The 68,516-nt window shown below is 39.3% G+C and overlaps 1 pseudogene across 1 annotated transcript; it reads right to left on the bottom strand.

Annotated features, from left to right (window-relative positions):
* Nucleotides 1–13,291: 13,291 nt before the first annotated feature.
* LOC309624318 (zinc finger protein 410 pseudogene) lies at nt 13,292–35,980 on the bottom strand (annotated as a pseudogene). The gene has a single exon. The product of its transcript is annotated as a zinc finger protein 410 pseudogene (transcript).
* Nucleotides 35,981–68,516: the final 32,536 nt, after the last annotated feature.

Genomic DNA, 68,516 nt, shown 5'->3' with positions numbered 1-68,516 from the left:
TACTCAGCACTAAAAACAAAGGAGCTCTCAAACCCTGAGAAGACATAGAGGAAACTTAAATACCTGTTGCTAAGTGAAAGAAGTCAGCCTGAAAAGGCTATACACTGTATGATTCCAACTATATGACATTCTGGGAAAGGTAAAACTATAAAGACAGTAAAAAGATCAGTGGCTGGCAAAGGTTGGTGGGGAAGGAAGGAATGAATAGGCAGAGCACAAAGGATTTGGGGGGCAATGAAACTACTCTCTATGATACTATAGTGGTGGATGCGTGCCATTATAAATTTGTCCAATCCACAGAATGTACAACATCAAGAGTGAACCCTAATATAAACTATGGAAGTGGAGGATTATGATGTGTCAATGTAGGCACATCATTTGTAACAAATGCACCCCTCTGGTGTGGGATGTTGATAATGAGGGAGGCTATGCATGTGTGCGGGCAGGGTGTATATGGGAAATTTCTGTACCTTCTGTTCCATATTGCTGTGAATCTAAAACTGCTCTAAAAAAATAAAGCCTATCAAATACCAATAAATATATCTTATTATACTTCAGTGTTTATATTTCTTTTAATTTTGCTTTAAATTTTCTTTTTTAAATTTTATAAACATTTCTTATTATCTCAGCTCTTCTATCATTCTAGTAACCATAATCAGGTATAGTTTTCACTAGCATTCTCTATTTCTCTAACTTCCCTTTCTGTGTGTGAAGACCTAAAGCGACCCTCCAGCTTTGCCACAGGGCAAAACCTCCTTCCTTAGTTCATCAGGAAGTGTAGAAGAGTGTGGACTGCATGCTTGCCAGCAGGGTGACTCTAGGGTTCTGACTTTTGGACTAACAGAAATACAATATGAGATACATATGTTACTTTAAATTTTTCTAGTAGTCACACTAAAAAAGTAAAAAAAACTAAAACAAAAACCAAAAAACCCAAAACAGGTGTAATGAGTTTTAACTATATTTTATCTAACCCAATATAACTAAAATATTCAATACTATCATTTCAACAAGTAATTAAAATAAAAAATTATTAATGAGACATTTTACATTCTTTTTCATAACACGTTCTAACTCCAGTGTATGTTTTAGGTTTATAGCCCATTTCAATTCAGACCAGACACATTTAAATGTGTCTAGAGGCTACCATGTTGGATAGGGCAGTTCTAGATCTTACTTCCATTGACTTTTGAGACTTGGTGATTCCAGTCTACTTTGTTCTGTGGTGACGGGGCCTCTTGTCTTGGCTCTGACGTGACTTCCTGTTTCTAGATTTCTGTTCACCTTGAACCTTAAACTCCTGAATTGCTGATACCAGAAATGGCTCCTTTGCCTGACTCTCTTACTACCTGCTTCCTGGGACTAACATTGCCCTGCTGCTACCTACTAGATGCGACATGAGTAATTACCTAGACTTTTCTGCATTAGAAGAGAGTTCTATTTTATAGAAGTATCATTGAATGGAAAAACATGCTGAATTCTCTGTGGCTCACTTAAATTAATCTGTGGGGAGATTAACTACTTAGAACATAAAACTATTATCTGGTTATCACATCCACCTGGGGCTGCTTACTGCTTGCTGGCATAGTAGACTGAGGAAAACCATTTTTTTAAAAAATTTATTTATTTTATTTATTTTATTTTTATTTTTTTTTGGCTGTGTTGGGTCTTCGTTTCTGCGCGAGGGCTTTCTCCAGTTGCGGCAAGCGGGGGCCACCCTTCATCGCGGTGCGCGGGCCCCTCACCGTTGCGGCCCCTCCCGCTGCGGAGCACAGGCTCCAGACCCGCAGGCTCAGTAGTTGCGGCTCACGGGCCCAGCTGCTCCGCGGCACGCGGGATCTTCCCAGACCAGGGCTCGAACCCGTGTCCCCCGCATTGGCAGGCAGACCCCCAACCACTGCGCCACCAGGGAAACCCCGGAAAACCATTTGTGAATATCAGAAGCTGACTATTACCTTGGTCTTTCTCTTTGAATTTTTTCTGTGAAAATTCCTAATCTTTACTCCAGGCCAATGGATGATTCAAACTTTCAGGTAAATTAGGGCCAATGTCATGTGCTCAGAAAGGCAGAAAAAACCAAAAACAAAAACAACACAATAATTTCCAAAATATACCTAACTCGACCCTTCCCGGTTAAGTTGGAAATCTCAATAGTCTTTTACTCTGCTATTTTACCTTTGAAGGAAAAACTCTGTGGTTGCAACTGTATGCTCATAGGTGAAATTCAACTCTGAAAATGTGTTTTGTTGGCTCACACAGTGTTTAAAATTCTTTTGAGCCACTGTTTAGAAATTAGGAGCTTTCACATAAACATTCAGTTTTCTAGCTTCTCTTAAAATTTTTGAAGACTCATCCACATTGAGCCATCTTCTCACATGGTACCTTTTGGCTGGGCTACATTTGAGAGGCTCTATGCTCTTTCTATGTTGATATGGTCAACTACCCCTGGCTCATTTCTTCTATATAGTAGGTAGATCTGTCCTCATCTGGGCTCTTGTGTTGGCAACCTCCATAACTCATCACACCTGTTTGCCCTTTATCTTCCACTATTCTCTAGGGTCCAGGCTGTCTTCTGTTTTTTTTTTTTAATTAATTAATTAATTTGTTTATTTATGGCTGCGTTGGGTCTTCGTTGCTGTGTGCGGGCTTTCTCTAGTTGCAGCAAGCGGGGGCTACTCTTCGTTGTTGTGCTCGGGCTTCTCATTATGGTGGCTTTTCTTGTTGTGGAGCTCAGACTCTAGGCGTGCGGGCTTCAGTAGTTGTGGCACACGGGCTCAGTAGTTGTGGCTCGCAGGCTCTAGAGCGCAGGCTCGGTAGTTGTGACACACGGGCTTAGTTGCTCCACAGCATGTGAGATCTTCCCAGACCAGGGATCGAACCCATGTCCCCTGCATTGGCAGGTGGATTCTCAACCACTACGCCACCAGGGAAGTCCCCGTCTTCTGTTTTTGAGAGGCCTTCTTTTTAGCTCCTGAGTCTTCTGAAGATCCAGGGGGTGCAGAACAATGGCGATAAACTGGTGAAGTCATTCGGGTATCTAAGTCTCAGGTGCAACTCAACCAAATTCCTTGATTGCCATGTGTTTTAGGGGACTTTTTGGCCAATGATCTGGGGAAATTCCTTTTCCTTGCTAGGTCCCTGGAAATAATTGGTCATTTTGTAAACTAGTGAGTGTAAGTTTTAGATGTCAGACATAATTATTTTTCAGCAAAATCTCTTTATTGTCTGCTCAATGTAATATTAATGAATAATGCAATATTACTCATACTAGTTACTCAACCCTCTGGTGGTGAAGTCTCTGTTCTTAAGCGTTGAACTATTTTAAAACGCCAGAAATTAGACATCCCCTGCTCTCTATCCCACCCCAACCACTTATCTTAGGGGAGGCAGAAAGAAAAGAGATTTGTCTAGGTAGAAAGCCATATCCACAAACTGGCTGTTGCCTCCTTCCTAACAATCTTTGTTTAATAGTTTTACTTTCTCATGTGGAGCACTGAAAGGCAGCTTCTATCAGAGATGACCCAATGTAAGTTAAAAAAAAAAATTAGTGTTCTATGTTATTTCCTTGTTATCGTTTATATAAATAACTTCATTAGAAGGGGGAAAACTTACTGTGCTGTACTTTCCTGATGAAAAGTTTAGAAGTTCATATGTTCACTGGCAAGGAACTTGGCAAATGGCCAAGAAAACCCCCAGCTGGCCCAATTCAGGATTATTTAAGGGTCTCAGGCATCCCATCTCAAAGTCTCCTTTACCTCTAACCTAACTCTATTCAAAATAAGTCACCTTAAAAACAAAAACAAAACAAAACAAAACAAAAATAAGTCACCTTAAGCCTGTGGTTCTCAATCTTTAATGGGATTTTTAAAATACATATTCCTGGGTCCCACCTTTAGAGACTTCAGTTTCACCAGTTCTAGGATGGGACTGAGTACTCTGTTTTAACGAGCCCTGCAGGTGATGCTGATGCAGATGATCTGTGTATACACATTGAAAAATCACTGCATAAGGGAATCCAGCATCTTGATTTTAAAAATCATACTAAGGTTATAACTATCAAATATTCCTTTCTGAAAACACATTCTAATGTTGGTGGTGGGGTTTGGGAGGAGACTGAATACTTTAAAACTTGGCATATAACAATGGTAGGGGAAGGGTACTTAAAATGGGGACTTTGCATGTACTTAATTCTTTATAATTTCATAAAGCTTCCTTTCTAGTAACAAGATCTTGTTAGAAAAGAGAATAGGTGCACAGCATAAGAGAGGAAAAAGAATGGGAGATGAAAACATTTCTCCTCAAAGGGGGTGTCATTAAAATGCTTTAGATAATGCTTGAAGTTAGGAGGAACAGGTAAGGTGTCATCTTTTAATTTTCAAAAAATCAGTTTAGAAGATTTCTGCTGCAAGTAACAGATTACCCAGCCATTAAATCTATAATCCATAATCCATAGACATTCAATTATCTCATAAAACAAGGAACCTGTCAGTAGGGGGTTCCAGATGTGAAGCTCAATGATCCAGGCTCACTCCTCTCTGTCATCCTCAGAATGCTGGCCTATTGTTCCAGACTTATCACCTCATGGTCGCAAGATGGCTGCATCTTCAAACTTTCAAGGAAGAAGAAAAGGATCATCTTTCTTTGAGCAAAATTCTTCCCCAAAGTGCACCCAACAGATTTCCCCTCATCTCATTGTTCAGAACTAGCCAGAACTGACTCATATAAAACATTAACAAAGGAGAATGTGTTTACACTCTTGGTTTATGCCGATTATGGTCTACGTCCTGGCCTGGAAGGAGAGTCCACCTTCTATGAAAATGCTGCTAGAAAAAACTCAAGGTCTCTTAAATTGATATATAAACTATAAAGAATTGGTGAAATAACAATAGATAGGCAACTAATCATATGTGCCTTGATTTTTAATTAGCCTTAGGGTTTTAGTGGTTGCAGAATCCTAGGAATGCATTGAGAATGGGGTAGTAGAGTGGGAGGGAGGGATTATGGTCAGAATTGCCTCTGAGGATGGTGGGAGGGTGGAGTGGGATGGGAGTGGGTACGTAGCAGATGACCTGGAGAAACAGTTGGCTTTCTTTTTTGATATTTTGATCAGTCATGCCTTGGTTGAGGATGCCTTGGTAAGAACTAGAAGTGTTTGTAAAGCTTGTATTGCCACAAAGAATAATAAAATAAAAGTGACAGCAAACTTGCAACTCTTCTGTAAGCTAATAATCTTTGGTTATGTTCAAACCCTATCTGTAAGATTGCTTATTGCAATAATTTAGTATCTTACCACCTTCTGCTTGAATATAAAACAAAGTATTGTTTCAGCTTCTTACAACTCCCATGAAAAACTATGGTAAATACAACTGTATAGTGTTTGCTTTTATCTTCAGCTCTGGAGATCACACGAGGCATTTAGACATGTTGGGGAAAAAATGTCAGCCATATATGTAATGCATTTGTTTATTTTATGCTTTGCCTTGTTCCAAAAATACTTGAAGTGACTTAAAAGAATGCACCTAATACAGATAATAATAAGTAGAAATGTCAGCCTATCACCAAAGTAGGAGAAGGTTACTATTTTTAAATTATATATAATGTAAAATGATAAAAAATGCATTTAATCTTTAAAAAATGAATTTAGTCTAACTAATGTTAGACTTTCAAGGATTACTATTTCAAAATTAAAATGTAAATTGTAGTTGGGAAGTCTTTGCTTTCAACTTTGTTCTCATTAGAGTTGTTTTAAACAAAGGAATTTATTTCTTTTGTAACAATTTCAGAATAATAAACGTGAACATTAATATTCATGTCAATATACTTAATGGTTATTGGAATTTTTACTTTATAAAAATTGAATTTCTATTTCAGAAATAGTATATTTAATAACTATTGACATTTTAAACACTTAAAGTCTCTATTGATATGAACAATATTGAAAAAATAGGCATTGGTTTATCTGACATTGTAATATCTTAAAAGATATATTTTAACATTTTATGAGGAAGTTAAACTTCACTTAAGTAAATTGGAAATTACTATTGCATCAAAATGGTGCAATGCAATACGCTTTAACTTTAATAACTGTTTTAACAATATCTTGAAATATATTGAAACAATATTTTTGAAATATGAAAGAAACAGACAACACTGTGTAATATAGTCATTTTAAACTAAAACCTTGCCTTTGGAAAATAAATCCAGGAAAATGGCCCAGTAATAGGGATTCTCTTGAAATTTTTTTCAATTAAACAGCAGTAAAGATTTTAATCTCCTTTCCCTCAGGAATGAAAAACATGCCATCTGTGTTAATGGTTTTAAAATTTTAAGGTTAAGCATTTTGAAATGGTTAGAATATCAAATTCTTAATACTGGACTTTAGAAAGAAAAACAAGCTAAATCTAAATTACAGTGTTTTAATGTGTATATGTATATGAGTCTGTGTGTGTGTGTGTGAGAGAGAGAGAGAGAGATCTGAGAAACTTTTCATAATCATTTGAAATATGACTTTGAAGAACTGAAAAGTGAATTAATTGAAATAACTATCTGATTAATTCTCATTTATTCAAGAGCTTTTAAAATTATTTAGGCTAATGACTGACAAAACCAAAGCACATAAATCAAATAGCATAAAAAGTTAACCTATGGAGGTTGAGTTAAAAAAAGAGCATTCTAATCAAGTCTGGGCAAATGGTTAGATTAAGCACTGACTCTTGAGAGTTAAATGTTAATGAGAAATGCACTAAAGTGTCTGTATACTTTTTTCTTCAAAATTTACTGTGCATCATATTTATCATTTTACTTAGTAATGCTATTGAAAAATAAGTATGTTATAAGAAGTTATATTTTGGAAAAGGAGAAAAAGGGATTGGAAAATTCACTATCTAACGTGGTTCTTGGGTAAATATACCTAGGGTAAAAATACCATGTGACTGATACATAGTAGGCGCTCAATAAATACTTATTGGAAATGAATGAATATGATGGGTTAATTTGGACAGCAGAGCTATGTGCAGATTCAGTTCTTCTTATTTATGAATAAACTCCTTGAACATTATTAATTATAGTAATATCACTATTACCGAAGGGCAACCACTTTATCACAGTTATTTGACAATGCCATACTTTAAGGAAATGAAGAGAAACACTTGGGAAACAGAAAGAGATATTATACAATTGTTGAAGAGGGATTTGCCCAGAATGTCAGAAGTGATAGTTATTATTCTTCTATCTAATAATGTTTGGCATGGTTGAATCATGTGTATTGCAAAGGCTAGTAATACAAAGAGTATTGTAATCATGTTAATCTTATTTCAAAGTTCATCTGATATATATGTGATAATAGTCATAATTGTACTATGCTACCTGATCTTTAGGCAACAATAGTGACATAGGGATCACAAAAATGGATATATGAATTATTATCCATCCTACAAGATTGGGCTAGGGTTAGCGGAGGTGGATCAAGGGAATGGGAGGTGGTGGAGAGGAAGGAGGGTGGGGCAGTGATGGGAGACTGAATGGTTCAGGAAGTTACTTAATATCTAACTTTCTCAAGAAAAGGAACTGGGAAGTCACAAAACTTCCCCTCCTCCACACCTAGGGTTGTGTTTACTTAAAGGAGAAATCTGTTTGATAAAATTAAGCGTTGTTCAGCTGCTCTCAAATTTCCAAATCCAAGAAGGAGAGAGAAAGAGATCCCATGGGTGTAAAGGACAGAAGAGTAGCTTTGGGAAATGCACTGAAATATCTGCAGGTGTAAACATGCTAACACCTCTGAGAGATCGAAAAGGAAGTTTTCATTCATTCACGTTTCATTCATTCCTTCAGTGAGCATTTATTGAGCACCTAGTATTTTCTCCAAGCCACTGTATAGATATAATGCAATTCCAAGGACACTGAATCTAATCTCTGTTGTCAGAGGCCAAGAGGGCACTCTGTGTTTGCCGTAAGACTATCCCTTCCTAAATGTCTTTGCTTTCATCTGTACGGAAAAGAGGAAGCCCTAAAAACATTACTCCCTAATCACAGCTTTACCACCAATATCTGCTGTGAACCCACAAAAATTAATTTCATATTAAAACTGCAAGTAGCCCCGGACTCCCCTTCCTAATCATTTCCCACTTGAATTCATACACTGCTCACACCCTCTATTTAATTCCTTTCTCCCACTTCTCCCTGACTTCTGAAACCTTTAACACTATGTCTTTTGGAACTTATGGATCCCTCATCAACAAATTGTTCTATATCCTCAACCTTCTCTGAAGGTTCCCCTCACTTCCTTGCTCTAATTGAAACCTGACTCTCTCCTGAGTCTACTTCTACACTATCAAGTGATAAGATGTTTTTTCTCCCATAGGATTGGGGTTAGGGTGGGGGGAGTATGTGGCCTATTTTTATCACCACTTTTAGAGCATTCTCACTCTCCCTCTTCCCTAAAAAATACTCAGATGTGAGTCTCATGTCATCAGACTATCCCCACTACCTCCCTTATTGCTTCCATCTTCTGGCCCCCTGGGTCACAGCTCATCATTTCTTAGTTTTATCTCCTGACCCGCTGTACACTATTCCTACCTTAATTCTTGGTAATGTCAATAAACACGTGGGTGATCCTTCCAACACTCTGGTCACTTAGTTCCTTCACATCTCTCTTCCAATAATCTTGACCCTACCTTAGCTCCTCATCCCATAATTATATCCTAGACTTTCTCATTACCAATAATTGCAATGGCTTCATAATCTCAATTTGCTGCATACTATTCTCTGACAACCACCTTTCTAACTCATGTCTCTGTACAGTAACTCTAACAAGCTTTGGATCTAACCAGAACCTCAGTCCATTGATCCTATATAATCACTATGTAAATCACTATATAGGCACTATAATCACTTACTTTCGTTCATCCTCAAATCCCTTGCCCTTCTCTCTTACCTCATCACACTGCCATAGCGAAACCACAACCCTGATTAATCTAGCCATTGCTGCTGTGTGCCTGCAACCCCACAACTGAACAGAGCTAGGAAACAACACACAACTGTGCTTTTGGTCTCAATTGAAATTCATGATCATTAACCTCATTGGGCCCTTAATGATTTTTGAGAATCGTCCTGTATTCTCCTAGTGCATTCACTTTACCACTCTCTTAGGTGAAAATTCATACCTTCTCTTTTCTCCTCAAACCTCCAACATCTCCTCTCATATCTTCATGCAAGTGAAGTGTAATTTTTCAATGAACAAAACAGCCTCTTTTTAAAGGCCAATCTCATCTTCTCTTGCCTATTAAAGTACATCTCCAGCAACTCTTCTCTCTCCTACATTATCATTTTTTCCCTCTTCATGGTCATTCCCATTAGCATGCAAACACTCTATTTGTTCTTGCATTTTTACTTTAATGGAAACATTTATTGAGCATCTACTTGTGCTGGAGGCATGAAAAAGAAGAAGAATCATTGCCTTTTACCTCTACAAGTCAGAGGTAGCGCTTACCCGAGAAAGATTTTAGGATTAAAGACTGTAGATGTAACGAGTTAGCGTACTTTAATATCACCTGTGAATTTCCATAATACCAGCTTCCTATTGACCAGGTAATATCTATAATAGAGGTCATTTTGCTCAGAGTAGAAGATTTTTGTGAGGCTTTGCACACTTTCTGTCACTAGAGATGATAATTGAACTTAATTGTGAATTCTCATGCATAGTACCTGGCTATTTTCCTTGCAAACAACAAAGATGACTCTGCTCCTTAAATTAAGGTTAGGGTAAGAATAATTGCCACAATTTATTAAATGTAAATAAATTTACTGAATGCCAGACTCTTGGCCCCAAGTTTTTGTACATCTGTTCATTTAATCCTCACTGCAATCTCGTGAGGCAAAGGGTGATCCCTTAACTCAAAGGTGGATAACTGAAAAACAAATAATTTTTTACATGTAATAAAGACCCTCCCCATGGGTTTTATAAAATTTTTATTTTAATTGGAATAACATACAAATTCTGGTTTGAATAGTCAAAGACAAAAAAAAGCATGCACGCAGATGGTCTGAACTAAATAAATCATGTGCACTTGAGAATGAATGCTGTCTTATGAAAGAGAACACGTCAGTAGCTACAGTGGACTTATTGTGTGAGTGGTTTCTGCATGACACCAGAAACCCTGGGCAATGACAGGACAATTTAGCCAACAGACAACTGGTACCATTAGGGGACATGCGGGCAGGAGGGCATGGGTGAGAAAGGAGGAGGGAACACCCAGTTATTGTTAGATAAGGTATACTTTTAAAATTAGATAGTTTAGCTTTTTTACTCTCAATTTTATACTTTGAAAAATTTTAAACCTATAGAAAAGTTGAACTAGTACAATGAACAACCATATATTACTTATATAGGTTCAAAAATCAACATTTTGCCATATTTGCTTCTCTATATATTTTTTCCTTTTCTTTTGGCCGCGCAGCTTGCAGGGATCTTAGTTCCCCGACCAGAGATTGAACCCACACCCTTGGCAGTGAAAACCAAGTCCTAACCACTGGACCACCAGGGAATTCCCTTACTTATTTTAAAAGTTAGTTGCAGATGTCCTGATGCTTCAGCATATATCTCTCAAGAACAAGGACACTCTACAAGCCTATTTATCACACTTAACCAAATTTGACATGAATCCATTATTATTCTCTAATATGCAGTCTATTTTCAAATCATTCCTACTGTCCCAATGTCCTAATAATATCCAATATAAATCAGGTTTAACTCTGCTTTAGAAACTGATCATAGATACTACATTGCATTTGGTTGTCAAGTCTCTTTAATGTCCCTTAGTCTAGAACACTCCCCCAATATTTTGGTCCTTCATGACATTGATCTCATAGAAGAGTCCAGGCCAATTGTTTGGTAGACTGTTCCTCAGTTTGGATTAATATGATTTTTTTCTCTTATGATAAGATTCACATAAAACGTTTTTGGTGGGAGTACCACAAAGATGATGTTAAGATTAATTTGAACACATTTTCTTAATAAATGTATTACCATAACTATGTTTCATTTCAGTAATTTACATGTACATTAAAATTTTTTTTTTGCTTATAATGCAATTTTACTCAAAGCTGTTAAACGTGAGATGAGGGGCTTCCCTGGTGGTCCAGTGGTTAAGACTTCGCCTTCCAATGCAGGGGGTGTGGGGTCGATCCCTGGTCAGGGAGCTAAGATCCCACATGCCTTGGGGCCAAAAAAACAAAACATAAAACAGAAGTAATACTGTAACAAATTCAATAGAGGCTTTAAAAAAAATGGTCCACATCAAAAAATCTTAAAAAAAAAAATGAGATGAAATGTGGTCTGTAATAGTTGTCATGAATAAGAAATCCTTTGCAGATTAGCAGATTATATATTTTCATAGAAAATTTTTAAAATTAAGAATGATGCAAGCTAAAATGTGTGGATGTAATTGGTTTAAAATATTTATGTATTTACCGTGTACAAGACTAACAAGTGCACTATATTATTTTTGTCTTGGTGATAATGAAGTAATGTGAACGCTTTTTAGCAAGTCTTAATGAGTCTTTGCTGCAATGTGGAGTAAAACTAACAAGGTGTTTGGTGAGAAATGCCAAAATTGTAAATTATAGAAACAGGAAATAGAGAAAATCTCCTGAAATAGCCTAATGCTTATTTACAGTATTTATTTACAAACTGTTAATGCATGGTTTACAATAACAATGGCTGCTGTTTACTGAGTATGTGCCAGATCTGTTACAAGTATCTCCTGTAATTAGCACAACAATCATAGGAGAAAGATATAAATATTAGCATTTTATAGGTTGGAAACAAAGTAGCTTTTAGCCATTATTCTAAATCCCTTTGGTTTTATCAGTCTACAAAGGTGCTATATTTTATTGCCATTATTGATGCCGTAGTGTATTCTAAACTTCAGGGTTTGTGTGTGTGTGTCTCTCTTTTCTTATAAAAAGAAGAGAAGAATAAGCTTAAACTTATATCTTTCTAAAATTCATTTTTACTGTTTTCCCCTGGCAGAGTCTTTTGTGTTCTGGATAGAACTCTGAGGATAGTATTATTTTTCTTGTTTATCACTTTATTTTTTCAATAAAAAATACTAATTTGGTATAATATAAACAGTTATATCAACAGCCAAGATGGCCAAGAAAGAAAGCTGCTGTTTACATTCTCTTTCTTAATAAGTGTTATGTTTGCTTTGGCTAAATTGTCATTTTTACAAATTATCAGTTTTTGTTATTTTTCCATGTAAAAAGTGACGTGAAGGCTTAATTTTAACTTCTAAATTTTGAATCAAATTCTTAAATGAACATTATAATGATTAACTACAATATTTCTTTATTTTATTATATAAATATCTTAAAAATAACTTACGGTAAATTCATAATATTAAAGTAAACATGGAAGGCAGGGACTCCATACAGTAAACTCTCTTATTTTTAGTGCTTAGTTGTCAAAATGCCTTTATAGTAGGAGTAATTTTTAGTTCAAACCTTCACCCAGCATCTGATTTTAATTTCTGCATGATCTTCTACACCTAACTGGATATATAGAATGAAAAAATGGAGTGTGTAAACAGATGTGCTCCAATATTACTCCTAAAAGAAGATTTCCCCAAAGGTCTGGCTAAGCAATCCGATGAAGGCAGGTCTGGGGAAAAAAAGACTTTTGGACACATGTACATGCCTGAGGGATCAAAGAAAACCAGGGTCTAACATGTAATGCAAGTGCTATGATTCGACACACTTATTTAATTTGATGATTTAAAACTGTGATAAGAGGCATGCGAAATGCGGTGTCAAATTCAAAACAAAGTGTGGTGATCTGCCTTGTTTTCAACTTGTTGCTATCTGATGAAAACACTTTTCCACAAGCAAGACTGATGAGCAGATGGTGCTAATAAGGCCAATTAAGTGCTAAGCTTCTGGAAATGTTTTTGTTGAGTGACATCTTCAGACTGGTTTCTGCTAACATGAATCTTAAGCCATGTGTTTCTAAGGTGCAATAGCATTAATGCTAACGGTCACTGGAATTTACATTTTCAAGAACATGCAGTCAGTCAAGACAAATACAAACCCTTTGCCCCAGTTCCAAAGACAGTATATGAAGTTGAATGATGAGATTCTAACCCTTTTGGGTTTCTGGGGGGCTCAGTCTAGGTCACTGGTTTCTAGTAATTGGGGCATGAAGAAATTTTCTCTAGTCTACAATGAAAAAAGGAGTATACAAAAAAAAAAAAAAAAACAAACCTAAAAATAAGTAATAGATATTTTGGGGTGCTTTTCCCTTTTCCCTCTTAACTTTTACTTTCTTTTTTTTTTTATTCTTGTAGTTTGGAAGTAATTGACCCTATTCTTTTATTGATTTCTATCTGCATTCTATGTTTTATTTGGATCACAGGTAAACAGAATTGAATTAACCATAATACATTGCCATCACTGATCCATGAACAATCCTTCTTTAACTTTTTATTTTATTTTTAAAAATTTTACTTCCCATCCCCCCAAAAGATATGACTAATACTCACCCAAGCCAATAACTACCAATAATTTACCTCCACCTATATATTCCTCTCTTATCTGCCTACCTACATATATCTCCCTGCCTGTCTCCCTCCCCCATGTATACATTGCCTTCTCCATGTATTGGGTTGGCCAAAAAGTTCGTTCAGGTTGTCCCGTAACATCTTATGGAAAAACCCGAATGAACTTTTTGGCCAACCCAATATGTGTGCATCTCCAAATTTCTCCTTTTTTATAAGGACACCGGTTAGAGTGGATTAGGGTCCACCATAATACCTCGTTTTAACTTGATTACCTCTGTAAAGACTCTGTCTCCAACTGTTACATTCTAAGGTACTGGAGGTTAGAATTTCAACATATAAATTTGGGGGGAATACAATTCAACCATAACAATAGAGAACTTGCTTTTTTGTTTATTGCTATCAAGTTAACAGTGAGTCTCTTGAAAAAGTTCAAAGAGGGTTCAAGTCCTTTCCCAGAAAGGAAAGTGAAGGAAGAGAAAAAATGGAGTAATGGGAAAAAAGAAATTTTTTTCTCCTTCCTTTGGTAGCATCACCCTGATTTTGTTCCATACAGGGTTCAACCAGGGGCTGAATCGGAGCGTACCATTCCATCTTCCTATGCTGAGTTGTTGGAGTAGGGATGGCTACTTGACCTAACATGGGCCAATCTTGACATCTGAGAGTGTTATTTGGGACTTCTGTTGGAGCCCTTGACCTGTGGTATGATCTGTCTCCTGGGGTTACCGGTGGCCAACTTTGACACTTCTTCGAGAGAACCTAAGTCAGCACAGGAGAAAGTATAACTGAATGACGAGGGAAAGCAGAATTATAATGACATCATCTCGAGTTCTTAGATTCAGCCATGCCTGAAGTTCACCCTTTAAACTTCCAAGTTACATGAGCTGGTAAATTTCCTATTTGGTTTAGGTTGGGCTCCTGTTATTCGTAACCAAGAGTCTTAACAGATGCTCAGTCAGTTTTTGAGGAAAGATAATAAGAAGTAGGCAATGACAGAAGTGGCATAATTTGTCACATGCTTCAAGTGAGTTCACAAATAACAGGACAGCTCTACATCTTTCTAAAATGAACTAATATATTGTCTCCTCCTTTTTCGCTTTCATTGATTGCTTCCTCTCTCAAAATAATCAAGTGAGAAGAAAAACACTCACATTGTATATAAGTGGCTGGATATGAGCATCACTGATGAGCTTAACTCATGTGTACTTATTAAATATTTTGTTATTAAAACATATTTCTAATAAAGTTGTCACTCTATTATTGGTAAGGCCTTGAGCATATATGCTCTGAAATTCCATAGTCCAGATGGAAGTGTATTAATCTGTGGGTAGTTACCAATTTATGAACAGGTTGTACTCTAATAGAAATTTGCAAAAAAGACTGGAGATCAGAATACATCTTCCCACAGAAATAATGTTATATAAAGTTGTTGCATACGCAAGCTAGCAACTATGGAGAGAGGCAGTATAATACGTACTAGATAAGAACTTGGCTCCCAGATCCAGGCTACCTGGGTTCAAATCCTAGCTCTGCCACTCACAAGTTTGTCCTTGTAAAAGTTATGCCCACTAGAATATCTAAAATTAAAAAGACTGAACATACTAACTCTCGGTGAGGAGGTGGAGGAATAGGAATCTTGATACACTGATGGTGGGGATGTAAAATGGTACAACCACTTTGGAAACTGCTGGTAGATTCTTAAAAAGTTAAATTTATACCTACCATATGATGCATCCATTCTACTCCCAAGAGAGATGAAAGCGTATTTCCATATAAATATTTATATGTATATATTCATGATAATTTTATTTGTAATAGCCCCAAACTGTAAACAATCCAGAATTCTATCAATAAACAAGTTGTTTTCTATCCATACAATGGAATCCTACTCAGCAATAGAAAGGAACAAACTACTGATACATGCGACAACATGGATGAGTCTCGAAGTAATTATACTGAGTGAAAGCAGCCAAATAAGAAGAGTACTTACTGTAGCATTTCATTTGTATAAAATTCTAGAAAATAAAAAACTAGTTTACAGTGATAAAAGCAGATCAGGGTTGCTTGGGGATAGGGATGAAGAATAGAGAGGATTAGATTACAAAGGGGGATGAGGACCTTTGGGGGTTGATTTCATGGGTGTAGTTATACGTCAAAATTCATCAATAAACAGAACTTTAAATATGTGCTGTTTATTATATGTTAATTATACCTCAATAAAGTTGTAAAATATATTTTTTAAAGATTCTCTTGTTGCTTCCTAATTCCTGGAAAGTCTGAAAAGCAAAGTGTTATATTTGTATTCCCTTCCCCCAACTTTTATTAAAACAATAATAACAAAAACCTCACATTTGAACAAGAAAACAATTCATTCTATTTTTTAAAAAAATTATTTATTTATTTATTTATATTTTTGGCTGTGTTGGGTCTTCGTTTCTGTGTGAGGGCTTCCTCTAGTTGCGGCAAGCGGGGGCCACTCTTCACCGCGGTGTGCGGGCTTCTCACTATCGCGGCCTTTCGTTGCGGAGCACAGGCTCCAGACGCGCAGGCTCAGTAGTTGTGGCTCACGGGCCTAGTTACTCCGAGGCATGTGGGATCCTCCCAGACCAGGGCTCGAACGCGTGTCCCCTGCATTGGCAGGCAGATTCTCAACCACTGTGCCACCAGGGAAGCCCCATTCTATTTTTAAAATAAAAAGTTAAAAAATACAAAGGCAAGAAATAGTCATTTATTTTATAAATCATATCAGCTTATGCCAACATTACTATAAGTGCAACACATTAAGATATTAGGCACTGCTATTCTGTACTTCACCACACTTTTATGTGTTTATATAGCAAATGATATATTTTGTACTATTAAAATTTTTCAGCTTTTCATGACACATTTTAGGAATACTAAGGTGTCATTAAGACAGAGCCCTTCTACACTGTAATCTAAGAGTGAACACTCTGCTGACACATTAGTTGCTGGTAGTTGGTTAATCAAAAAAATGGTTAATGCAATGAATAGTAAATAAGTAAAATCAAAAGAAAAGATAGAATTATCACAGAAAAAGAACAAAGGATGGCAGTAATTTTAAGATAAAATTGAGCAGAATAAGATGACAAAGCATGATGCTAAAAAGAGTGATTTATCTGAGTTATAATTGTGAAAGAAATAAGTATTATCTTTGTGAAATATTAACCACATTAACATATTAAAATGGTTTATATGATCTCAGGGGAAATAATAATCAATATTCCATACCCTAGATGGCTACTTCTAAATATAGAAGCAATTACCTTTATGTATTGCAAAAGCAATGTTTGTGCCACTGTGAATATTTCAGTTAAGTAATAAAAACAAAAACGTATGGTTGTTTTGTTATACTCTTTATCAGTTCTTCCACTTTATCTAGTTACACATCCTCTGCACCAGTTTATGAGTGCATTTGCATATTTTCTACTATTGCAGGTTATATGGCTGAGTTTTATCTTTGAAATTTCTTGTGAAATTACACAAAAGAAAAATAACAGATCTTGCATCAACAGCAAATTTATCATTTTTGTCAACCTCTGAGGGGATTCCCAAGGAATACGTTGATGCACTTAGACGAAGAACTTACTATACTCCATACGAATACAGAAGGGAACTAACTACTCATGGAAATTTTTTGAAAGACTGCCTATGCCCTAAAAGGTGCAAAACTGGTAAAATTCATATTTATCTGGCATGTATAATTTCCATAGCTGGATTAGTGAGTAATGAAATACATACTGGTTCAGTGAATAATTTTCCTATCACTTTCAACTTAATTGTACAATGACTTATTCTTATAGTATGTAGTGTGTTCACATGTAGAGATAAAGCAAAGTAAGTGGGAATCTTTTTATCCACATTCTAACTGGTATTCCAGAAGGCTATGCCATTCACAAATGGAACAAAAATGGAAAACTCCAGTAAATTGTCTTTGCTTTGTCTAATTTTCTATCTACTTGTATCCTTGCTAACAAGTAGGTAAAGCATCAGTATCATGGAATTTTTATCTAGATGTACTATTTTTAACCTTTTTTGAATTTTTTATTGTGGTAAAATATACATAACATAAAAGTCACTATTTTAACTGTTTTGAAGTGAACAATTCAGTGGCATTAAGTATATTCACAGTATTGCACAACCATCAATACTATCCATTTCCAGAACTATTTGTTTATTTATTTATTTATTTAATTTATTTTTGGCTGCGTTGGTTCTTCATTGCTGCGTGGGGGCTTTCTCTAGTTGCGGTGAGTGGGGGTTACTCTTCGTGTGTTGTGTGGGCTTCTCGTTGCGGTGGCTTCTCTTGTTGTGGAGCATGGGCTCTAGGTGTGGGGGCTTCAGTAGTTGTGGCACATGGGCTAAGTAGTTGTGGCACGTGGGCTCAGTAGTTGTGGCTCGTGGGCTTTATTGCTCCGCGGCATGTGAGATCTTCCCTGACCAGGGCTTGAACCCATGTCCACTGCATTGGCAGGCGGATTCTTAACCACTGCACCACCAGGGAAGCCCTCCAGAACTATTTTATCATCCCAAACAGAAACTTTATATCCACTAAAATAACTTTCCATGTCCCTCTTCCCTTAGCCCCTGGTAACCTCTATTATACTTCTGGTCTCTATGACCTTGCCTGTTCTAAGTACCTCATGTAAGTGGAATCATACAATATTTGCCCTTTTGTGTGTGGCTTATTTCACTTAGCATAACGCTTTCTATATTAAAACAGGTATCAGAACTTCATTCCTTATTAAGGCTGACTAATATTCCATTATATATACACAGATACACACACACCCACAATTTTGTTTATCCATTCATATGTTGATGAACACTTGGGTTGTTTCCACCTTCTAGCTATTAAGAATAATGCTATGAACATTGATGCACAAGTATCTGAGTCCTTGCTTTCAATTTTCTTGTTTATATACATGGGAATGGAATTGCTGGATCATATGGTAGTTCTATGTTTAATTTTTTGAGGAACCACCATACTATTTTACACAGTGGCTGCACCATTGTGCATTCCCACCAGCAATGCACAGGGTTCAATTTCTCTACATCCTCCCCAACACTTGTTATTTTCCATTTTTAAATAATAGCCATCCTAATGGAAGTGAGTGGTATTTCGTCGTAGCTTTGATTTGAATCTCCCTAATGATTAATGCTGTTTAATGCATTTGCTTGCCATTTGTATATCTTCAGCTAGTCCAGGTTCCTTGACTGTGTTGGGGGATGAAGGTGACTCTGAGGGGTCTGAGCAGCGATCAGGCCATGGTGGACTACGGCTGCTGCAATTACCTATTCACAACTTAAGTAGGCATGGAAGCACCAAGAGATGCCCCCATGAATCCTTTGAGTTACAAAAATGCTGCCTAGCTTCTCATGGTAATCAGTCTATTTTTCTCTAACAGTAGAGTAACCTCTGCCTTTGCTGGTCCACTGACACAAGGAGCCCAAAGAGACCAGATGGTATTCATAGTTGCAAGTTCAGTGAAATTCTTATTTCATTCTCTAGTACAAGTGTTCCCTTGAGAATGAGAAGTTAATCTGACAAAACCCAAAATTTCAGAAAAGAGAAGCACAAAATCTGAAAATATGTCACTGGTAATGATGATGAGAGAGACTAATCTCCCTTCTACCTCTTGTTTTCTGGATCTATGTATGCCAACCATTGGGAATTAGCACCATGTATAGGTCACTGATTCAAAGCTTTCCCCACATTTTTGGGACTGTGCTCTCTCCCACCTTCTCAGAACATTGTCCTTGAAATGGAGAATTGCCCGAACCTATTGAAGGTCATTTAACCATCTAATAAGCTAGACACATCGCGCTAAAGAAGTATGTGACAAAGCAAGTGTGTCTCGTGCCTCCTGTACCCACTGACACACCACTTCTGCCACAAAATGGGTCCCCTCATTAAAAGTAATGTTGTGCTGGTAGACCAGTCATTCTGTAAACCTCTGAAACTGTCCTTCCAGCCCTCAGCCAAGACTGAATCAGAAGTAATACCTAATCCAGAGAAAAATGTAGTGACTGGTGCCTCGGTCAATATTTAATGAATCCAGGATATGTCTAAAGCCCAGATCCCCGACCCCTGGGGCCTTTTAGGAACCAGGTTGCACAGCAGGAGGTGAGCGGCGGGAGAGCAAGCAAAGCTTCATCTGCCGCTCCCCATCGCTCGCATTACCACCTGAATCATCCACCCCACCCCGCCCCCGTCCGTGGAAAAATTGTCTTCCACGAAATCAGTCCCTCGTGCCAAAAAGTTGGGGACCGCTGAAGACTAGAGGTCATTATATCCCTGCGCAATCCACTTGTTTAGTCTTTACAAAACCTTTCAAATCAAAAATATTTGGGGCCACCTTGACAATCGTTATCATTAACATGACCACCACTAAGTACCACTGCTCTTGCATGTCCCAGCACTTCGCCTTCCACCTGCACTTCATCTCAACCTCTGGCAACTGAGAGTCTCAGGAATTGCAATGGGGTCTTATTGCTGTGAGTGATGCAGTTCCCAAGTCCCATCCCAAGGGCCTGTTTTCTAGGTCTACTACTGGTACCAATTGTCTTGGTTTAGTATCTTAGATCATGTTTCCTAGGAAACGTACTCTGGGGTGGATATTTACATGCAGGAGGTATACTGAGGAGTGTTCTCGATGGCAACACTTGTAAGGGAGTGAGGAAAGCAGGAGTGAGCAGAGGGAGAGGCTGAGCTGTGACACAGTTGCAACAGAGGGTTTGGGGGTTCCATGGAAATCTCTGGAACTGAGCTTGCCTTTCGAAGATGTCCCAAACTGAGGCAAGGCTACTTTACCCCCAACTCTACCAGTCAGTGGGTTGGGCTGTGGGGATGGGCTGTCAGCTTGGGGGAAGCAGCCCCTTTTGGCCAGGGCCACACCTGAAAGGTACTCAGCTGTGAACCGTCAGCAGGCAACAGTCCCAGCGACAGAAGGGGCTGAAGGTGAGATCTAGGGGTGGCGCACCCCTGCATTTACTACTTTTAAAGAGAAAGCAGGGTCAAGACAAATGCTTTGTTGCAGATACTCTATTTGGGAAGTGATGTCAGGGAGCAGGAGTGAGGCACAGGAGAGTGAAAAAGAAGGAAGAAAAGCCAGTGCAAAGATGTGCTACATGGTTGTTTGCTGCTTTAGAAGACTGCTGCTCAACGCGCAAGATCACAGGAGCCTTAGGAAGTTCAGCCCAGAAGTTTCTGCCTAGGGCAATAACAGAGAAGAACTTACCAATTGGCTCCCACCGGTCAAGGTTGGCGCCATGGGTATTAAATTTCCCTGCGCTTCTGGGTTTCCCACGTGTGAGCACTGACAGTGCCAAGAAAAGGTGTTGTAGAAGCCAGCATGGTTTCCCTAGGAGTAGAGTGAAATTGAAGGGTATCTAGTACTTCTGAAAATATCTGGCAGAATTTGAAATGTAAACACTCTATGATCCACAAATTTCACTTACAGGAGTTTATACTAGAGAAATTTGTGTTTAGAGGTGCAAATATCTATGTGAATTTGATAGGCTTTGGGCCTCACTACCTGGGTTGGAGGCCAGGTTCTGCCACTGTAAATGAGACACCTGTAAATTATGTCATGTCTCACATAGGGTTGCTAAGAGTGTGAACTGAGTTAAAACATACGTAGGCTTTGAATAGTGCCTTGCACATAGTAAGGTCTCAATGTATGTCAGTTATTATTAATATTACTCTTTCAAGGATATTTATTACAGCTACTATTTGTAGTGATAAAAGATGAGAACCTAAATATCTATTAATTAAATACTAGATGAAGAAATTATAGTATGACCACACATAAAGAAGTATCACACACACCATATGTGGAAAAAACAAAGTGGAGAAAAGTGTGCCTAGTATGCTCCCATTTGTGTAAAATACATGTGTAAGTACATATGCGATACAGATTTATTAGTGTTTACCGCTAGCCGGTTCTCCTCTGCTTCCTGGGTACACAGAAGATTGCTCTTTCCAGTTAAGTGAACCATGTGATTAACTCTGGTCAGTGTGAGTCCAAGTAGGAGAGAGAAGCCTCTGTGTAACGTGCCAGCTCTCTCTTCCCTGGAAGCCACATGCCGAGATGGCAGTGTCACAAGGTGATACAGCTTAAACATGTAGTTTGATGGAGAAACGAAAAGCTTTGTTCTGTCTAGCCACTGAGATTTTGGGTTAAATTTGTTACCACAGCACAACCCAGCCTATCCTGCCTATTTTAATATGATTCCGCGAAGGAGATGAAAAAAATGAAAACGCTCGTTGCTCCTGGGGAGGAGATCTGGGGGAACAAAGGGTCAGGGGTTGGAGGGAGACTTATTTTGCTCTCTATACCCTTTTGTATAACTTGAAATTTTAGATTACAAGTGCATAAAATTTAAAAATTAAGGGGACTTCCCTGGCGGTCCAGTAGTTAAGACTTCGCCTTCCAATGCAGGGGGTGCATGTTCAATCCCTGGTCAGGGAGTTAAGATCTCATGTGCCTCGTGGCCAAAAACCCAAAAACATAAAACAGAAGCAATATGGTAACAAATTCAATAAAGACTTTAAAAAATGGTCCACATCAAAGGAATCTTAAAAAAAAAATTAAGTGTAGTTTGGGTCTGACGGAAACCATCAACCTTCCCTAAAACTTAGGAGAACCTGAGGCCCTCATCCCCCTGAAAACAAGAACAGAAACAAAAGACAAAAACCCTCCACCCTCCCCTCCCCGAAAAAGACAAAAACCACAGATCGTTTAGCCTGATTACATTGTTTTCTCCAAGAATGTTCAGCAGCTTGAATAAAGATACAGAAAAGGACCTTTTGGGCAAAGAGGGCAGTAAAGGTAGGAGGGAGTGGAGTAGTAGATTGCGAGGAAGTGGGGGGTCATTTCACTGGAGGTCTCCAAGGGCTGGAGTTTATGCAGTGGTGTCAGAGGAAGTAATGAGGAAGAATAATTGCTGATGATCAGGAGTTAGACACTTGAAGAAAAGATGTACTAGTTATGAAGGGGTCCAGGAACAGGCAGCTGAGATAGGGTAAAGTAAAAGGTAGCGTGATTTTGATATTTTAATACAAGTACTCTAAACATTGGTCTTCTTTCATATCTCATTATGCTTATAATATTCTGATTGCAAAATACATGGCATATTTCATAACATAGAGGGTAATGAGGAAAGAAATCTTTATCATTTTTCCCTCAGGAGCTTTTGCAAAGAAATTTCTGATTTTTCTATAAATTTTATATGCAAAGGATGGCATGACATGTTGCTGATCAATAGTGACCAAGCTGGATATTTGCAGAACAGTTATGACAAAAGAGGATGAATAATGAAGAAGATAAAAGAAAACCTTGACAGATAACTCAGTTAAGAGGGAAACTGGAAAGTGTTTAAAGATCCTGATTCATACCAATAGGCCATTCTATGGAATTACATCTAAAATAATAAACAATATTTATATAGATGATCCCTTTGAGTCACAGAAAATTTTTCTTGGTGACTAGAGAACTATGGCATTTTGGAAAATAGATGAAGGATTTTATTAACATGAAATAATAGAACCCTCCTCAATAATACTGTAGCAAATATTGTGGGAGAAAATTAATTAATCAAAGTAGTTATTCAGCAACTAGACAACAGGATGGTGCTGTTTGATCCCAGATCTTAAGGTACTTTCGGTTCATTTGGAGAGATGTGTAATAATGAGATATTCCTCACAAGAATGATGGAAAGAAAATGAGATAGTACTCATTGATGAATTTCAAGATAAAGAATAAAACTGGTATGGAAACTCAGAGGACGGTGAGCTCAGGGTAGATGAAATATGTAGTGAAGACTCAGTGGAAGTTATCGTCAACTGGATTTGGAGTTAGAAGACCTGGATTAGAATCTGGTGCTGTCATTTACTAGCTTGAACAAGTTTACTTAATTTGCCCCTGCTTCTTAATTTGTAAAGTAAGAGTGATAATATTTACCTTGCCGTATTGTGAAGTACTTGTCCTATTGTCCTCAGATCTATTTCTTGCCCTTTCTGTATCACAGTTGAGTGGGGGTGACAAGCAGCTGCATGTTCTGGGTGCTGTGGATTAAACTGTGTCCTGTCAAATTGATATACTGAGGCATATATTGAATATGACTGTATCTGGAGATAGGGTCTTCAGGAGGTAATTAAGGTTAAATGAGGTCATAAGAGTGGGGCCCTAATCCAATAAGACTGTGGCCTTATGAGAAGGGGAGAGAGTAATCTCTACCTGCCTGCTCCCGGTGGCCATGTGAGAACACAAAGAAGGCAGCATTCTACAAGCCAGGGAGAGAATCCTCACCAAAAAATGATCACGCTGGCACCTTGATTTGGGGCTTTCCAGCCTTAAGAACAGTGAGAAATACATGTCTGTTCTTTAAGTCACCCAATCTATGGTATTTTGTTATGCCAGCCTGAGCTAAGACATCAGGTTCCCATGTCAGGAGCATCAGGCAAATGGCAGTTACAGGAGGAGACTGAAAAGTGGGATGAAGGGAAAAGCTAGAGTATTTCTCTTCTTCTCTCTGCCTCAGCAGCATCTCCAGCCTCTTTCATGACCTCAGCTCCCTGCATTTAAGCGGACTGTGCTTCTAGCTTTTGCTGGGGAAGTAGGGCCCTGGGTTCCAGTAATGCCACCTCCTCCTCCTTTTGTCTCTCAAGCCCAACAGCTCTCTGCTTTTACTCACCTCTGAGTTGCCTCAACTGTCTCCCATTTCCCTTTCACCTTTTCCATCACCTGTATTATCAGTTTCCTGTATTAAAGTCCCTCTGTCGTTAACATGTAACTATGTCTTCTATTCTCTGGTTGAATTTTGACTAAGACAAAGAGTAAATTTTAAAATGTAATATTGTGAAGCTGTATGTAATGTACCATACAAGTAATAATTATACATGCATACAGATGTCATACTACACATATCTGTTTTTGCTTGTCCTGTCCATTATGGCTGTGGAACCATATTTGTGATGTCTTTTTTGATCTAACTGATAATTCCAGAGAACCCAAAGAGGGCCCATCACAGGGCACAATGTTGATCTAATCACAGTCCCTTTCTTAGTAATTGGAACTAAGAAACATAAAGGAACATTCTAGCTGGTGGTTGTCACTGGAGCTGAGAAGCCAAGCTATGAAGTCATGTCTGATGACCATGTTCCGATAAGTAGAAGAATCTAGTCAAGAGAGAGAGGACCAAGTGGTAGGTCACATGGCTCCTGGGAAGTAGAGAGTGTAGCCTTGGTTCCAGATAACTTTCCATTCCCCAGTTCCAGTTTTACACAGGCTTGGTATATTCCTACCACTATATTTTATGAGATTCTTTTATATGCTTTGTGTATCTGCATTGGGGTTAGCTTATTTGGATATCTGAGTTTTTGAGTCCTAACTAGGACATCCCTGTACACACACACACACACACACACACACACACACACACACACACTTCCTCAGATGTTGAGCTGCCTTTAAAAATATTTAGCTTGTGATAGGGCAAAGAGACAGTTATATGGAATTCTGTCTAGGATGAACAACATGAGCAAAAGTTTGTAGATAAGAGAGATTAGACTCTAGAATACCTTGTTGACTGCTCTCCTTGTTTTAACTGAGAATTTATCAAGATGTCTTAAAGGTTTGGGTGAAATTGTTTTTAAGCTAACTTTAGTAGGAATTTTATCACCTTTATTCTATAGTTACCTAATAATGTTGGTGTTCCCTGATGCTTGCTTTAAAATAACGTAAGTATATCATTCAAAACAAAGAATCAATGATCATTACATTAAAATGTATTAAAAACTAGATTTATAAGCAGCATGCTTCCTCCATGCCCTGAAGGTCATGCCACCAGGTTTCTGCAAAATCAGATCAGGAAGAGAATACAGTAAAAAAGGGTTCTCTGGAAACTATCTTATTTGTCATTTCCTGAAGATAAATTTTTGAAACTCACTCAGACCACTTAATGGATCTTAATGACCAGACACAACACAGTTTTTGTGTGTTGGTTTGTCTTGCTATGAGGTATTTTGCAGTCATTCACTCCCTGCCCAGAAGCATCTTGCTACTAGGATGAACATCACTCCTGTGTTGATCAACGGCTGCATTCTAAAACAGGTTGAAATGCTTTTTGGTTTCAATGTAAAATATAACCAAGAAGTGACTTGGATGGAAACATGAAATGTGCTGTCAGAGGAAAGTCCCAGTTACAAAGTTTTAAAAGACATTGGTCAACTTCACCAATATCTGGAAGTTGTTTCTTTTAAAACAAAGAATATTTTCTGGACACAGTATTTGTGTGTACTATAGTGAGTTTTAGCTGATTACACAAATCCATTTGTTGTCAAAGGGCAACATATATTTTAATGAGCTTTATGATTAGAGATAGTCATGTGTTTTTTATTATCTTCAACTATATAATTTGAGCTGGTATTAAAGATCACATAGCCCATATAAGAAAGCATAAGAGTTTCTCCCCACTCCAAGTATTAGATCATATTAATGATACCAATAATCATTTATATGTTATGTATATTTGGCTGCTATTGTAAAATGGTCAAATGTTCAAATTAAGATATAGAGTGTTGTCTTTTATGTTATCAGAAACAATCAGTATGGTGGGAGAGGGTTAGATTGGGAATTTGGGATTAGCAGATGCAAACTGGTATGTATAGAATGGATAAACAACAAGGTCCTACTGTATAGCACAGGGAACCCTATTCAACATCCTGTGATAAACCATAATGGAAAAGAATATGAAAAAGAATGTGTGTATATATATATATATATATATGTATAACTGAGTCACTTTGCTGTAAAGCAGTAATTAATACAACATTATAATTCAACTATACTTCAATTTAAAAATAAATTTAAAAAAAGAAAAAAGAAGAAACAATCAGTAGTTATTATTAGAAACAAGACTCATTCTAGGTTTCTAAACCTGTTTCTTTGTCTCTTTTACAGAATCATACTTCTATGAAAAGGTCATAGGGCAAATTTTCTGAAACCTAATCTTGATGAATTAATTTATTAATAATTTAGCTTTCTATTGAATGCTTCAATAATATAACGTAAAATTAGTATCAGAAAACATTTCTTTTTTTAATAATTTTTAAAAATATTTATTTATTTATTTTATTTATTTATTTTATTTTTTTTGGCTGCGTTGGGTCTTGGTTGCAGCATGCAGGATCTTTGTTGAGGCATGTCGGATCTTTCCTTGTGGCGCTCGGGCTTCTCTCTAGTTGTGGCATGTGGGTTTTCTCTCTCTAGTTGTGGCACGCAGGTTCCAGGGCACGCGGGCTCTCTTGTTGAGGCGTGCAAGCTCAGTAGTTGTGGTGCATGGGCTTAGCTGCCCTGTGGCATGGGAGATCTTAGTTCCCTGACCACGGATCGAACCCACGTCCCCTGTATTGGAAGGTCGATTGTTTACCACTGGACCACCAGGGAAGTCTCGGTACCAGAAAATATTTCTTTAAAAGGCAGGTGTCTTACTCAACCATAAAAAGGAACGAAACTGAGTTATGTACAGTGAGGTGGATGGACCTAGAGTCTGTCATACAGAGTGAAGTAAGTTCGGAAGAGAAAAACAAATGCCATATGCTAATGCATATATATGGAATCTGGAAAAATGGTACTGATGGACCTAGTGGCAGGGCAGGAATAAAGACACAGACATAGAGAACGGACTTGAGGACACAGGGAGGGGGAAGGGTAAGCTGGGACGAAGTGAGAGAGTAACATTGACATATATACACTACCAAATGTAAAATAGATAGCTAGTGGGAAGCTGCTGCAAAGCACAGGGAGATCAGCTCGGTGCTTTGTGACGACCTAGAATGTTGGGATAGGGAGGGTGGAAGGGAGGCTCAAGAGGGAGGGGATATGGGAATATATGTATACATATAGTGGATTCACTTTGTTGTACAGCAGAAACTAACACAACATTGTAAAGCAATTATACTCCAATAAAGATGAATTTAAAAATTAAACAATAAAAAATAAAAGACAGGTGTCTTATGCATTTTACAATTAAATGTTTTAAAATAAGAAAATTATGTTTAAAAATTGGTCCTACTGGACCCTTTAACCATAACAGGTGCTGTACTAATATTTACTGTTTTGCATTTCATTGCTGTCAAGATCTGTCTTTTAAGTTCTGCCACTTTTCTTTTTTACACATCTGATATCGTTTCTGACATCACCATGAGATGAACCTGCTCCATAAGCCCAGTGGTCCCAGAAGGTAGATGAGAGACATATGGGGCAGAGCTCCCTCATTCGAGCTGCCCAGCCACAAGCCCAGCCAAGATCAGCCAACCACAAGCTCATGAGCTATATAAATACCTCTCGATGTAAGGCTAATGAAGACTTGTGGTCGTTTGTTAAGCGTTGTTGTTGTAGTCATAGTTAACTGGTATGACAGTAATGGTAGATTATTATTGAACTCAGTAGTTCCAATAACAACATTTTGGTTCCCTCTTTTGTAATTGTGACAAATGTAATAGCTTCCCTAGTGGATCAGTTTATGGTGTTCTGGGAATCATTCTGGAAGCTCGGTATAGAGTTTGCTGCTCCAGTACTTCAAACAATTTTTATCTAATTCCCTTTCTGCTTGAAGTAACTGTACAACCTCACATCCATTAGCGTGGCTACTACAGAAAAACAAAACAGAAATAACAAGTGTTGGTAAGGATACGGAGATATTATAACATTTTCACACTGTTTTGGGGAATGTAAAATGGTACAGCTGTTATGGAAAACAGTATGGTAGGTCCTCAAAAAATTAAAAATAGAATTATCATGTTATCCAGCAATTCCACTTCTGGGTATATACCCAAAAGAATTGAAAGCAGGGACTTGAAGAGAGACGTGTACATCCATATTTATAGCATTATGCACAATAGCCAAGGGGTGGAAGCAATCTAAGTGTCCATCAACAGACAAATGGATAAACAAACTGTGGTATATACAAACACTGGAATATTATTCAGGCTTAAAAAGGAAGGAAATTCTGACACATGCTACAACATGGATGAACCTCGAGGATATTACATTGAGTGAAATATTACATGATTCAATTTATGTGAGATACCTAAGGTAATCAAATTCAAAGAGATAAAAAAAATAGAATGGTGATTCCCAGGAACTGGAAAGAGGGAATTTGGGGTATTATTGCTTAATGGGTACAGAGTTTCAGTTTTGCAAAATGAAGAGTTCTGGAGATGGATGGTGATGGTGGTTATACGACAATGTAAATGTACTTAATACCACTGAACTGTACACTTAAAAATGGTTAAAGACATAGAAAACAAACTTATGGTTACCAAAGAGGAAAGGGGTAGGGAGGGATAAATTAGGAGCTTGGGATTAATAGATACACATTACTTTATATAAAATAGTTAAACAACAAGGTCCTACTACATAGCACAGGGAGCTATATTCACTATCTTGTAATAACCTATAATGGAAAAGAATCTGAAAAAGAATATATATTTATACATACATATATATATGACTGAATCACTTTGTTATACACCAGAAACTAACACAACATTGTAAATCAACTCTACTTACATTTTAAAAATTAATTTATTAATTAATTAATTTGTTTTTGGCTGTGTTGGGTCTTCGCTGCTGCGCACAGGCTTTTCTCTAGTTGCAGTGAGCGGGGCCCACTCCTCGTTCTGGTGTGCAGACCTCTCACTGCGCTGGCCTCTCTTGTTGTGGAGCACAGGCTCCAGACACACGGGCTTCAGTAGTTGTGGCACGCGGCCTCAGTGGTTGTGGCTCATGGGCTCTAGAGCGCAGTCTCGGTAGTTGTGGCACACGGGCTCAGTTGCTCCGTGGCATGTGGGATCTTCCCGGACCAGGGCTTGAACCTGTGTCCCCTGCATTGGCAGGTGGATTGCTAACCACTGCACCACCAGGGAAGTCCCAACTCTACTTAAATTTAAAAAAAAATGGTTAAGACGGTAAATTTTATGTTGTATGTCTCTTACCACAATTAAAAGTAATTTTAAAATGAAAAAAATAACTAGAGAGATTTACTTGTCTGTACTAAAACCTGAATGATTCACCAGATGAGAGCAGAGACCTCTGGGAAGGACCATACCAATCATTCACAATAATTCCCAAACTGGGCCTCTGCATTTGATGTCATTCATGACATTCCACATGACCCCACCCAGTAGAGGGAGCCTAATTAAGGTTGAGGAGGGGACCCTCTTTTTGATCATGAAGGGGTGTTTCTTCCTAATCTGAGTGAAGAATAGAAAGTAGAGAATTCAGTCTTATAGTGTCTCATATCTGCAGAGTTGTTTTCGTTATTAGGATCCTCTTTGGTGGCTGATACACACGGGTTATCCCACCTAGTAGCTCACTGGGATGACTGTCCACTCAGATGAGGGCATTATAAATACCACATAATGAGACCCGGAAACTCATGGAGCCTTCCTGGTGGGGCTCCGTGTCCCATGTGAGGCCACCCATACCTGCCTCGACTCTTCTCAGGAGAAGAGCAATGCCACCTCTTCAGCTTTCCTCCAAATCACTGAGATGTGGGATTTGAGTTTCAGAGATGCGTTATGAAGCCTGAAAATGGACCAGGCTTCAGTCCCAGTGATTCCTAGCGGAAAAAAGTCAGGAAGTCCAAGTGTGATAAACTGAGATGGGTGTGGGGCAGGTTGTGGGAGCAAAGAACAAATTCGGGAAAAGCAAAGTGAAAGGGTGGAAGACAGTTGCTAGAAGAGGAAGCATGGGACCTAGCTTTCAATTTTACTGAGCACTAGTGCTGGTTACACAATGTGTGATGAGTCAGCCTGGGTTAAAGGCACAGTTGGAGATAAACCTTAGATTACCTTGATTTTTGTACAAGAAAATTATCTTACTAAAATTGGTAAATATTTTGGCCCTGAATCTTACTCCTTTAACCTTCTGCATTAAAACTGAACACATTAAAAGGAAAAAGTCACTGCAGGTGAAGGTTGGCTTGAGGAGTTACTCTGGGCTCTGCCTCCCACTCTCCCTATCAAACTTTGTTCTCCCTGGCTCCTGTTTTGTGATTCCACACCCACATTATCCTTGCATCACCCAGAGGACTGACCACTCTGGCCCTAACCTTGAGGAACTCAATTTAGTTGAGGAGACAGCCATATAAACAGATTCAAATAGTAGATAGCAAGTGCTGAAACAGGGACATAACTCAAGTGCTATGGAAACAGAAGACAAAGCAGCTAATTCTACCTGGGGCTATTGGAGATGCAAGAACACAAAGGCTCTGAAAGATGAAGAGGGGATATCCAAGCAGAGGTTAGGCAAGGACATTTCAGGAAGAAGGACCGCAGGTCTTCTCTGTCTAGTTGTGATTCTTGAGATATTCATTTCTAGGCAAGTAAACATTCTGGGCTGGTTGTGAACTTGGAGAGACTCCCCATGTGTTCCTTGACAGCTAGTGGGGAAAGAGAGTCCATTTGGAAAGTTAGTGTTTTGGAAAAAATTTTTTAAAAAAGTTAACTCCTCTTTGAGAAACCATCTCTGATATGTAACTTCTAAAAAGGTAGGCATTTGCTTCTTATGAGTTGAGAACTTTAATGGATGAGGTACATAATCTGAAAGTAATAGCCACAGGAAATATTAGTGAGGATCAAATCACAAGTACAAAGTCAACTTGATGTATATATTGCTTTTTCTTTTTTTGGACTGGCTGTTTTGTTTTGTTTTTTTTTTAAAGGAAAAACAATTGAACCTCTGAATCATGTGATTTATAACTTTAAAAAAAAAAACCAAAAAGCAAAATCAAACAACCTCTAAACATGCTACTGTATGTTCCATAAACAAAGAAAGCAAAGTGGCCAAGTAGAGGTGTATAGGACAAGATAGCGCTTCAGCCTGGACCAAGCAGGGATTCAAGTAATTAATGTTTTTGCAGACCAGTGACAGAGGGTCTCTTACTCAGGTTGCTAAAGGGAGAATGTCACAACAGAACTGACATCACTCCCTTCTCCAAAGCAACAAGGCATCTTGAAAGCTCAACTTCTTGGTGAAGTTTTATGGTTGGTGGCAGGATTTAGTTCACCCATGTGAAAAGACAGCTCAGTCTGCGATGAAAACTCTTCAAAGGAAAATCTCCCCTCAACAGTCTTACTGAGTAACTTAAGCCAACACATAATCAAATTCACTTTTGGGAGAAGTCTATCCCAAAATTGTGCAGTGGGAAGAGAGGTAGGTACAGTTACCCAGCCCACATTCACTGCTTTCTTCCTTGACTGAATTAGATGGTAGTCGAAGAGAAGCTCTCCTACATTCATCATCTAGGCCAGGAAAGATGAACAGAGGCAAAAGTGGGGTCTTGTCCTTCACAGCTTCATTTTGGTTCTGGCAGATTTTGAGCCATAAGCGTCCTGTTCCCACTACATGCACTCTGGGATCAGAGAAGTCAGCACCCATGCTCATGTCTGTCTGTCAATTAGATCTCCTTGGTTTAGTGACTCCTGTGGATCTATGGCAGTTGAGACAGAAACCTCACATGGCTGCCTCCATGACTGCATGGTCACCAAATGATGTGTCACATCAGGCGCTGAAGACAGAGGACGTGGGGATCCTTCAGTGAGCCCCGCATCATCAACTCCTAGGATAGAATCAGTATTCGGTAGTTTCAAGGACTCTCCACCAAGGCTGGCTGAGAATTCATAGACACCAGGTTTTCACTGGTTACTGAAGCCTCTTCAAGCAAACGACTGCCCATTAGTGGCTCATTAGTTTGTTCCGGCTCTTGACTCCCAGCGGCTCCCATCTGCAAGTGATGCTTTCTCACGTGCACATACCTGCTCCCACTCCGAGAGAAGGTCTTCCCACGGACTTGACACTGATGTGGCTTCTCTCCTGAGTGAAACACCAAATGTTTTGGAAGACTAGAATACTCACCAAAGGAACTGCCGCATCCTTGGGCTTCACAAAGGAAAGGTTTCTCTCCTGTGTGGACGTGCAGGTGGTTCTTCAGGTTTCCAGCTGTAGTGAACTGCTTACCACAGTTAGACTCAGGACACATAAAGGGCTTCTCCCCATTGTGGGTCCTCATGTGCACCTTCAGCCTCTGCAGTACATAGAAGCTCTTCCCACAACCTGCTGCAGGGCAGATAAAGGAGCGGTCGTTTCGATCAGTTTTGAGGTGGTACTTAAAGTGAGCTGGCCACACAAATGTCTGGTCACAGCCTTCAACTGTACACTTAGCTTCTTCTCCATTTGAGGAAGGGGCCCAGAATCTTCGGGTTGCCCATCATCAGAACCAAGGTGGACATTTCTCCTTTGCTGCTGGTTTTCGCATTCTTTGCCAGTTGTGCACGAGTAGCAGCAATCAAACTGTCATGGGCCAACTCCCGAACCCGGAGGATCCATGGAATGCTACTGTCTGTGCTCTCACTGGAGAGGAAATCATTCCCTGAATCCTTTGCCTCATCTTGTACAAACACTAAGTGTTCGGCTGAAGAGCCCAGACTCTTGTTAGATTAAGAAGAATCAAAGAAGTGCTATCACTTGGCTGTAGATCTTGCAACAAGCTAAGAGACTCTGGAGTTGACAAAGACTCTGGAGGCTTCTGTACAATCTGAGCCCTCGTCTCTTCTCTGTCTGGACCCACCTTCACCTGAAGGCTTCTCAACACAGCTCAGGAAGGAATCTCCTTGGAGGAGTTAGTATATTTAGAGTATTATCTGGTAACATTAGCCGACTGCATTCTGAGGCCTCAGTCACTGGAAGGAGGGACAAGCAAGTAATATCTTTAGCTTCTGATTCTACTAGCCCCTGTCCCAGTGGGATGGACGTATTCTGAACAAACTGTACCAGGAGCTCTGGTTTGATTTCTAACTCATCTGATAACATTGATTCAGCTTCCAAATCCTGTAGCTGTTCAGGGGACAGGTTAAAATTTTAATTCAGAGTCAATGACACCTTCCTGTTATGCTCATATTCCTCTAGGAAGTGCTATGCTTTTCCTGTAAGATGCTGTGCTGCGTGGGTAATCAATTTAGTCTTTCTGTCCCGGGCAGCTGGCAGTCTGTCAGTCGGTCTACTGTTTGTTTTTTTTTTTAATGGTTCCAATAAAATTTTATTTATAAAATCAAGCAAGGGGCCTACCAGCCTAGTTTGCCAATTCTTAGTCTTAGGGAGCCCTGCACTATCTTTCTTTTTTTTTTTTTAACATCTTTATTGGAATATAATTGTTTTATCATGTTGTGTTAGTTTCTGCCGTATAACAAAGTGAATCAGCTATATGTATACATATATCCCCATATCCCTTCCCTCTTGCGTCTCCCTCCCACCGTCCCTATCCCACCCCTCTAGGTAGTCACAAAGCACCGAGCTGACCTCCCTGTGCTATGCAGCTGCTTCCCAATAGCTATCTATTTTACATTTGGTAGTGTGTATATGTCCATGCCACTCTCCCACTTCGTCCCAGCTTACCCCTCTCCTTCCATGTCTCCTCAAGTCCATTCTCTATGGCTGTGACTTTATTCCTGTCCTGCTCCTAGGTTCATCAGAACCATTTTTTTTTTTTTAGATTCCATATATATGTGTTAGCATACGTTATTTATTTTTCGCTTTCTGACTTACTTCACTTTGTATGACAGACTCTAGGTCCATCCACCTCACTACAAATAACTCAATTTCATTTCTTTTTATGGCTGAGTAATATTCCGTTGTATATATGTGCCACATCTTCTTTATCCATCATCTGTCAATGGACAGTTAGGTTGCTTCCATGTCCTGGCTATTGTAAATAGTGATGCAATGAACATTGTGGTACATGACTCTTGTTGAATTATGGTTTTCTCAGGGTATATGTCCAGTAGTGGGATTGCTGGGTCATACAGTAGTTCTATTTTTAGTTTTTTAAGGAACCTCCATACAGTTCTCCATAGTGGCTGTATCAATTTACATTCCCACCAACAGTGCACACCCTCTCCAGCATTTATTGTTTATAGATTTTTTTGATGATGGCCATTCTGACCAGTGTGAGGTGATACCTCATTGTAGTTTTGACATGCATTTCTCTAATGATTAGTGTTGTTGAGCATCCTTTCATGTGTTTGTTGCCAATCTGTATATCTTCTTTGGAGAAATGTCTATTTCGGTCTTCTGCCCATTTTTGGATTGGGTTGTTTGTTTTTTGTTTTTTTGATACTGAGCTGCATGAGTTGCTTGTAAATTTTGGAGATTATTCCTTTGTCAGTTGCTTCGTTTGCAAATATTTTCTCCCATTCTGAGGGTTATCTTTTCGTCTTGTTTACGGTATCCTTTGCTGTGCAAAAGCTTTTACATTTCATTAGGTAGCATTTGTTTATTTTTGTTTTTATTTCCATTTCTCTAAGAGGTGGGTCAAAAAGTATCTTGCTGTGATTTATGTCATAGAGTGTTCTGCCTATGTTTTCCTCTAAGAGTTTGATAGTGTCTGGCCTTACATTTAGGTCTTTAGTCCATTTTGAGTTTATTTTTGTGTATGGTGTTACAGAGATTTCTAATTTCATTCTTTTACATGTAGCTGTCCAGTTTTCACAGCACCAATTATTGAAGAGACTGTCTTTTCTCCATTGTATATTCTTGCCTCCTTTATCAAAGATAAGGTGACCATATGTGTGTGGGTCTATCTCTGGGCTTTCTATCCTGTTCCATTGAGCGATATTTCTGTTTTTGTGACAGTACCATACTATCTTGATTACTGTAGCTCTGTAGTATAGCCTGAAGTCTGGGAGCCTGATTCCTCCAGCTCTGTTTTTCTTTCTCAAGATTGCTTTGGCTATTCGGGGTCTTTTGTGTTTCCATACAAATTGTGAAATTTTTTGTTCTAGTTCTGTGAAAAATGCCATTGGTAGTTTGATAGGGATTGCATTGAATCTATAGATTGCTTTGGGTAGTAGAGTCATTTTCACAATGTTGATTCTTCCAATCCAAGAACGTGGTATATCTCTCCATCTGTTTTTATCATCTTTAATTTCTTTCATCAGTGTCTTACAGTCTTCTGCATACAGGTCTTTTGTCTCCTTAGGTAGGTTTATTCCTAGGTATTTTATACTTTTTGTTGCAATGGTAAATGGGAGTGTTTCCTTAATTTCTCTTTCAGATTTTTCATCATTGGTGTATAGGAATGGAAGAGATTTCTGTGCATTAATTTTGTATCCTGCTACTTTACCAAATTCATTGATTAGCTCTAGTAGTTTTCTGGTAGCATCTTTAGGATTCTCTATGTATAGTATCATGTCATCTGCAAACAGTGACAGCTTTACTTCTTCTTTTCCGATTTGGATTCCTTTTATTTCTTTTTCTTCTCTGATTGCTGTGGCTAAAACTTCCAAAACTATGTTGAATAATAGTGGTGAGAGTGGACAACCTTGTCTTGTTCCTGATCTTAGAGGAAATGGTTTCAGTTTTTCACGTTTTTGAGAACGATGTTTGCTGTGGGTTTGTCATATATAGCCTTTATTATGTTGAGGTAAGTTCCTTCTATGCCTACTTTCTGGAGGGTTTTTATCATAAATGGGGATTGAATTTTGTCAAAAGCTTTTTCTGCATCTACTGAGATCATCATATGGTTTTTCTCCTTCGGTTTGTTAATATGGTTTATCACATTGATTGATCTGCATATATTGAAGAATCCTTGCATTCCTGGGATAAACAGCACTTGATCATCGTGTATGATCCTTTTAATGTGCTGTTGGATTCTGTTTGCTAGTATTTTGTTGAGGATTTTTGCGTCTATGATCATCAGTGATATTGGCCTGTAGTTTTCTTTTTTTGTGACATCTTTGTCTGGTTTTGGTATCAGGGTGATGGTGGCCTCGTAGAATGAGTTTGGGAGTGTTCCTCCCTCCACTATATTTTGGAAGAGTTTGAGAAGGGTAGGTGTTAGCTCTTCTCTAAATGTTTGATAGAATTCGCCTATGAAGCCATCTAGTCCTGGGCTTTTGTTTGTTGGAAGATTTTTAATCACACTTTCAATTTCAGTGCTTGTGATTGGTCTGTTTATATTTTCTATTTCTTCCTGGTTGAGTCTCAGAACATTGTGCTTTTCTAAGAATTTTTCCGTTTCTTCCAGGTTGTCCATTTTATTGGCATACAGTTGCTTGTAGTAATCTCTCATGATCCTTTGTATTTCTGCAGTGTCAGTTGTTACTTCTCCCTTTTCGTTTCAAATTCTGTTGATTTGAGTCTTCTCCCTTTCTTTCTTGATAAGTCTGGCTAGTGGTTTATCAACGTTGTTTATCTTCTGAAAGAACCAGCTTTTAGTTTTATTGATCTTAGCTATTGTTTCCTTCATTTCTTTTTCATTTATTTCTGATCTGATATTTATGATTTCTTTCCTTCTGCTAACTTTGGGGTTTTATTGTTCTTCTTTCCCTAATTGCTTTAGGTGTAAGTTTCAGTTGTTTATTTGAGATTTGCCTTCTTTCTTGAAGTAAGATTGTATTGTTATAAACTTCCCTCTTAGAACTGCTTTTGCTGTATCCCATAGGTTTTGGGTCATCGTGTTTTCATTGTCATTTGTTTCTAGGTATTTTTTGATTTCCTCAGTGATCTCTTGGTTATTTAGTAACGTACTGTTTAGCCTCCATGTGTTTGTATTTTTTACAGATTTTTTTTCCTGTAATTGATATATAGTCTTATGATGTTGTGGTCAGAAAAGATAATTGATACTTGATTTCAATTTTCTTAAATTTACCAAGGCTTGATTTGTGACCCAAGATATGACCTATTCTGGAGAATGTTCCATGAGCACTTGAGAAGAAAGTGTATTCTGTTGTTTTTGGATGGAATGTCCTATAAATATCAATTAAGTCCATCTTGTTTAATGTGTCATTTAAAGCTTGTGTTTCCTTATTTATTTTCATTTTGGATGATCTGTCCATTGGTGAAAGTGGGGTATTAAAGTCCCCTACTATGATTGTGTTACTGTCAATTTCCCCTTTTAGCTAACAGCCATAAGGCAAATGACTGTTAGCATTTGCCTTATGTATTGAGGTGCTCCTATGTTGGGTGCATATATATTTATCATTGTTATATCTTCTTCTTGGATTGATTCCTGATCATTACGTAGTGTCCTTCTTTGCAATAGTCTTTATTTTAAAGTCTATTTATCTGATATGAGAACTGCTACTCCAGCTTTCTTTTGATTTCCATTTTCATGGAATATCTTTTTCTATCCCCTCACTTTCAGTCTGTATGTGTCCCTAGGTCTGAAGTGGGTCTTTTGTAGACAGCATATATACGGGTCTTGTTTTTGTATCCATTCACCCAGTCTATGTCTTTTGGTTGGAGTATTTAATCTATTTACATTTAAAGTAATTGTTGAAATGTCTGTTCCTATTACCATTCTCTTAATTGTTTTGGGTTTGTTTTTGTAGGTCTTTTCCTTCTCTTGTGTTTCCTGCCTAGAGAAGTTCCTTCAGCATTTGTTGTAAAGCTGGTTTCGTGTTGCTGAATTCTCTTAACTTTTGCTTGTTTGTAAAGGTTTTAATTTCTCTGTCGAATTTAAATGAGATCCTTACTGGGTAGAGTAGTCTTGGTTGTAGGTTTTTCCCTTTCATCACTTTAAATATGTCCTGACACTCCCTTCTGGCTTGCAGAGTTTCTGCTGAAAGATCAGCTGTTAACCTTAAGGGGATTCCCTTTTATGTTATTTGTTGCTTTTCCCTTGCTGCTTTTAATATTTTTTCTCTGTATTTAATTTTTGATAGTTTGATTAATATGTGTCTTGGCATGTTTCTCCTTGGGTTTATCCTGTATGGGACTCTCTGCACTTCCTGGACTTGATTGAGTATTTCCTTTCCCATGTTAGGGAAGTTTTCAACTATAATCTCTTCAAATATTTTCTCAGACCATTTATTTTTCTCTTCTTCTTCTGGGACCACTGTAATTCGAATGTTGGTGTGTTTACTGTTGTCCCAGAGGTCTCTGAGACTGTCCTCAATTCTCTTCATTCTTTTTTCTTTATTCTGCTCTGTGGTAGTTATTTCCACTATTTTATCTTCCAGGTCACTTATCCGTTCTTCTGCCTCAATTGTTCTGCTATTGATTCCTTCTAGAGAATTTTAAATTTCATTTATTGTGTTGTTTATCATTGTTTGTTTGCTCTTTAGTTCTTCTAGGTCCTTGTTAAACGTTTCTTGTATTTTCTCCATTCTATTTCCAAGATTTTGGATCATCTTTACTATCATTACTCTGAATTCTTTTTCACGTAGACTGCCTATTTTCTCTTCATTTGTTTGATCTGGTGGGTTTTTACCTTGCTCCTTCATCTGCTGTGTATTTATGCATCTTCTCATTTTGTTTAACTTACTGTGTTTGGGATCTCCTTTTCGCAGGCTGCAGGTTCATAGTTCCCATTGTTTTTGGTGTCTGCCCCCAGTGGGTAAGGTTGGTTCAGTGGCTTGTGTAGGCTTCCTGGTGGAGGGGACTGGTGCCTGTGTTCTGGTGGGTGGGGCTAAATTTTGTCTTTCTGGTGGGCAGGCTGCGTCCAGTGGTGTGTTTTGGGGTGTCTGTGAACTTAGTATGATTGTAGGCAGCCTCTCTGCTAAGGTGGGGTTGTGTTCCTGTTTTGGTAGTTGTTTGGCATGGGACGTCCAGCACTGGAGCTTGCTGGCCATTGGGTGGAGCTGGGTCTTAGCTTGAGACAGAGATCTCTGGGAGAGCTCTCGCTGATTGATATTATGTGGGGCTGGGAGGTCTCTGGTAGTCCAATGTCCTGAGCTCGGCTCTCCCACCTCAGAGGCTCAGACCTGACACCAAGCCGGAGCACCAAGACCCTGTCAGCCATATGGCTTGTAGTTTTCAAGCCTTTTCTTCAAGGCTCTGTCCTGAGGGTGCCAGGTGGGGACTGTCCAGGCCTCCGCATTTTCCCATTGATGCTCTTGGAGGTGATGTATGGCTGCCCTAGAATCCCTGAGCTTTATTTTCTTCTCTGACGTGGTTAAATTACTGAACCCACTTCACGGTATCCACGGCAGGAGCACCACCTGGGAAGTGGGTGTGCTCAGACTACCAGTTGTTTCTTCACTTCTGGTCTGATTGCTTTTTGATTAAAGGAACAAAATACCCAGAGTTCAAATTTCAAAAGCAATTATCAAACAAGTGTGGGCAAGGTATAAGTTCATGCCAGGATTTTTCATCCAAAAATCCACTGATTTTTTTTTTTAAATGAAATCTTTCATCTTTTAAAGCATCATTATAAAATGATGATTTTGGAGAGTTTTGAGTAAGGAATGATGATGTTACTTTTGTTGCAGGGCTGAACAAATATTGGAGACCTGTTTCATTTTCTTTTTTGTTGGGAAAGTTTTAAAAATTTAGGTACACTTTTCATTGCAATTATGGGGTTAATGTGAAAAAAAATTTTCACTTGAATATTTGTATTTGTAAGAGATTTGATATTTGAGGGAGATTAGATACTGTGAAGGAAAATGCTAATAATGAGTATGTAAATCTCCCCAGTTCTAACATTTACTAGGAGTCAGTGGGTTAAATTCTGGATTACCATAAATGTTAAGGTCCTTTTTGGCCCCAAACTCTGCTCTTTTCTCCTTCTTCATCCATCTTTCTATTGCCGGTGGTGGGAAATTATTTTCTCTCTTGGGAGTTATATTGAAAGAGTAATATATTAGTTAGAGAACAGATTAGGATGCTGTAAAAAGAGGACCCCAAATATAGTAACTTAAGCAAGACAGACTGTGTCTTTCTCACATGGAATTCTGGGAAGGCATTCTAGTGATAGTATGACTGCTCCATAGTGTCAGGCACCCTATCTTGTTATTTGGACAAGATCAACACTCAGGTTCTATCCCTTGTTTGAAAATGCTGTTTCAGCTACAACCAGTGATCAATTTGTTGTAACACCAATGAAGATTCAACTTCAGGATCCTTTACTTGCATGGGTCTTTTCTACGCATCATGTAATGTTGGAGGGGCTGCAGGCTTTTCTGGGATACGACTGTAGGGGTACTTTTAGTGCCATAGACACTTTTGGCCCTTTGGTGAAGTCTATAGACCCCTTCTCCGAATAATAGATTTTTAAAAATATTTATTTGGCTGCACCGGGTCTTAGTTGCAGCATGTGAGATCTTCTTTGCAACCTGCAGGACCTTTAGTTGCGGCATATGGGATCTAGTTCCCTGGCCAGGGATCGAACCTGGACCCCCTGCACTGGGAGCGTGGAGTCTTAACCATTGGACCACCAGGGAAGTCTCTCAGAATAATATTTTTAAAAGTTTAATGTAAAATACACAAGATTACAAAGAAAACCAATTATATTAAAGATCACTCATCAAAATATTTTTAAATTTTTGTACTTCCTTGGTGGCGCAGTGGTTAAGAATCTGCCTGCCAATGCAGGGGACACGGGTTCAAGCCCTGGTCTGGGAAGATCCCACATGCCGTGAAGCAACTAAGCCCATGCACCACAACTACTGAGCCTGTGCTCTAGAGCTCATGAGCCACAACTACTGAGCATGCGTGCCACAACTACTGAAGCCTGCATGCCTTGAGCCTGTGCTCTGCAGCAAGAGAAGCCACCGCAGTGAGAAACCTGCGCACCACAACAAAGAGTAGCCCCCGCTCACTGCAACTTGAGAAAAGCCTGTGTGCAGCAATGAAGGCCCATTGCAGCCAAAAATAAATAAATAAATAAATTTATTTTTAAAAAACAAAAAACCAAACACTTAAAAAAAATTTTTTAAATTTTGTTATATAAAAATATATATATGCTTCTTTATTAATGCATTAAATAATAAGATCTAGTGATGGGACTAATAATTATAGTAATTCAGAAGTATTAATGAACATTAATGATATTTCATATATTTGTATTAATTGCAATGTCATATGAACACATCTAATTTCTATTGGTGACAAAATCACAGGTAAAGCACATATGACTATGCTTTATTGTCTACATCTATAGTAGAGGGAGGAATAATAAAAATTATACTCTCCACGGTAAGAGATCTGAGCAGTGCATTTTCATGAATTCTACACTGGTTTTCTAAATAAGAGAGAATAATTATATCCTTGTATTTGATTGTGTTTATTTTCCATCTCAGTTTCTCTCTGTGTTCATTTCTTTTCATTTTCATCAATGTGTATTGTGATTATCTCAGGGCATTCTCCTATGTCAGTAGATCAGTTTTTTTAGCTTATTTTGTTTCTTACATATTTATTTGTTTTCTAATGATATCATTTTAGTCCTCAATTTTTCCTTAGATCCACAAGCGCTCTTTTTATTTCATTTTTATCTTTTATTTGATCTCTTGCTTTCTTTAGTTTATATTCTTATTCATTTTTATACAGTGATGTTAAGTTCAAGGAATTTCCTCTATTCCTTGAATTAGGTTTTCTTCTGGTTTGAGCTTTTTATCTGTTTCTTCAATGTTACCTTCCTCCCCCCTGCGCCTGACTTTTTGATTTTCACTCTTTCCTTCTTCCTTTTAAAAGTTTTCCAGATTAGCTTTTCATGGTTGTCACGCTATTCTTTTTCATGCTTGGCTCTGTCCAGGCATACATTCTATTTGCTCCCATATAATGCAAGAGATTTCTTGACTCTCTTTCAGCTCTGAGACCACGTTTTCCCTCTGAATTTTCATGTGGAGCTGGGGGTTTTTGTTCTCCATTTACTCTTCTTTAGCTTGAGGAAACGTGGCCTGTAGTGTGACTGTCCATGTGTGGGAGGAGGTGGTGTCTAGGTTATAGCACCTAGGTTTTGTTGAGAACCAAGTTTCACTCCACCTTTTTTGGATATGTGTACCGTTCCAAAGGGGCAGACTATGCACAGCACTGAAGGCTTCATTTGTTAACTGGTTAAAGAAAACCAGCCTTGCTATTCACTTTCCTTGTTTTATCCTCTTCTCTTCCAGTTTCCATAGCTCCTTACTGAAAAGAATGATTTAAAAAAAAGAAGAGGAAGACAAGGGTGGTTGCTCAGTTTGCTTTCCTCTGAACTTGAGATAAGTGAGAATTCTCAGGATTCATTAAAATGTCTGGATGGTGGAGGTGGCATTAGGAGGTGAACCAGTTGCTCCTTTGCTCAACTCCTGAATCTCCTGTTTCTTTCTTTGGATACCTGTTATTGAGGTTTGTAGCATTAGCTTAAACACCTTTTCTAGTTTGGTGGTTGCTAGTAAGTTTTTTGATCATTCTGTTAGGTGAAGTAGGATAGAATTTCTCTGAAGAAGTTTCAGTCTCCCATCTTATCCCAGGAGTCTGAGCCTCAGTTTTCTGAGTAATAAAATGGACCTAAGTATATCTAATTCAAAGAGTTGCTATGACGATAAGATGGATTGATGTTTGTCAAATGCCTAGTACAGTATGTGCCTCATCCTAGGCACAATAATAGTAATCACCAGCTCCCACTGACTATTAGCCTGAAGAAGGTAGGTGGTAGTAGATGGAATGCATTTAATTTAAATAAAATGAATTATTTGTCAAGTATACCCATAAAGCTGGAAAAAGTAAATAAAATGATAACTATAGTAGTATCTTTATATATATTATAAAATATGAAATATATACATTATTTACAAACCTTCTCCTCAAGATATGTTCAAATTTCTAATACTTAAAAATACTACTTTTTAATACTATTTTAAAAGTAATACTTTTATTACTAACAAAGAACACATGATCAATTCAAACATTCAAAGTAAGTGTCATGCTTAGGCCATTAATTTAAGATTGACCTCTAATTTATTTCCTAAATTATCATCTTTTTAAGTGAGTTGGGAGAATCAGGAGAAATCACAGTTGTCTAGGAAACATGTCAATACATTTGTAACCAATTCTTGATTATCCACATGGGGATTTTCTGCATGTTCAATTATAAGTTCCTTCCAGATGATGTCTAGAAAACAAGAAAAGATCATGCTTTAGTATTATGCAGATTAATGGGTTTTTCTTCATATTAGTGAAATTTAGGCCAGATGGTGATTCCCAAGCAAACCCTCCTACTTAGGAGAGTCTATAAACAGACGATCTCTTTCCATACCAACCCCATGTTAGAAATCTGTACTGTCTCTTCCATGCACCTTTTGGAAGAATGTCACCTTTGTCTTTATTAAATGGAAAGTTAAAGAAGATAGGGAAAGCTTTATAGAACTACTTGGTCAAAGAATCAAATACATGTGTTTGATAAAAATAAAAAATATAAATTTAAAGAGTCACATGTGAACTTTTCTCTCCATGCTTTCTTTCTCCCTTGTTTTTCCCTTGTATGATTGTAAATTCCTTTGGAGGGAGGAACTCAGTCTTATGCATCTTTTTATTCTTCTTTCTGCTCCATCACCTAGCACAGTGACTAGCATTTAGTAGATGTGTAAATATTTTTTGAAGAAATCGACATGTGTATTTAATGTGTGAGCTGAATAAACATTCCAATCTGAATCACAGACGTCCTTTATTGAGCTTGTCAGATCCAAAAACATATTTTTTATTTTTCTGAGGAGCTATACATGTAATTAGAGGACTGTACTATGAGCCATTGTCTAGTACTACCAGAGAAATTGCTGTCACAACTGTTTTGGAGACTAGACATGTCTAAGCTTCCTTACAATTAGGGTCAAGGGTATCATTTTGCCACATCCTACCAGGAAGACTAGATTCTGGAAGACACTTGGAGAGAACATTGTGGAGGCAGTCGCCATATCTTCCCCAGGTATTGATAGTATTCATAGTATGATTATTAGAGATTCCTCATATTTCATAGCTATGCCCTGACGATAGCCTTTTGTCAAAAAGTAAATGACTCTTTTTGTTATTGGGGTGTGTGTTGGTGTGTATTAAACAATACATTTGACCAATGACGTTACAGCTAAATAGTCAAGAAAATGTTATGACTCATACTTCCTTGGGAGTTCCCTTTTTTGGTTTGGTTGATGGGTGGCTTACCTAAGTCAAGGCTATTGCATTCTCCAAAATTAACAGGTGTGTACCTACATACTGTGTTTTAATATACCTCCTTTCACAATTGGTAGCATTATTTACTTAGAATCAAAGGGTATCTAAGTGCTGAAAAGGTTTTGACTTCCCAGTCTCCATACCTTTGCTTATCCTCATCCTTCTACAGTGAATGCCATCTGTTGTCTCCATGTATCTGTTGAGGTCATTTCTATCCTTTAATGCCCATGTCAAATGCGCTCATATCTCACAGAGTGCTTTTCATAATAGCACCATTTATCTTAGCTTTTAAAATGAAAACTACATATATTTATCTCAAGCAAAGAAGATTCAAGAACAGCGATAGGAAGCCAACCAGGTACAGGGAGACCAGCGTGAAGTACTTTGAAAAGACAAATCAGTAATAAGAATGTAATGATACCTGTGCTGGGAATATATCTTTAGAATTCAGCATCCCTACTTCATTTGCTATTATCTTCCATGTTCTAGTATTTTCCACTTATTAGGTAGGTTGGGGTGGGGATGTGGGCCGTATCTTGTGGTATCTTGCACATGAATCTTGAAAATTGTTATGGGCTCACACACCTAGGACATAAAAGAAAACCCGTCAGGTCAAGTGAAATGAGCTGGAAGATTTTTAATTAACTTTGAAACGATTGCCAGCCAGGCTGATACTATTTTTCTTCAGGTGACAGATCTCACTCTCATTAGCTACATTAATCCATTAATTAATACAAGGAAATTTAGTGGGCACTTATTCTACACCAATAACTATGCTTGTTTCTGGACACTGTGTGAAGCGCTATATTACCTTTACTGACATGGGGACCTGTGGAAAGAATTATGGAACATACATAGCATTTAAATTTTTTTTTAATTTTAAAGTTATGGTTTGGGACATTAAAACAAATACGAATACTTAATGCAGTCTCTCCATTTTTGTGAAACATAACTATAGTTTCATTAGGAACTTTTCTTTTGTTTTGTCAAAATAATTCTGAAATATCTTGCCAAGTGTTACTGTTGCATGAGGGTGGTCTCTGCTCATAAAAGGGAGGGCATGCTTTTTTTCAGGGGATCCTTTAAAAATAATTTTACTGCTTCTTTAAAACTTATGTAATAAATTGAAATTATTCTTATTTGTTCTGATTCACTTCTTCAATGAATTCAGTAAGATAATTCAAACCCTTTTTATTCCCTTACCCTGACACTTTTAAAGTGACCTACCTATATTTTAATTACTTGTGGGGATTCCTGTCATGAAACAATTGTAGAATTTTATTTTTCACTCATAAAAAAGGTAGGTCTGTTGTCATTGGTAATAGTGACTATGGGGACAAATCTTATCTTTACATTAGCTTGAGTAAGGAGAGGCAAATTGACCTTCATGAAAACTTGCCTTTGAAGGAGAAAAATTAGGATGATAAAAGAAAGAATAAATAAATGTGACCAGTTGCCAAAAGGGAAGAGATAATCTTATTTGGGGTTATTGGAATTGTTACCAATGATGAGAAGTATTTTGCAAGTGTTGCATATTATATGCAAACTGCATAAAATTTATGCAAAATAATACACTTTCACATCTGTAGAGGATTATGTGGCAGCTTAAAATATGTCCACAAATTCTTTGACACTCCTCCCTTCAAAGAGTGGAGCCTAAATTCCCTCTCCTTGAGTGTGAGCTGGACTTAAAGATTCACTTCTAACAGATAGAATAAAGCAGAAGTGATAGCCCACAACTTAGGAGACAAAGTCATAAAAGGCACTGCAGCTTCCTCTTTGGTTTCTCCCTTGGACTGCTTCCTTTGGGGGGACTTGCTGGTTGCTAAATCTTTAGGACACCCAGGCAGCCCTATGAAGAGACCCATGCAGTGAGGAAGTGAGGCCTCCTGCTAAGAGCAAGTGGAAACTGAGGATTCCTGTCAGCAGCTTGTCAGTGAGCCACCTTGGAAGTGGATCCTCCCACCCCAGATGATTGCGGTCCTGTCTGATATCTTAATTGCAACCACAGAAGAGGCTTTGAGCCAGAAACACTAAGTGAATCTGCTCCTAAAGTCCTGGCCCACAGAAACTGTGAGATAATAAATATGTATTATTATAAGCCACTAAATTTGGGGGAAGGGGCAATTTGTTACACAGCAATTGATAACTAATGCAAATTCCTATAAGAGGATTTTTTTTCAAGAAACAGAGCTAATTCCAGCTGTTTTAAGCTAAAAGAGGTATAATATAAGTAGTTGAGAGGACTAGAGGAATGATATTTAGGCCATATTTGCAGAATAATACCACTATTTTCACCTATAAGGGGAGCTGCTACCATTGCCACTATTAGGAAAGTGAAAAATTGAGAAGCTCCCCCTGAAACTGCTGACTTCAGTGAGCTCTGCTAAATGAATCAGGAAACCTCTGCCACTATTGCCACTGCTACAATACCCACAAAATTTCCTACATGGATAGGGGAATGTGACTGCAGAAAAACAAACAAACAAACAAACAGTATGTGTATCCATAGTATCAACAAAAGCATCAAAAAAAAAAACAAAAAAAACAAGTCTCTGCTACACTTTTGCCTTCCAAGTCACATGAAAATATATCTGGTTGGCAAAAATATAACACAAAACAAGAACCAAACAAAAACTTGTCTTCAGGATCCCAGCTGTTAGGGAATCTGAGAAATCTTGTTTATAGGTTTCTAGCCTCTGCAGTACAGGAAGGCATACTTATTGGGTGCCAGATTTTTTGTATTTCTAGAAATATTCCTGAGCTTTGTTCTTCAACGCAGGTAAGTTACTTGAACACATTTAGATTCTTTAGAGTCTTGCTTTTAGGATTTGTTAAGCTAGGGTTAGTCTAGGGCTAATTATTTCCCACTTTTGAGGCAAGAACCTTCAAAGTATTCTACTCAATACCCTGTGGATTATGAGGTTTTCCAGTCTGGTTGGTGGGCACTGTTTCAAACCCTATGCAGGCACTAGGCACTCCTTTCTCTTGCCTAAGGTATTTTCCTCACACACATGAGATGTTCTGAATACTAAAGGAGTAGCCTCTGTAGATCTCTGGGGTTCTTTCATATGTGCAGCTCTCTCATATCTGGTATTCTGTCATGTGAACTCTGTCACCTTAGTCTCCCTGAGCCCTTAGTTCCTTCTCCTTAACTCAGAGACTCCATCCAACTCGACCTGGGTTTCTCCTTCCTGTACCACAGCCTAGAAACTCTCTCAAGCCAGTAAGCTAGGGTAATCATAGGGTTTACCTCATGTGTTTCTTGTTTCTCAGGGATCACTATCCTTTATTGCCTCATGTCTAATGTCTTCAAGACTGTTTTTTCAATCACTGGGTCCTTTTATTGTTGTTACAGATGTGAGCATAAATAGGGTCCCTATTATTCCATCTTGGCCCCTTATTGATTTTTTGATCAGAGTATATATCCCACCCTGTAGGAAAGCATTCCAACCTAATTCAGTGTTATTTCCCAGGTGACACCATAAGCAAGTCTTCAATAAGTCACTCTATTGTTCTATAAGACTGATTGCTTCTGGGTGATGGGATACATGGTAAGATCAGTGATTGCCATAGGTATCAATTTATCACATACCTTATTTTTCTGCACATTTTAGTTCTTTGGTCAGTAGTTTCGTGAACAAGATATTTAGTAAGTGTGGTAGAAATATGACAGAGAGGAAAGATAATCCATATCCAGAATACATCTCTATACCATTAAGACAGTCTCTGCTTCCCTATGATGGAAGGTTTCCCATGTAGTCAACCTGCTTTCAGGTACTAGTTTATGGTACTACATTGTGGGTTCATTGCTGGGTTTTGCCATTGGCAATGCTTAGCAGTGGGTACCGAGCAGATCAGCATTGGTGAGACAAAGTTCACCCCTTTCAGCATGGCTACCTGTTCATAAGCCCATTGGACAAGTACAGGTTGGCTGGAGAAAAAGTCTGACTAATATCCCCAAACAGTTGTACCTGTCCACCAGATTTTTGAGAGCCTCATCTTCAGTGGTTGACTTTTGGCTAGCCTTCATAAGGGCACATATAATTTTACACTTTGGGCCAAGTCTGAGAGGTTAGCTATCTGTTATCTATTGCCATGTAACAAATCATCCCAAACTTAATGGCTGAAGACATTTATTTTGCTCATGAATCCACTGTTTAGGCAGGTCTCACAGGAATAGCACATCTCTTTTCTACTTAGTGTCACTTGCAGTGACTTGAAGGCTGGGAGTAGGATTATTCCAAAGGCTTGCTCACTCACATATCTGGAGGTTGATACTGCTGTAGGCTGGGTCTTCAGCTGGGGCTGAGACTGGAACATCTGTCTACATGTGGCTTTTCCATTTGGCTGCTTGGCTTCCTCCCAGCATGGTCACTGAGTTGCAAAGGCGAGCATCCCAAGAGGACTAGAAGCAAGCTGTATTGCCTTTTATGACAGCCTTAGAAGTCATATGACATTGCTTCTGCCATGACCTGCCCAGACTCAAAGAAAGGAAACATAGACCTCATCTCTCTATGGAGTGGTGTCAATGGCACATTGAAAGGAGCACATGTAATATGGGATATATTGGCATGGCCATCTTTGGAAAATAAAATTCTACCCCACCATGATATACCTCTTCCCCAGAATTCCTCATCTCTAATTTTTCATTCTTGTTCCTTCCAAGACCCTAACCATCTAGGCAAATTCGTAACCCTTGCCCATTAATTGATATTGATTTGTACTTTGGGGCATCTCCATTTCCAAGCAGAGGATAAACCTATGTACTGCCCAAAGTTCTCCACACTGAAAGAATGTATCTGCCTCACTACCCTTCATAGTTCACCTGCGTGGCACTGTAATGCTGAGACATTCCACTTACAGAAGGTGCCAACAGAGTATGCAGAATAATTTTAAAAACCTTTCTTTAATTTTGTTATTCCCCAGGCAATTGTCATAACTGATTAGATGAGGAGGATGTGGCAGTGCATCAGGACTAGGAATATTAAGAAAGTAAGCCACATGTTTGTGAAAAATGCTGGTGTCTTCAGGACCTGCTTGGGCCTAATCTTTTTCCTAGAGGATGGCGTGCAGCTGCATACAAATTTAGGGTTTGCTGGATCAGATAACACCTCAGCTCATGATAGGAACGTCAGGTTGCATAGTCACTTGAAATCCAATGGTTAGATAGTATGGTAGGCTAAATAATGGCCCCTCAATACATCCACATCCTAATCTCTGGAACCTGTGCATGTTACCTTATGTGGCAAAAGGGACTTTGTGTATGCGGTTAAGAATCTTGAGATGGGGAGATTACCCTAGTTTATGTGAGTGGACCCAGTATAATCACAACATTTTTTATAAGAAGAATGTAAGAGGAGTCAGAGTCAGAGGAAAGGACAGTGGGATGACGGAAGCAGAGACTGGAGTGATGCTCTTTGAAGAAGGACGAAGGGGCCAGAAACCTAGGGCCCGAAACCAAGGGCCACAGCCGCCAGAAGCCAAAAAAAAAAGCAAGGGAATGGATTCTCCTCTCAGAGCTTCCAGAAGGAGCCAGTCCTTCTGCCACCACTTTGACTTTAGCCCAGGGAAACTGATTTCAGACTTCTGACCTCCAGAACTGTAAGAGAATAAATTTTCACTTTTTTAAGCCGTTGTATTAGTTTCCTGTGGCTACTCTAACAAATTACCACAAACTTGGTGGCTTAAAACAACACAGATTTATTCTCTCACAGTTCTGGAGGCCAGAAGTCTCAAATCAGTATCACTGGGCTATGATCAAGGTGTTGGCAGGGCTGCCCTCCCTCTGGAGGCTATAGGGGGTATCCATCCCTTGCCTCTTCTGCTTCTGGTGGCTGCTGGCATTTTTCAAGCTGGTGGTCTCATCACTCCAGTCTCTGCTTTCATCTTCACATTGTCTTCTCCTCTGTGTGTGTCATCTCCTCTTTAACAAATCTCCCTCTACCTCTGTCTTCTGAGGACATTTGTGAGTGCATTTAGGGCCCACCCAGATAATCCAGGATAATCAACCCATCTCAAGATCTTTAACTTCATCACATGTGCAAAGACCCTTTTTCCTTATAAGGTAACATTCACAGATTCCAGAATTAGGACTTGCTGTTTGGGTGGGCATGATTGCCCCTACTATAACCACTAAATTTGTGTTAATTTTTTACAGTAGCAACTAATACAGGTAGGTATTAAGTCTCTACTAGGGCACAGTAGCAAGCCAAAAGCTGTTTCTCAGAAGGAAAATTGTTATTTTTCAGGAGGGCATGGCTTTCCTATGAAACTCTAGGAGCCTGGGCAGTAATTCTTTGAATGCAGCTTTTCAGGTCTGCCACAGACATTTCAAACTCTATTGGATATGTTGTTGTAAGGGACTCATGTTAGCCTAGACCAGCTAGCTGGAGAGCTTCTCTTTCTCTCTGCTCCATTCAAAGCAGGCTGCCTTGAGGGTCATTTAGCGAATGGATGGGAACCACGTGCTTAAATGTGGTATAGGTTGCCTCCAAATCCCGGGAGGCCCATTAAGCATTGTGCCTCTTCCTTGGTGGGAAGTGGTGCAAAGTACACCACCTTTTCTTTCACATTTTGGAGGAAACATTCTGGCATGTTCCAGTCTGGGCTCCCAGAAACTTCACTGAAGTAGCTGGTCCCTGGATTTATCTGCCACATGTGTGCCTTACTAAGGCATTCCAGTCCTATTAACCATTTGTTACATACTCTTTCAAACCCCTTTATTTTCATTTATATATACATAGATATTGCACACTTAATTTACTTCTCACCCAGCTGCTCTTCATCTTTTTCTCGCTATAAAATATACAGTGGTGGGATTGGGATAATCAGTTCTGACGTCTATACTCTCAACTCCCACCCACAGAGTCCCTGGTGAATTGAATGAAAGAGAGATATTCTGGAATGAGAGTATACAATATGAGAACAGGCATCCTTTTTCAAGTTCAGTTAAACCAGATGCAAAAAGAATTTGTTATTAGGCGTGATGGGTGTGGTTTGTCTTTTTTGTGTAGATTGGGGAATTTGCAGGTGGGTCTGACTACTAGATTCTTCTATTTCTGAACCAGATGTGCTCACAAATAGAAGTGGCACACATTTACTGCATGTATGTTTGCATGAATAAGTTCCTCCCTCATTAAAAGCCGAGGATTAGAATAATCGGTGACCTCTCTCTTCATTTGACAGGCACCAATAGGTGTTGTATTTATCCTTCAGTGGATAATTTCCAGAAGAACTTTTTTTTTCACTTCTATTCTGGTTTTATTTATGTCTCCAAGACTGGTTATTTACAAAACTATCCGTATATGAATTTAGATGCTTCTGAAACCTTAGTTCAATTGTTTTTGAAACAACTGGAAAAAAAAAAAAAGAACATTCAATAAAACCTTTACATCTTGTAAGGAAAAAAAATCTAGTTTAGATAAAATTGAAACACATGTCCGCAGATTTTCTTTTAATGCAGGAAAAAAATAATCATAGGGTTCAATGGAGATTCTTAGAAACTGGGTATAGGGGAAAACATTTCATTTTGTAGATTGCACACATGAGGTCCATAGGAGTCAAGAGAGTTGGGACTAGAATTCCAAGGTGCTTTTCTGTGCCTCTCCAAGGAATCAGAGAATTAATACAAAATCCTTGATAGTAATGAAATCTTAAAATCAAAGAAAGATTTGTACAATGAAATATCACCCAGCCATAAAAAGAAAATGGAGTACTGATGCATGTGACATACGTGGATGGACCTTGAAAACATTATGTTAAGTGAAAGAATCCAGACACAAAAGACCACACAGTGTATGATCCCATTTATATGAAATGTCCAGAGTAAGCAGACCTATAGAGATAGGAAGTAGATTAGTGACCGCCAAGGCTGGAGGAGGAAATGGAGGGAGGTGAGTATGAGTGGGAATGGAGCTCCTTTCAGGGGTGACAACAATATTCTGGGATTAGATAGTGGTGATGGTTGCACAACTCTGAACACACTAAAAATCACTGAGTTTACAGTTTAAAAGTACGATTTCTTTGATAAGTGAAATTATATTTCAACAGAGCTGTTATATATTAAAAAATCAAAGCAAGATATCAAAAGAATTTTGCCTAATTATTTCTCACACTTCATAAGATGTAGCATTTCTCCAAGACTTGGAAGAGCAGACATATGTAATAACATTACAGGTAGCTTCTTACCCGGTTCATTTAATTAGTATGATGGATAGTCTAAAAAGAAAAGGAAAAATATCACCAACAAAGTATTTAATTCACTTAATGATCGAGAGAGATAAAAATCTTCTGACCCTAAAAAATTAGGAAGAGTTTGCCCTGATTAATTATAAATTGAATTATAAGGGCCTCAGCAAACATTAAGAATAGAGATCCTCAAGGAAGCAAATTCTCCTTTATTTGTGATAATTGCTATTCAACATAACGGACACCTGCTGGTGTCTTCCAGAGTATTCCTAATGAGAACGTAGGTCACGGCAGCTGGGGAAAGTCTTACATTATAAGAAAAATTAAACACCTTAAATAAATAAGCAGGCCTTTCATTACAGCTAGGTAGTCCTCATCATGCATCGTGTTGATAAATATCTAAACTGAATTGGGGGCAATTTTCAAGCTTTTCTGTTTGTTTGTTTGTTTAAAGAAAATCAAGCAATATCGTAGGTTTGGCAGACATTGCAGTGTATACCCTATATTAATTTCCCCCTTCTTTCTTACTAACAGAACCCTGATTATGTTTGGAAGGGTGTTGTGGGCTGAATCTTGTGCCCTGACAATGCATATGCTGAAGTCCTAACCCCAATACCTCACAATGTCACTGTGTTTAGAGACAGGATAATTGAAGAGGTAATTAAGGTTAAATGAGGCCATTAGGGTGGGCCCTCATTCATTATGACTGGTGTCCTTATAAGAAGAGGAAATTAGGACAGAGACACACAGAGGAAAGACCATGTGAAGGCACAGAGAGAAGGCAGCCATCTAGAAACCAAGGAGAGAGACCTCAGAAGAAACCACCACTGCCTATACCTTGATCTTAGATTACTACCCTCCAGAATTGCGAGAAAATAAAGTTCTGTCATTTAAGCCACCCAGTCTGTAGTACTTTGTTATGGCATCTCTAGCAAGCTAATATAAAGGGTAAACAAAAAACTTTTTTTTTCAGTTTCCTGGCAACAACGGGTGGCCATGCCTCAGCTTTCTGGCCAAGGGGATAAAAAAGTGGAAGAGTTCCTTGGTGGGCCAATTGCTAAAGCTCTCTAAAAGAGGTCAGAATTAGCTATCATGTGCCTTTAACTCGTTGCCCTTCTTTTTCTTCCTGTCTGGAATAGGAATATGAATCTGATGGTAGAGTGGCCAACTTGAGACCAAGAAGCAACAGTCAAGGATGGCCAAGTAGGAAGACAGAAAACCCGGGACCTGATGGCATCGTAGAGCCACTATCCCAACCCAGAACCAGTTAACTCCAGAATCCTTTCATGTGAGAAAAACAGAACCTTTCATTTATTTGGCCACTGTTTTTTTTTTTTTTTTCCATTCAAGTTTCTATTTCTCATAGCTGAGTGCAATTTCTAAACGATACCTTAGATATTTAGTGACTGTTATTAACCTCATGAAAAAGAGGACTGCGCTGTATTGGGCATAGTTGAAAGATCTAATTGGAAGCCATGCAGAACACGAAATTTCTTTACCTCCAACCATCCGATGGCTAGACAGTTACCACCTTCTCACCTGTGAACAAATTTCAAATTAGTTTAATAGTTAAATTAGAGTGATACAGACTTTTTTCTAAGTGGGCAATGATGTGTACAAATATACTTATTCAGTACTATTAAAGAAAATTTCAAAGGAACCATAATTTGGTAGCCGGCACATCGAGATGTAAAGAAACCTTCCACTGTGAATCACTAGAGTAGGTTTCAGAGGGGAATCACGGGATTTCTCTCCTTGTAAATTATCATATGTAGGCTACACAGGTACCTGACTCCTAACTTATTAGCCTGTGTGGTTGTGGACCAGCTATGGGCCTGCAAACTGTTACCAATTAGCAAAGAGATAGGGAGATAAGGAACTTGTCACCAAATGTAAATCAACTACATCACTAAGCACATTGTTTAGTTCAGCTTACCTTTTTTTGTGGCAAGACTGCTGGAGGAAGGAAGCAAGTATGTTGGTTTACATTCTGGCTCGATCTACGTATCTCATCGTGGATTGGGACTTTGAGTAGCACTGAGAAAGACAACTTGATTAGGTATAATCAACTAATCACTGTGGGAGGTTTGACTGTCAATGTCTGCCCTCTGTAACTCACAGGGCTGTGAGTCCAAAATCCTATGTGTATTAGGTCTAGACTGTAATGACTTTGAGCCACAACTGTCTGCATAAGAACTTGGTCATGCTTATGAAAATCCCTAGCAAACTGTCTCATATTTGTTCAGGAAATATTCACTCACGTTCTTGGTCTTCGAGCCAAGTTACCCCAGCATGGCCTCTGAGGCTGATATTCTCAGTGATGAAAGTGAAGTGCTCTATTATGTAGGATACATTTGGCTGCAAGCAACAGGATACCCACCTAGTAATATCTTCAGAAATAAAGATGTAATTTTTTCACGTAACAGAAAGTCTGGAGGAAAGCAGATGTAGGTTTGAAACTGGCCCAAGAGTTATCAGTAGCACAGGCTCTTTGCATCTTTCCACGGTGGCATCCTCACTGTGTTGGCTTTTTGTCCTTTCACAACTCTAGACATTATGGTCTAAAGCAAAAGCTTTCTTTTCTTTTATTCAGAGGAGAAAACCCTTTCCGGAGGAGGTATCTTCCTCCACCACACATACCCAGAAGATTTCCTGTGACATCTCATTGGTCAGAACTAGGTCTTATGAACTGCCCTTCAAGGAAATTTGAGAAAGTGATCATCTGCTAAGGAGAAACAGAATAAATATAACTGGCTTAGTCAGTTAGGATTCATCCCCTTGGGCTCTACTCATTGATAACCCCAAATTAGATCAAGTTTCTGTTGGCAAAGAGGAAAGGGGGAGTTCTGTTGTGTAGTTAGCCAACAGTATTTTCCAGGGATACTGCCTTCCCAAAGTCATCTTTCTTGGAGGGTCAGAGAAGTGCTAATGGTAATGGACAGACCTATGTTTCAAAGCAGCTCCTTGACCCGGATCCAGAATCTTGCAATTTTGCTCTTGCAGAGAGCTGCCTAGCCTCTAGCACTGAGTTGCTGAGTCCTTGACAACATCTCCTTAACACACATTCACATTCTTCCATGACGAAGAGCCAAAGCTTTCCAGCAACACAGCAGTTTCAAATGCGTACTTGGAAAGAAAACATTTTCTCAAGGGACCATCATTCTACTGAGCTGTAACTGCCTACAGCACAGACATTATCATTCACTGTAGCTTTAGCCCCTAACCCCTTGGAACCAGTCTCAAACATTTTTTGTTTCAGATTGCAGTCTTTACATTTGTAAAGATACCATCCAGGTAGTTTTTCCAGAACAAAGAAAAGTCTGTGCAACTCTCTACTTTTTGCACACACCAAACTGTTAGATGCTTTGAAGTGGCAGTTTTCCAGCTTCCATTTCTCCCCGTCAAGGTTTCAAAAGTCTTAGGTTCAAGTTTCAGCCAGGGGTCATGCACTTACTCTGACCATCCCCTCCTTCTAGCAATTTCTGAAAAAAAGAAGCTACTCTCGAGAAACTGGCCTAGGAATGGGATCTCAACCCTGAGGTGGTGGCAAAAGGTTTACTTCCCCTTCTTCATCACCTATTTAGTGATCCTTGTAATTAAATAGTACAAAGGAGTGTATGATACATATAAAAACAATTGATAGAATTCTATTAAGTTCAATGTGTGTGTGTGTGTGTGTGTGTGTGTGTGTGTGTGTGTTAGCCTACATAAGCTGGATGATTTAGGAAGACTTTAAACAAGATGTAGAGTTAGAAGTATGGGTAGGTTTTGGCCAATGGAGAGAAAAAAAGAATGGGCATTCCTGATGGAGGGATGTTTAACATTAATATGTCTCAAGGTAGGTACAAATAGGAGACATGGATGGACAGGTGAGTTAGGACTGGTCAGTGGAGGGAGTATAATCATATTACCTAGGGTAGAAGTAGTTTAGATAAAGCCATGAATAATTTATCTATATCATTTCAAGTTTTTCTGTTCTATGTTTATGCTGGTTATTACAGTTGTTGTGGTGGGCTTTTTAGGAAAAATTTGAGCTGTGTGTATTCAACCATTTCATGTCTCCTGTCCAGTTTCTGCATGTGATCTGGATCTCGAGCTAGCTGCCTCTAAAACAACAAATTCTGAATTCAAATGAATCAGAAGTTTTGCAAGATCTGCATTCCTTCACATTATCATTCACACCAGTGAAAGAAAATGGGGATATAACCTGAATTCTCCTGAACTTTCTCCAACTGGTATAACTGCCTTGTATTAATAGGGACATTTTAGCACCTTCTGATCTTTTCCATGCATGTATTCTGAATAGAATCCTCCAAATGTACTATTATTATTATTTTAATAATTCTTAAGCCTCTTTTTAATTTAGAGGGGGAATAAGAAATGGGTTGACTATTACAGGCATGAGAGTCAGTTTTCCACCTTTCCATTTTCTTTTTCAAGAAAGTTTGACAACATGCATAGAAACATGCAATCCTTGTCTTCTGATAAAAGGCAATTTCTGGCTTCTACTGGCTGAGTTTAATCTCATTAGAAAATTTGGAAAATTGGATTCAACGTGTCAGCAAAACGGATTGTTCCTTAAAGCATTTGAAAAACCAGTGGGGGTGGTGGAATCAGACAAATGGGAGAGGATATATGGATCCTGAAACAGGGCTGGAGAAATCTTTATTCACACAAGACCAAATGTGTGTTTACTGAAAACAACACATGGAAAGGATGGGGAGCTAGAACTTGCTTTGTTAAGCTAAAGCTCGGGAAATATTGTAATTGAAGATCCACCTGGTGTGTTCAAAGCAGATTATAAAAGCCTCTTGAGCAACAACTAGCTTCTTTTCTCTGGAGATCAGCTTACACCTACGAACATAACTGGCTGGCTTAATGATATCCAAATCAAACCATAGTTTTGGTCCCACCCATGATACTCTCTCTTACTCATTCTCTGTCTCTCTGTCTTTCTCTATCACACACACACACACAAGTTTTGATGGGTATTTTAGTAGATTGAATAATGGCCTCACATATGTTCATATTCTAATTTCCGATATCCTTGAGTATTACCTTACATGGCAAAAGAGATTTTGCAGTTGTGATTAATTTAAAGGTCTTGAAATGGGAAGATTATCCTGGATTATTCAGCTGGGCCCTAAATGCAATCATAAGTATCCTTATAAGGGGGAGGCAGAGGAGTATTTGCTACAGACTGAATAGGACAAGGCAATGTGACCACAGAGGCAGAGATTGTAGTGATGCAGCTACAAGCCAAGGAATGCTGGCAGCTACCAGAAATTGGAAGAGGCAAGCATTAGATTCCCCCTTAGAGCCTCCAGAGAGAGTGCAGGCCTGCTGATACCTTGATTTTGGCCCAGTGAACCTGATTTTGGACTTCTGGCTTCCAGAAGTGTGAGAGAATAAATTTCTGTTGTTTTAAGCCACCAAGTTTGTTGTAATTTGTTACAGTAGCAAAAGGAAATGAATATAGATACATAGTAGAGTAACATCTTAGATATCAGAATTTAAGGCAAAAATCATACATAGATACGTTGACCTGAAAATCACTTAAGAATATACCACATTGGAGAACAATATAGCACGTTTTCCCCCAGGACTGGAACAAATGTTGTTTCTTCAGTTGAGATGCCAATGCAGTGGTTGGCTTGGTTTAGAGGCTTGTCGCAGAAAAAATATTTATCTTTAAACATTAGACTCCTCACAAAAGTACCTGGGAACCAAGTTCCCCTGAGGGAACTGCAGATTCATATCTCCCATCTTACTCTCAATCAAGGCATATGCTCTCTGAAAGGAACAACGGGCAAAATTGCTCATGTGATTCAAATTGTCCTTTCTCTCCCAAGGTTGAATTTGCATATGATAAATAATAATAGCTAACTGGTATATAGACTCACTGTTTGCCAGATGCTTTCCTAATTGCTTATATTAACTTATTTAAGGCCATAAGCTGGAGTGTAGAGAGGTCAGTAGCCTAATATGCATTTTTCTATTGTATACATATATATATTTAAAGAGTTAAACAATCTTCCAATACAAAATTAAAGACATTTGAAAATCTCAACTTCTTGTCCCATAAAGCTTCCTTGGGGAGGCTGCCTAATAAAGATGTGTGCTCCAATTTGAGAATCTGTGGACTCTAAAAATATGCTACCCCAAAAGAAAACTCCCTTATTTATTTTTGGCTGCGTTGGGTCTTCATTGCTGCACACGGGCTTTCTCTAGTTGCAGAGAGCGGGGGCTACTCATCGTTGCGGTGCGTGTGCGTGGGCTTCTCATTGCGGTAGCTTCTCTTGTTGCGGAGCATGGGTTCTAGGTGCGCACGCTTCAGTAGTTGTGGCATGCGGGCTCAGTAGTTGTGGCTTGAGGGCTCTAGAGCGCAGGCTCATGTAGTTGTGGCACATGGGCTTAGTTGCTCCGCGGCATGTGGGATCTTCCCGGACCAGGGCTTGAACCCATGTCCCCTACATTGGCAGGTGGATTCTTAACCACAGCACCATCAGGGAAGTCTCTCCCCTTTTGTTTCATGTGGACTTTCCTATTACCCATTCAGCTTGAAATGAAAAGAAGTTCTTAGAAAACCCTTTCTCTTCTTTGCTATTAACTTGAAAATATTCTGCTATTTCTAAACTTCTATTTTCATAATTCGGTCTGATGCTGTTAAATTAATACATACTTTATTCCCAGGTTCTTTTTCTAGCAACCTCTGTGGATATCAGAGCTAATTCCGTCCGCACTCCCTTTTACTTATTTTTAGCCCATTTCTTTCAATTGCCCATTTTCATTTGTCTTTCATATAATGCATTTGAAATAATTTATTTTCCCTTTCTAAACACAGAACATTTTCTTGGGTTCAGTAAGATTGCTGCAGTTTTATACAATCTTCGATAACACTCTTACTAGAAAAGCCTCATAGATAAGCTTCGGCCACAGCTTAAAGCTGCCATAAAGCTTTGTCTCTAACAGTTATATACCCAGACTGTAGCACACTTGATGGGATTCTTCAGGTCCCCTGAATGACTGAGTAGTGTTGCTGCATAGTTGATGGCCACCCAATGATTCACGGAGATTGAAAAAAGGAGTGAATTGGCGGTGGCTGCCAGGTCGATCACAAAGCATGCAGGGGAGATCCAAGAATAATTCTGTAGTGCTAAAGTCACCTGCTTCATTACTGTACACCCCGCTTGTCTCACTGATCATTTACAAAATACAGACTTCTTTTTCTGGCTTTTTATCCAGGCAACTTGGCGGTCTACCGTGGTATTGTTCCTCTTTCTACAGCCTCAAGATTTCCCTCCTTCTTTGCCACAGCAAAAACTTGGCTCTCTCCTAAGGACACTGATGCCTCTGCAGCCCTTTCGGGTTTATTTTCCCACTCGCAACATACCTCAGGTTTGTGAAGAAGGATGGTGCAGTTACCACACGGTTGCTGCCCTGCCCAGATTCCCCTTCCCCTCTGGGCAGCCGTCCCGTCCCCTGGCTGCTCTAAGCGGTGGTTGCCGACAGCACACAGCTGCTCCCTTCTGAGAATTGCGCTACGTCAGTGTTTCTCAGAGTGCGGTCCCTGGGCCAGCAGCATCAGCATCACCTGGGAACTGGTTTAAAATGCAAATGTTCAGGGCTTCCCTGGTGGCGCAGTGGTTGAGAATCTGCCTGCCAGTGCGGGGGACACGGGTTCGAGCCCTGGTCTGGGAGGATCCCACATGTTGCGGAGCAACTAGGCCCGTGAGCCACAACTACTGAGCCTGCGCGTCTGGAGCCTGTGCTCCACAACAAGGGAGGCCGCGACAGCGAGAGGCCCGCGCACCACGATGAAGAGTGGCCCCTGCTCGCTACAACTAGAGAAAGCCCTTGCGCAGAAACGAGGACCCAACATAGCCAAAAATAAATAAATAAATAAATAAAAAATAAAAAAAAAATGCAAATGTTCAGGCCCACCCCATCCTACTAAGTCAGAAACTTGGGCTGGGTTCAGCTCTCTGTGTTTCTGGTACACAATAAAGTTTGGCAACTACTGTCTTAGAGTGAATGGAAACCCAAATTGGAAATGTTCACGATGATACATCTTCCCTTCAGGGATGTTTGCAGTCAGTGGCCGACTGAGTCAGGGAGAACAAAAGGCTGCTAGCTCCTTAACCTTGACAGGGGGCAACACTGTGATGCCATTCGGGCTCCAGAACTCCCCACGGGATCAGGCTGAGGCTGGAATTGAACCGAACCTATATCTTGGCCAAACTTCTTCCCTGCCCTTTTCTGCACCCTCATTCTCTAAAGAGGTGTTATGAGTTGAATTACGTTTTCCCAAAAAAGAGATGTTGAAGTCCTAACCCCCACTAGCTCAGGATGTGACCTCATTTGGAAAGGCTTGTTGCAGATGTAATTAGTTAAGACGAGGTCATACTGGAGTAGGGTGAATCCTTAATCCAGTATGAGTGGTGTCCTTATAAGGTGAAGACATAGGGACACAGGGAGAGTGCCATGTGAAGATGGATGCAGAGATTGAAGTGATGCACCTATTAACTAAGGAATGCCGAGGATTGCTGGTCATCACCAGAAGCTAGGAAAGATTCTCCCTCTGAGCCCTCAGAAGGAACCAACCCGGCCAACATCTTGAGTTCAGATTCTAGCCTCCAGAACTATGAGAGAATAAAAACCCCTTGTTTGTAGTACTGTGTTATGGCAGCTCTGGGAACAAATAGAAGGGGTTTCATCTAAGCACACTACCTTACTGATCCTCTTGCACAAGAATCCCTGCCTCAGGCTCTGCTTCTAGGGAACCTGACCTAAGGCAATGGGAATTTTCCTTATTCTTCACTAGGACTTCCACCTTCTTGCAAAACCCTCTGCTCCTTTGAGGTTCATGTCATGCACCTACACCATCTTCTCTCTGAACCTGTTACTATTGTTAACAGCTTTATTAAACTAGTTGAACCAGCCAAGTGCACTTGGGAAATCCCTTAATGGTTTCTCTACTAAACTGCCTTTAAACACACTCAGTTGTATTTCCCTGACCTTCTCCTATGGTATCTCAGACTCTCATAGCTTTTCTGGTCACATGTGGTTAACAAAGCAGTCTCATTTTAGGGTATTAAAACATCCCATCAATATGTACATCTCTCACTTAGTTCAAAGCTGCCCCCCTCTCTCATCGTGGGACTGCTCTGAGATTCTGCAGGAGGGCATCACAGAAAGGGTGAGAGGTCTTGTCCTCCACCTTTTCCTGAACTCTCTTCGCTGTCTCTGGCTCCCTCAAGGCAGGGAGAGGAAGGATTAGAGAAAATTTCTCAACCTCAGAACTACTGACATTTTGAGCTGCGTAATTCTTTGTTGTGAGGGTTGTTTTGTGTATTATAGGATGTTTAGCAATGTCCCTGGGGATGGGGGGCAGATTGCCCTTCATTGAGAACCACTGGATTAGAGGGAAAGGGCAATTTCTTACTTGACCATTGTAGGTATTATCTGGCCATTGGTGTCCTCTGTCACGGTCTATAATTTATTGCTGGTTGTTTCTCTTGTGGAGTGCTTTTGTGGGCTCTTCCCAGACACCCACCACTGCCACTCAGCAGACCTCCTACTGTACATTCCTTGCCAGGGAATCCCCTCTCTGGCTGACATCCTTACCCTTTCCTCTGATGGACATCTTCAAGCCTGTTCTGCTGGGGTTGCCTTCCCCCAGCAGGCAGCTCTCTTGGGTGGAGTCCTTTTGAGAAGTCTCATTCCCAGATGCTTCTGCAGAGACAATTTGGCCCAGAATCAACCTGCACCCCATTTGCTTCTCCTCACCATGTCATTGCAGACAGCTGTTTCAGACAACCGTTTACTCTCAGACTTCTCCAGGTAAGAATCAGGCCTTTGTCATTCTCCAACTCTAGGGACAGGCATGAATATGTCCCAAGAATTCTCACCACTTTGCTGAGGTTCTGTATTCATTTCCTATGGCTGCGTAACCACAAGCTCAGCAACACAAATTTATTATCTCACAGTTTTCATGAGTCAAGAGTCTAGGTAGGAGTTAGCAGAGTCCTCTGCTCAGGGTCTCACCAGGTTGAAATCAAGGTGTTAGCCAGGGCTGCAATTCTCATCGGAGATTCAGAATCCTCTTTCAAGCTCACTGCTTGTGGGCAGAATTCATTTCCTTGCAGCTGTATCACTGAGGTCCCCATTTTCTTGCCAGCTCTTAACTGGGACCACTCTCAGCTTCTAGAGGCCACACAGAGTTCCTTACCATTTGGCTCCACAGACAGTTCACAACATGGCTATTTGCTTTCTTCCAGAGCAGCAGAGCACATCTCAGACCATTAGCTCTCCTCCCCGCTTTTAAGAGTTTACCTGCTTAGGACAGGCCCACCCAGGATAATCTTCCCTTTGATGAACTCACCTGACCCTAGGGGACTTTAATTACATCTGCAAAAATCCCTTTGGTCATCTAATCTAATCTAATCATGGGAGTGATATCCCATCATATCTGCATGTATCAGCCACAGTCAAGGGGAGGTTATATGAGTGTGGGCCATTGGGGGAGGTCCTCTGAGAATTTTGATAATCGTAAGCCTCATGGGGCTACTGGGCCAAGAGAGCCCCCTCATTTGGCTTGAGGGTAGTGACCATCAAACTCTTCTTCCCTGGAAAGGAGAGGGGAAATGATGCTTTTCCCCAGGACAAATGCTTTGTTTTTTCTTTTATAGCCTAGAGATGGGTAATAGATTAAGAACTGGTTTTTGCCTGCCTCTTTGCAAGTCCTGGATATGGGCGTCTGATACCACTTCTCTTCTGAATCTGTAAACATTTATAACCAGTTATCCTTAGACTGGAGTCTCAGCCCAAACTCTGGGATAACAGGAAATACCATCAAACATCCTGTTAAATTATTATTTTCTGACTTCCTGGTCATGGCACTCATCAAAATCTATGACACCTGACTCGCAGTCTCCCTCTTCTGTCCAGCTAGGTGCTAGTGGAGAAAGTCACACAGGTGGCTAGGTAGCTGTCGCCACAACTTCACAAGCTCAGGTGGGCCCTCGGCACTGCCTGAACACTCTTCCCCCTTCTCTAGGCTGCTCACATCCCCACTCCCCATGGGGGCTGTTTCAGGCCTTCACTGTCCTTGCACCCCAGCTTCCCCTTCTTTACACAGTAATCCTTGTGCATATAATTAATCCTAGGGTACAATGCAGTGCTGGGGATTCAAAGATCTATAAGACCAGTCCCTTCCCTTAAGGATCTCACAGTCTACTGGGGAAGACTAGATAAACAGATAATTATAATACAAGATGAAAAGGACAATGGCAGAGCTCTTTGCAGAGGACGCGATCAGAACTTAGACAACCTTTGTAAATAGGTTTAAGTTGATTCTATTTTGGTCAAAACTATTTTCTTAAATATGATTGCCCACTTTTGACTTACTCTTCTAAAAGACCAGTTGGTTCATATTATTCTCAGCCAGACTGGCTTTCCTAAAGCCATCAGGGAACCTGATAGTTTTGGGTTTGTTTGTTTGTTTTTATTGGGGTATAGTTGTTATTACATTATTGTGTTAGTTTCTACTGTATAGCGAAGTGGAGTTCCCTGTGCTATACAGCAGGTTCTCATAAGTTATCTATTTTACACATATTAGTGTATATATGTTAATCCTGATCTCCCAATTCACCCCACCCCCATCTCTCCCCCCTTGGTGTCCATACGTTTGTTCTCTACATCTGTATTTCTATTTTTGCCCTGCAAACAGGTTCATCTGTACCATTTTTATAGATTCCACAAATATGCGTTGATATACAATATTTGTTTTTCTCTTTCTGACTTACTTCACTCTGTATGACAGTCTCTAGGTCCATTCACGTCTCTACAAATGACCCAGTTTCATTCCCTTTTTTTTTTTTCATTAATTCCTTTTTATGGCTGAGTAATATTCCATTGTATATATGTACCACATCTTCTTTATCCGTTCATCTGTCATTGTTTGTTTGTTTTCATACGTAATAAGTGGGGAATTAGGAAAGACGTTGGTGATTTCTGAGCTGTTTTCATAGTTGAATAGTATATGGTAAAATTATATATTTTATCACTATATGAGATGTGTGAGTATACACAGCTCTGGACCACTCTAAATCTGGTGCTAGAGTTGAGATGTTTCTTCCAGAAGCAGTGAATGATTTCTGAGTTGTAAATGGCTTGATGGCTTTCATGTGAGGGATTTCTGACTTTTGCTCCATTTGGAAATCCACTCTCATGATAGAATATATGTGTATGAGGCCCCTATCACGGACCACTTCAGATCCTCTGTCTCTGCACAGACCCTGATTCAGGTTCAAGCTCACAGCACCTCACCTTCTGCTCATGCACATACCTCTCACCTCCAACTCTGGGATCCCTTATTGATTCCACCAAGGGACCCAACTCAGGGTTCATACCCACCTAAGAACAACCTAGAGGTGTAGGGGAGTTAATGCCCTAGGTGGTGAACTTTTGACCAACACAGGGTAGGAGCCGATGGATACATTCTTCCCTTTTTCTCTCCATAATGAGATGCAGTTAATATGACTTCTGGGGGGCAAAGTCCTGTAGTCTGAGCAATCAACAGCAGTTAGCAGTGACCAGTTCCATAATGCAGCCTTGTATTGACTCCCCTTACTTCCCATCACTCCTCTCCTTCCCCCCCACTCCTCCCACCCTGTGGGACTGTGCCTCCTAATAAAATAGCATCATACAATCCTCTGCCCTAGGCTCTGCTTTCTGAGGAACTCAGACAAAGACAATATGCATATTTAATCAAGGTATGGTTAAATGAGTGGGCTCTGAGGTCAGAGAAATGAGGCTTCGATCCTAGCAAGGTAGTTAACCTCTTCATGCCTCAGTTTTATGGTCTGTGAAAAATAATGCCTACTTCAGGTTGGTGTTAAAAATATTAAGTGAGACTGATGTAGCACCAGACACATTGCACACTCAGCTGTTAGCTATTAGTAATTTTGTACCCAGGCCAAGCTGGAGTGAAGTGACCCTGAATGTTAAGATAGTGATGGTGGTGCCTTAACTTAAGCAGCATGTTATCCTTTTCTGAGGGCCTCATGTTATCGCATTCCGTCTTTCCCAGCCCTGTGAGTTAGATGGACCTTGAACCTTGACTTAGCACCTGTTTCTAGAAATCTTGGTCTGCAGAGTGTAGACAGTTTAACGAGAAGAAAGGCAAGGTTAAGGGTACGAGTAACCAGGTGCACATGCAGCGGCTTCCCTGGGTGATGCAGCGGAAAGGGGACAGACCCAGCTACCGTCGGCTTGGTCATGGCCCCTCACACTTGTTGATTTCTGCTGCTCACCATTCCTGGTGTTTGAGCCCCTTCACAACCTCTTTCCTGGTGTCCTCAAATGGCGCCCGATACACTGTGCTGCCCGCAGCGAGTAATCTGATGAGAACAGGGTGGCATTGCTCTCAGAACTCCCTCAAGGGAGGAATTTCTGGTTATACCTCTGCTCAAAGTTGGAGTACTTAAATTAGGAAGAAAAATAATTTTAAAAGGGGATCATGGAAGGCCTTTGGCTTCAATTCTTAAGTGGAGCTAAATAACAAGGACTCCTGGAAGGTATTAAAGGGAAATTCCTGTTTGTTGACTTGTTGGGTTTTGGCATGTCCTTGTTTTTGGAATTTCCCCAATGTAAGCTTTTAAGTCATTTTCTATTTGTAGAATTCTTTCATAGCTCACGTTTGGCCTCTCCAACTGGTGCTTTCCTTAGATGAAGCTTCAGTAAGATGCAACTAAAGAAAATAAACATGTGACCAGAATTACTATAATGTGCTTATAATGAAAGGACAGGTTTAAGAAATACTGTGTATTAAAACTTAAGTTTCTGAAAGCAGCTTTTCCAAGATAACAAAACATCATTTGCAGAGTAGTGACTGAAGTTACACTGACTGGCTCTAGCTCATTTTTGGTTAATGTGGAATAATTCTATAAACTTCAAGGCCAAATTTGCTTCACTTAAGCTTAATTGTCAGAAGAATGGAAAATAGCATGTTACTAATTCCAATTTATTTTGCTTTGATATAGTCAAAATTCATGCAGTGGGGGGGGCGGGGAAAGGAGGTCAGACTATGATCTAACAACTTATTCTTTTTCATTATTCACATTTTGCTGTAATTGCTAACATTTAGCATAGTCCAACTAAGTTAAAAACAAAATACACAGTTGACGTTTCTTCTCACAAAAGGAAAACGTGAAGTCCAGTATAATTACAGACAATAAAAAAAGATATACTTGTATGGTTGATTTTTGTGTTTTCTGTGAAGAAATACCATATATGATGAAAACCTTTGTGAATAGGTTTAAGTTGATTCTGTTTTGGTCAAAACTATTTTCTTAAATCTGATTGCCCAGTTTTGAATTACTCTTCTCAGAGACCAATCAGCTCATGTTATTCTCAACAAGACTGCTTTTCCTAAAGCCATCAGGGAGTTTGGTAGTTTTTGTTTTTTTTTTTTTTTTTTACACTTTAAGTTTTTTTTTTTTTTTTAATTTTTATTTATTTATTTATGGCTGTGTTGGGTCTTCGTTTCTGTGCGAGGGCTTCCTCTAGTTGTGGCAAGCGGGGGCCACTCTTCACCGCGGTGCGCGGGCCTCTCACTATCGCGGCCTCTCTTGTTGCGGAGCACAGGCTCCAGACGCGCAGGCTCAGTAGTTGTGGCTCACGGGCCCAGCCGCTCCGCGGCATGTGGGATCTTCCCAGACCAGGGCTCCAACCCGTGTCCCCTGCATTGGCAGGCAGATTCTCAACCACTGCGCCACCAGGGAAGCCCAAGTTTGGTAGTTTTGTTTTCACATGTAACAAGTGCCATCTTTCTGTTCAAAATGGTCCTCATAGTTGTCTGAGGGGATTGGTGGTCCATAGATCTGCTATTAATAAAACAAGCTCAAAATTATTCATAGTTAGAACAGATCTTATAAAACCCATTACACTGTGGGGCACAGATGCTTGGGAACTTCTTTCACTTTGAAAGGGAATTGTCTCAGGAGTTGGAGGTTGTCTGTCTGGGCAGCTCCAGTCCTCTTGGACTCTGGGACCATGGTTGAATTAGGACTTACAAGCAGACAAAATAGGCAACCACCTCTCTGATGTGAGGGGTATGTATGTATATGCATGAACCTCAGTTTTTCATCTGCAAAATGGAGGCAATTCTGCCTACTTCATTGGGTTTTTGATGGGAGTTGAAATGAGGCAATTTTTAAAAGGTGTTTTTACATATTTTTAAGATGGGAGCGATAGAAAAATGGGAATTGATCCACATGAGGGTTATGTTAGTGGTTTCCATGCTCTGTACATATTTATTCAGTGCCTTGCTTGTCTTTAAAATGGGGATAATGTTATTGACTTACTTCAAAAGGTTGATGAGAAGAACAACTAATTGTTGTTGGTAAAACACTCTGAAAACATTAAATGCTATCTATGAAAATGCTAAATAATAACTTCCTGATGCTGTTGAAATTAGGGAAAGTTTGTTTGAACCTTGATCCTCTAATGAGAGCTGTTTCTCCTGTTGCTATTTTTGTGTTAACTATTATTTTGTGCTATAATTTATTGGATAGTAAGTGTCACGTTTGGCTGGTTTATAACTGTTTCCAGGCACAGTTTTGATCATTCTTCTTTGAGAGATCACATGGATTTCATGTTGGAAAGCATCCTTGTCCAATGTCATCCAACTAAGCTGACCTCTGCTTGTTTCATGCTCTCACTCACAGTTTCCTAGAGGTTCTCACTCAAGCCTTTCACGGTCTGCTTGAATTGTACTTAGTGATGAATTTAGAATTCTCTGGCTCCTCCTCTATTTCTCTAT

The sequence above is a fragment of the Balaenoptera borealis genome (genome assembly GCF_965194805.1).
Source record: "Balaenoptera borealis genome assembly, chromosome: 2".
Classification (NCBI taxonomy): Eukaryota; Metazoa; Chordata; class Mammalia; order Artiodactyla; family Balaenopteridae; genus Balaenoptera; species Balaenoptera borealis.
This window is presented reverse-complemented; position numbering and strand designations above follow the sequence as displayed.